At 49.1% G+C, this 70,358-nt stretch overlaps 1 protein-coding gene and 2 long non-coding RNA genes across 3 annotated transcripts; 2 read left to right on the top strand and 1 right to left on the bottom strand.

Annotated features, from left to right (window-relative positions):
• Positions 1-34,088: 34,088 nt before the first annotated feature.
• Tspan14 (tetraspanin 14) lies at positions 34,089-61,448 on the top strand (the record flags this gene model as incomplete). The annotated part of the gene is given in 8 exon segments (NM_001169127.1): positions 34,089-34,189; positions 50,612-50,662; positions 52,352-52,498; positions 53,656-53,826; positions 55,548-55,673; positions 57,213-57,257; positions 59,308-59,427; positions 60,763-61,448. Coding segments are annotated over 8 exon segments (813 nt in total). The 3' UTR covers positions 60,835-61,448.
• On the bottom strand, positions 34,096-36,919 carry LOC148000414 (uncharacterized). Its single transcript, XR_015640234.1, has 2 exons — positions 36,535-36,919; positions 34,096-34,510 (listed from the first exon to the last, which is right to left on the bottom strand). It is a non-coding gene; the product is annotated as an uncharacterized LOC148000414 (long non-coding RNA).
• A 4,315-nt stretch (positions 61,449-65,763) lies between the features above and the next one.
• On the top strand, positions 65,764-68,240 carry LOC148000413 (uncharacterized). Its single transcript, XR_015640235.1, has 2 exons — positions 65,764-67,323; positions 67,822-68,240. It is a non-coding gene; the product is annotated as an uncharacterized LOC148000413 (long non-coding RNA).
• Positions 68,241-70,358: the final 2,118 nt, after the last annotated feature.

Below are 70,358 nucleotides of genomic sequence, written 5' to 3'. Positions count from 1 at the left end.
GGGACCATTGGCTTGGCCACAGGACAAGACTTTGTTCCAATAGTGTGTCCCATCTCCTTCACAGTAATTGGTTGGTGTGAGACTTGGCATGTGACCAGAGATGGACTAATTATGAGCCTCTCTTGAAATTGTTTATACTAGCCCCTTGAATTTCCAAAATAATTCTGATTTCAAACCCTTTCAATGCTGTCAGTGACCTGAATATAACATCACCTTCCCATGTATTGTCTAGAGTTGTTTGAGAGGAGCCCTCTTGTTTGCCACCAAAATGTCCTCAGGATCAGTTGGGTGATGGTGGTACATGCCTTTAATCCCAGCACACTGGAGGCAGAGGCAGGTGGATCTCTAAGTTAGTTCCAGGACAACCAAAGCTTCACAAAGAAACCCTGCCTTTTCTTTCTTTTTTTTTTTTTAAGATTTATTTATCTATTATATATGAGTACATTGGAGCTGTCCTCAGACACACCAGAAGAAGGCATCAGATCCCATTACAGATGGTTGTGAGCCACCATGTGGTTGCTGGGAATTGAACTCAGGACCTCTGGAAGAGCAGTCAGTGCTCTTAACTGCTGAGCCATCTCTCTCCAGCCCAACCCTGCCTTTTCTTTTCTTTTCTTTCTTTCTTTCTTTCTTTCTTTCTTTCTTTCTTTCTTTCTTCCTTTCTTTCTTTCTCTCTTTCTTTTTTAAAGACTCTTATAAGGTGGCTAGGGCTAGCAAGAAAGCATCAGTTCAGACTACTGAGGCCTGCTGAGGGAGGGAAGGTGTGCCATGTTGAGTTTGTAGACAACCTACTCCCTTCCTGTCTGGCAGCATTGTGGCTAACGGCTTTAAAGGGAAATGTCCCTAGAGGATGTTCAGCCTCCAGGACCTCTGACATCGCCTGGTCTTTGGTTCACACGGTTGGCTTTCCTCTCTCCTCCCATCTCGTCTGCAGTCATGACCTTCTCCACAACCAGGCAGTCATCAGGTGACAATCATGTCCCTCACTGGGACTTCGTAGCTCTTCATCTCCTTCACGGTGATGGGTATAACTTCATTAGACCTGTATCTAGTGAAGGTCATGTGATTGACCACTCTGTAGTGTGCCTGTCTACCAACTCTGTTCATCTGCTTGTCATTACTCCTCCCCCAGATCATTCTCATCACACACAAACCTCCTGCGGTTTTCTCTGTAGTCTAAATCCTCCTTCCTCGCTGGCTAACCAAATTAAAGTTAGAAACAGTGGGCTGCATGCATGGATCTTAATTCCTAGCACTAGGAGGGCAGAGGCAGACAGATTTCTGTTCGAGGCCAGCCTGATCTACATGAAAGTTCCGGGCCAGCCAGGGCTCCAGAGAGACCTTTTCTCAAAATCGATAAATAAGTAAAATGTTAAAATGGGAAGTAGATAAATGTGAACAAGATACTTTTCTTCCTTTCATCGACACAGTAAGCAGGAAGATAGCTCAGAATACGAGATTCTCCAGACCTTGGGAACCCAGTTATCCTAATTTGGTTTGTCAACATCCTCAACACAGGACTTCTGTCATAGACCCACATGACTCCTGGAGCCATGTATTTTTTTTTTAAATCACTATATTTCTGGAAAGAATGCTGGCCAAGGAAAGCACACTGCTTCCATTTGAAGCCAGTTTAGAATCTGTACGTGGGCCCTTCCACTCCTATTGGCTGGAACTGAGTCACATGATTATAGGAAGCAGAAGCATTTGCCTCTATTTTGGGAAGCTATATGTGGCCAAATAGAATTGGAAATTATGCTAGGAAAGGCAAAAAGAGATGCCTATTAGGGCTGCCTAGCCATCTCCTCCAAGGCCTCGATCGCTCCCAGTTCTCCGTTCCCTATTGTGTTATTAATGTGCTATAGCTCTACTGCTGTCCCCCTATACCCGGAGCAGTGCCTTTAGTATGTTTACCAATGGCTTCGTGCTGCTAAAAACAATCGACTCTTCTCTGACCTCATCTTACCTGAGCCCCAAGCAGCATCTAACACAGCTAAATCCTTTCTGAAAATGGCGTTCCCAGTCTTGCACCCTTTGCACAACATCTAGCACCCTTTGCACTCCTGTGGCTTCCCAGCCTGTCTCTCAGTGCTCTTTTTTTTGCCTTCTATTTCTTCTCATCTCCTGGGTCCCCACAGAACGTCTTCTGCATCCACCTTTCCTCCCTTTAGGTGTCCTTCTCAGTTCCCGTGGTCTGTTGATCTCCCAAAACGCACCTTCAGCCCACACCCTTCTTTTGTGCTTTTAGTGGCTGGACAACAACCATGGATGTCTATCAAGATTATTGTTGATCATCCTGAAAGCTGTCTTCCTCCAGGCCATCTCACCCAATAAACGAGGCACTGTTTGCCCACTCAGAAAGACACTTAAGAACTACCTACCCCTTTCCTTTCTACAGTATCATTCAACTATTCATCTTAACACACCCACCCTGTCAGCTCAAACCTCCTTTGTAATTGTCTTGGTTTAAAGCAGATTTTTAATTGGCTCGCTGCTTTTAATTTTTGTCTGACAACTACTACATTTACTCTTCTCTCCGCAGCAAATCAGCATGTTAGTCTTTTCCATAAACCTTTCAATGGCTTAACAAAAACCCTCTCCATCGTTTTGCCAGTTTACAGGCCTGTTCTGTCCTGGTCTCCACTCCATCCCCAGATTTGTACACAACGGTAGCCCGACAGCAACAGCCCTCTAGTTTTCTTTCAGCTCCTTGACACATCAGAGTGTGAGCCCCTATCAAGACCTTGGCACTCTGCCCTCCTCTTGTACCTTCTGTACCAACTGCCACTTGACCCTCACCCCTGCCCACCCCCCCCCAAGGCTAACCCTTCATTCTTTTCACTTTCTGTTTCAACATCAACCTCTCACCTTTCCCGACCACTTCCTCATTTTATCCCAGGCCTTTTGTCTTTGTTTCAGCATTGGTTTCATCCTGAAATGTTGTCTTTTCTACTGAAAAGTAACTATGTGGAGGGAGAGGCTTCAGCTGCTGCACCCCCAGGATGACGCAAGACCCTGTGCTCACACATCAGACACCCTATGATGCATTTTGGTTAGCTAGAGGTGACAATATGGACAGGTTTCCTTGCCCCGAAGAGGTTCTTGGGCTATCTAGGATATGCTAGAAACAGGCTGCATCCCCATTGTTAAATAACCACGAGAAGCAGGGGAAAGGTACACTCTTATTTCTAGATTTGTTTCTCTTTACAATGAACTAAACCTGTTGGCTGCATGTGGTCTTATGCCACTTTTGTGTTGCCCAGGAGGAGCAGATCTGTCCCTCAGCTCCAACAAACCTACACGAGTTTATCAAGCAGGACAAGGTTGTGCTTGGCTCTATAGACAAGCAGATCTAGGCTGGGACGTGGTCCGCCCTCTCATCACAGCGGTGTGGACACCACTGTAAGTCTATGTGCCTGCCCCGTGGCCTTCCACTTCCAAGAATCAGCCCAGTCAATCTCCTCAGCATAAAGGTGATGAACAGATCTCAGCAGGCCATCCAAAGGAAGCTTGGTATTTTTAGCACCGAGACTGGAAGGAGCGAGTCTTTCCGGTTCGGCTGTAAAGAAATCTCAACCACCGGTTTCTAGAAGACTACCCCCAACCCCCACTGGCTTCCAAGGCTGGGCAGGAATGCCTTCCATCTTAAAACCAGCCATTTCCCCAATCTTCCACCTCCCAGCCACCTCGAGCACCCCTTGAGACACGCATCTTGCAACTTGCATTTCTCCCAGGCTTGGCTCTCGCCTGCCTGGTCAAGGGCCAAGACCAGAGGGGCACTTGCTTGCATGGCCTAACTTGGTCGAGCGCTCAACACTGCGGCCAGAAGTGATTGGCTTCGCCAGCGTCTGGGGGCCACCGAGAGGGCGGAACCCGATAAATCACGCTTGGGGCACCGCCCAGAGCCAACCAACGAGGCGGGTCAGCGATCCGCCTCATTACCTAGGGCAAACCACTTGTAGGGCGGGGTGCACGGTGGGGGTGGAGCGCAGCGACCCGGGGGCGGAGCATAGGCGGGCCGTAGAGAAGGCGGGGCGATCAATGTGGGCGGGGCAGTCAGTGGTGGGATGTGGGCTGATGGCACAGGGGGCGGAGCGAGCGGTTGGAGTCAGGCCTGGGTGGGGGAGGAGCGAAAGATGGGGCGGTGCCTGCATGGGGAGAAGCAAGAAGCGGGGGCGGGGCCTGGGTCGGCCAGACGCGCGGGGCGGTTGAGCGGTGCTAGGAAGCGGCACCTCTTTTTCCGCCGCTGCCCCGCCCCTTCGCGCCCCGCCCCCGCCGCTGGGACGGCCCGAGTCGCGCCCTCCCGCTCGGCGCTGCTGAACTTGCTCTAACTTCCTCGGCCGACCGGGCCGTGCTGCCGCCGCTGCTGCCGCTCCCGGGTAAGTAGAACGCGTGGCCTCGCTGAAGCGTCCGGCCTGTTCTTATTGTCTCGGGCTGGCCCTCGTGAGCGTCCTCTCGGGACGGCGACTGTTCCCCGCGTTCCTGCTCGGCCCCGGGACTCCCTTTCCTGGCGGGGGCGGCCCAGCGGGTGGCGCGGGCTTTGTCTGCTGAGACCGCCCGCGAGCTCTGGAGGCCGCGGCCGGGACCCCGCTGAGCCGAACTGGGCGCTGTATTGATTGGGAGGCACGGCCGGCTCCCCGGAAGGTGTGCTGCTTGGGCTCTGCCCGTCCTCACCTGCGAGCCCAACAGAAGGCGCCTTCTTCAGCTCCGGCCCCGGATGAGGGGACGGTCGCCCAGCCCCCACCCACTCTGGGTGTGCTAGCAGTCGCGGGGTCCCACGCTGTCCGGCTAGAGTTTGAGGAGGTGGCGACCCTGGCTTCTTGGTGCTGATCACTAAAGGCTGTGTTTAAAGGCTGTGTTTAAAGGCTGTATTTAAAGGCTGTGTTTGGAAGCAGAGCCTGACGCTTGATTAGCCCGAGCTTTGACCAAGTTGTGATTCTGGCTCTGTGTTGGTTCAGCCCAGGTTGGAACCTCTATTCCCTTCCCTCCTGGGCGGGCAGTGCAGAGGGTGGGCAGAGTGCACATTTGGGGACTTCGGCCTCTGAACCACACAGAAACTCCTGTCTGGAGTACTGAAACTCGGTCTCAGGTGAGAGGCAGTCAGTATCCTCAGAACTCAGTGTTTAAAGCCACTGCCCAAGCTGGTTGCAGAGCCATGGCTGTATCAGGATGCTGGTGTTTCGGGACATCGAGATTCTTGTGCAGGACGCTGGGTTGGATCCTGTAGCGGGTGTGATCTCAGCTCTTTAGGAGGTCACCCCTAAAGACTGGTTCCCCTCAGCCCCTTGACTTCTGAGTTGGTGCCTTGTTTATGAAAGGAAATCTGGGGCCCCATGTTCTAACAGATCGGAGGGTGCTGGAGACACCTATTCTTTCAAAACGCTTCCTGGGCCTTGGAACCCTTAGAGTGAAGCCCAGACTTCTGCTCCCTTGACTCCTCCCTTAGCTGTCCCCAAGTCTTGTGGTTTTTTTTTTTTTTTTTTTCTTTTGGTGTCAGGGCCTTGTGTAACCCAGGGTTGCCTTGAGTTCATGATCCTCCTCCTGCCTCGGTCTCTTGAGTTGGAAACCCATGTCACTAGATGTGTTTTACTCTTACTGTGTGTTTGTTGTGCACCTTCAGTTGGTGATTGGCTTGATAATGTTCCCTTCTACATTTCTGGGTCTCCTTCTTGGACCACCTAATGTGTTTCAGAGACTGGGGGGCTCTGTACTATGGCAGATATGCTAAGTGTGTGGTGGGCCTGCAGTAGGGGCTCAGTGGGATTCATTGATACACACTTGATCTAGACTTAGTTGCTTCACTTAGTCAAACAGTCTGAGCCACTGATCCTCCAGAGTTTTGTGGCTGTCCCCAAGAAAAGGCACTGAGGGGGAAGGAAGATTCTCGTCCTGTCTCTTTCTTAGGGCAGCTGTGTTAGCTCCTCTCTCAGGACAGGTGAGGGTTTCTTGTCACATGTTTGTAGTGGAGGATGAAACCCATGCCTTGTGTGGGTGGGGAGGAGCTTGCCCTGCAGGTTATAGAAATGAGGTGAAGTTACAAAGAGGCCAGGGTGCAGGGAAACCCTGGGTTCTCTAACCACTTCCAGGGGCCTTATCCTAGGCCACCATGTGCCTAGGGATTCGACCTTGTTTAACTCTTTTAATTTTTATAGTGCCTAAAAATGGCAGTATGCCAGTCTTGAAAGTCCCTTGCTGGTTTAAAACCCAGTGAATTTATGAACAAGCACACAGGTATTCCATGGCGTAATGGGGAGTTTGTCAAGGCTTCATAGTATTTATGGAAACATATCAAGCGGCTGTACCAGCCTTGCTTTAATTATTTAATCCGTGAAACAACCCAAATGTGGTAGACATTAACTACCTGATTTTACAAATGAGAACACTATGGCCCAGAAAGGTCAGAGTGATTTCCTGAAGTCTCTCATTTAGACAATACCTTCTTCTTGGAGGTGCTTAAACAGAGTGAACAAGCCTGGCCAGAGGCAGAAGTACTGAGTTCTTTAGTACAGGTTTCCTTCGGGCCCAGTTTCCAAAGTGTCTTTCCCATCTAGCACGATAGCTACTTACCACCCCTGAATCCCTGCTAATTTGACTGAGGCTATAGAAATGTTCCGCAAGGCCCAGAGATTGCATGTGTGCGGGCTGGGGAGGGCTGGAGAGCTTTCTGCAGAGATCAGGGTTTGATGTAGTTAATATCAAACCTCAAACTTCAGATGCTTAAAGCAACAAGTGTTTTTGTTATTGTTCTTTTGTTTTAGTTCTTTTTGCTGTCTCACTTACACACCACAATGTTGCCATTGCTGTAGGACCAGTTTATACCTCTAGCCCCACAGAGACAGCCTGAGGAGTCTTACCTTGGCTTTTATAAGTGGCATTTCATTGGTTGCACCAAGTCACATGGCCATAGTCACACTCAGGTGGGGGTGGGGAACAGCATGAATACCCATCACTTGTCTGTCACTTGCTTCTTCTCTAGCTCTTGGTCCTGTGCCTCCAAGAACATTGTTATGAATTAGTTCAAGAAGCACTGTTTAAATATGGAGTTACCACTCTCAAAAGGTAGAAGTTTGCTAACCAAAAGGGAGAGGCGGCTTTTAAAGACAGAGCACCCCTCTTTCCTCTGGGTCCTTTTGTTCACTGGCTAGTTCATTCCTTTATTCAATCAAAAGCAGGAAGTCCCAGCCTAGAGCCGGTGAACGGAGGTGACAGTCCCTGTTTCCTGTGCCTGGTGTTAGTGCTTTTAAAGAGAAATAGTTCCGCTGGGAGTGGGAAAGCAGGCTCGGCCACCCCTGCCTCCTGGCCAGTGGACTTTGGGCATGTTGCACTTCCCATGCTTGCCTGGCTGTGCAGCTACCTTCCCTAGAGGCAGAGCAGGCAGGGCTGCCCCTCGTTGCTGTGCTCTGATAATTCCTCTTGTGACTGGGGTCAGGCTTGCAGAACAGAGAAAGTGGAACGAAGTGGTAGGAGAGTGACAGTTTGGTAGGGTGACTGGAGGGTAGCTTCCACAGAAGAGCAGGGTAGAAGCCTGTTGCGCTTCTCTAGCCACTCTGGTTTTTGCTTTTGTGTTCTGTCACCTTCCTATACATCCAGCCAGAGACCTTTTTTTTAAGGCATGGTTAGAGCTTGCCCTCCCCCACCCCCTTCTTTCCTTTCTTTTCTTTTTTTTTTTTCTTTTTTGAGACAGGATTTCTCTGTGTAGCCTTAGCTGTTCTGGAGCTCGCTGAGGCTGGCCTCCAACTCACAGAGATCCTCCTGCCTCTGCCTCTGCTAGGATTAAAGGTGTGCACCACTACCAGACAGCTTGTTTACTGCTTTTTCCAGGCCTCTGTTTTCCCACCTGTGAAATGTCTGGAAGGTAAAGGCCTGTAACAGCTCCTACCCTTGGCTGGGCACCAGTGTTTAGTGAAGGCATGCTTAGTTGCTTTCAGAGTCTTTGGTCTGGCGAATAGGCAATGGCTTGGTTTGCCTTCTCCTGCAGGGTCCCAGTGCTGTCTCTGACTATGAGTCGCTGTCAGGTCTCCTGCTCTCCTGGCCGCTTTCATCTATTGCTGTTTGTATCTGTTCAGACAGAGCAAGTAGTTGCACTGGCTCAGTGGAGGACCTGGCCTGTGGGCAACAGTTGGTGTATCTGCCCACTCAGCATGAAGATCCCTAACCCAGTCTTGCGTGCAGATTGGGCAGTAAGGAGGCCAGCTTTTGACTGATGTCTAATTGCTAGCTGTGTAGCCTAGACTGGAGTTGCATATTTTCTCCGTGAAGCAGGCAGAGTCAGATCTACCGCATTTGTCTTTGTTGAGAAGCCGGTTCAGGTTTGAGGAACATGGTCTCAGGCCGCTGGCTCTTGCCTGACTCTGTTTCAGGACAGCTGCTATCTTTCTGGCAGTTCCCAGCAAGTGCTTACCAACAGCTGGTTCTGGGAACCCTGCGTCCTCCACCCTTGGGGGTTGGGTGGGGTTGGGTGGGGTTGGGTGGGGCTGTGGTTTTTCTCTTTAGTAAGCCTGGTAATCAAGGTGTGAGTGGGCTTGGACAGGCTGGAGTTGACCTCTTCATCTCTTAAGATCTATTTTGCCTCTCTCTCTAAGCAGCCGAGCCGGCCTTGTCAGCTAGATAGCGACCTCTCCTTGGACTCTCCTGGTCTGCATACTGTGTGGCTAAAGCAGCTGCTGGTATCCTGGTAGGAGGTTAGTGTCCTAAAGACTCTTCAGCCCCCAGTTATCTTTCAGGGCTGAGGTGGTAGGTAATATTTGAGAGAGAGTCAGATCAGAGGCTGGTGAACCTTCTCTCCGCCTTTTCTCTGGCTATGGGTACCAGCCATTGGGTCTGTGTGATCATGTATGCCACAGAGCCCAACAAACGTTCAGAAATGAGGCTTGAGGATTTCATAGCTTTGACAATCCAAGAGAAGTCCTCATGGCAGCTAGAAGGAAAGTGTCCCCCGAAATCTCTTTCGTCTGTATCTGAGGTTAGTGTGGGAACGAAAGGGGTTCAGCACACTCAAGGGATCCCCAGCAGGGTCTCTTAAAGAATCACAGGATAAGGAAAACAGTTACCTCAGCTTTAGCCCCCAAAACCTGCTACCCCATTGAGGCTGTGGAAGCACTGACTCAGCGTCAGAACTGTCCAGGCTCAATCTTGGTGATGTCCAGCTGTATTCCAGGGCACTTCTTTGCTTCCCTGACTGGCTGTAAATGCCCCTTTTCCTGCTTTCTGTTTTCTGACCAGCCTGTATTGGGCCACATGAACTCAGTCTTCTGAGGCTTGTGGGAGGTGGCCAACTCCAAATCAAGTGTGGGTGATACTCTGGGTAAAGGTAAGATGTGACAGGTCCTGGAAGACTGAGGAACTCTGTGCTAAAAGAAGAAACTGAATCTGGCACTTGTTGAGATGTTAAGGCAGAGCATTAAGGCCTATTGCATCAGGGTTTTTAAGTAGGGGAAAGAGACTGGGCTGAGCTCCAGAATACCAAGGAAAGTAAGAACTTCTTATAGCCAGGGAGCTCTATGCCACGATCTTAGAGAATTTCTGAAGGTAGGGACCTTTTTGGCTGAATGGATCTGACAGAATTCTTCCTGAAGGCCAGCCAAATGGCCAGATATTATGGGGGAGATAAAGAAGGATAAGGGATTTGGTAACATGTTGGGGATAAATTGACTTAGCAGAATTCTTGCTAGATGGGCCTTTACAAATCTAAGATCAGAGCTAATTAAATGTCGATCTCAGAGGACTTGGCTAAAGTTTGTGAAGGACTGAACCCTCTTCAGTACTCTGTGTTAAGTCTCGTAAGGTTTCACTTTGACCCAGGCTGGTGACTGCTCACGCTTCTTTCTCAGGAGTGACATTTTCCCCTGTGGGTGTTCCTCATCTCCAGGACCATTCTTTTGACACTGTTAGTGAGGCTTCAGAACTAAAAGTGGTCACCATTTCAAGCAACTTTGGTGTTTTTGTTTCAGCTTGTACTGGTTCATTTTCACCTTAGTCTCCTTCCCCTCTGCACACAGGACCTGGTGGCCCTGAAGCTCCTCCCATTTCCAAATTTTGCACTACTAGGTCTGTTGGCTCTCAGACCACTGCCACTCACTCTCTGAAGTCCTCTGTAACTGCAGCCGAGCTTCTGTCGTGTGCTCTGCCAGTCCCAAGCAAACCCATGTCACACTTCTGCAACCTCCTCCTTCCAGCCTAGAAGACTTTCTTATTTTGTCTGCTCTGGGTCCATGGAAGGGGTCATAGTTGGTCCCATCCATTTCCTGGGCCTAAACACTTTTTTCCCTCATCTGCATGTTCTTTTCTTCTCCAAGCAGGAGGCTCTCTGGCTTTCTGTCTGTGGCCTCTTTTATTAGTCATCCCTGATGCAGGTAACCTGTTGCTCTGTCAACACCTGAAGCTGTTCCTGTCTCAGCCAGCTTTATAGGCACAAGGCTCCCCTCTGCTCCCAGGAAACCTGTTGGCTGCAGGTAGGGGCTTACTCACTTCCTCCTAGGGAAGGTTCCACTGTTCTTTGCAGGCATCCTGTCTCCCACAGTCATTGTCTCTTGCTGTCCACATTGTTTCCTGTGAAATATAAGCAGTGGTGTAAACAGGATAAGTTGGGGTGGGGGGGTGCCAAGAAAAGTCAGTGGTAGTGGAGTGTGTTCGTGCCTTTGGGCTCTGGGTGGCTGGTCACAAGAATAGGAGAGGGAGTGGGAAGGGCCTAGGGACTTCAGTGGTGGCAGGTTCTGTACAGAACCCCCTCCGACTTCAAGCAGCCCTGAAATTTTCCCCTAAGAAGACCAGTGTGGCGAAACAGGATCTGCTCTGAAGACTCAGAGCCTCCCTGGGCTGGGGGACCTTAGAGAAGGGCTGGTCTTGGTCCAGTGAAATTTTGTGGGGTTCCTGGTAGGACCTGCCTTGACCTTGCACTGGGCCCTGTCAAGGGAACAGGAACTGTTTTTAGCTTGAGGGTATGCAGGCTCCAAGTGCTGGTCCCATTCCTGCTACTACTGCTTTTGGGAGGCAGTTGTTGAACTTTACAGTCCGGAGAAGTTCTTAGAGAAAGGGGAACCAAACACACTCCCTCCTTCCCTGCCCTCTATTGTCTGAGCCTTGGGCAGTTGTGAGCTTGAGGCCTTTATGAAACTGCTGTATTGTCCCTAGGGCTGAAATTGTCTGCCGGAAGGGTTGAGCTCCCGGACCACTCCCTGCTGTTGAGGTCTCTCCCAATTCCTGGGCCCCCACTGGCTCTAATGGGCACTGTTATCCGCTCTGAAGCAAGTGAGACTGGGATGGTTCGTATATTGTTCCTTGGGGGCAAAATCATACGAAGGAAATACATCAGTGCTTCTGAGTGCACAGTATTTATTGACACACCCATTAAAGGGGGGCTTTTAAGCAATAAATGTAACCCTTTAGCCGGAATATGCACACAGATGCTTGCCTCGGCCCTGTGCCGCAGTTTTCCTTTCTTGAAAGGTATGTACAGCTTAGTGGGTGAAGGGTTGAGGTTGTAAGCTGAGATTTTGGAGAAACTGTTTTTAGCTTGTTTTTGGAGTGGAACCAGGCCTAGAAATCTGTTGGAATAGCTTTCTTTAGCTGCTAAAATGGGGATGGGCTCATAATGCTAAGACTTGGAGTCTTGCTGGCTGCTGGGGAGGCCCCAGGAGAAGCGGCTGCTGGGTGCTCATGGATCACTCCCTGCTGTTCTGGTCTCCCAAAGCCTTGCCCTCCACTGGATCTAATCACCATTGTGTTACCTCCTTGCATCAAGAGAGGGGTTCTAACCTTCCTCGGGACAGACAGACAGTCAGCTCAGTCTCCGCCTCTGCCTTCCTCCCTCCCTCCCTCCCTTCCTCCCTCCCTCACTCCCTCCCGGACCTTGGATTTCTACAGGTGGCCCTTGGTGTGGAATAGCTTAGTTTTCCTTCTGTCACTATCAGAATGATTTCTTGCTTTTTTTTCCTAGGAGAGCTTTCCGTTGGGGGGTTAGGGTAAAGTTGTAAGTGGAGTTGAGTGGGCTCAGGCCTGAACTACCTTCCCCTGCCTCTTCAGTGTCTTCTCCCTCCCCTCCCCTACATCTTGTTCAAGGGAGAAGCCTGATGCTCCTAAAGAGGCTATTCATGAAGTATTTTCCCTCTCCTTCCCCCTCCCCCCTCTCTCCTCCTTTCCTCACTTCTTTTTTTTTAATTCTTTGAGACAAAGTCTTTCTACATATCCTAGGTGACTGACTCCATCTTTCTGCCTCAAATCACCTCCGTTATGGGATTGTAGAGGCGCATGTAAGTGCAGTTGGCTGTGGTTACCTTTTTTTGGTACCTCCAGCCACAACCTTTAGACATCTTAAATGTATTGAATTAAGTTTAACTTTTTGTCATTTAAAAACAGATAAACTCCTCAGAAGAAATAATAGAAACTCATATTTGTGGCCTCCTCGGCCGCACTCCCCAAGCCCAGAGCTGCCACCATCCGGTATTCAGAGCATAGTGAAGTGAGGCAGGAGACCCCAGTCCCTTTAGCTCTTTCTAACAGCAGTCGTTATGCTGCTGACTGAACCTTGCCTCACTTCTCCAGCCCTTGACTGACGGATCTTGAGGTTGCTTTCAGCGTTTGCTTCCACAAGCCTGAGTGAGGTGGTTAGTGTGGCGTTGCAGCATCAAGGTGATCATCGGGACCAGAGCATGGCTGTTTGGATTTCAAGGGGAAGAGGTGTTTCTGAGGCTTGGTGCTGGGGCCATGTTCTCTACTTTTGCAGTAAAAGTTGGCAGGGGGGCTGCGTGCTGCTTTCTATCCTCTTCTGCTAGTGACTCACTCATGCCTTGCTCTTTCCATGAGCGTGTGTGCAGCTCATGGCTGTGCTGTGACCATGAGGCCTGTGCACCCACACCTGTCCTGAGGGGTCTGAGGAGGAGGCTGGGTGAGGTGGGAAGCACAATGTGAGAAGCTGAATAGGTTTGAACTGCAAAGCTCTGGGTAGTGTTTTTAAACAAACTGGAACAGCTCTGTCTTTATACAAAGTTCAGAGGATTGTGGGTGAGGGCACAGGCTACTTAGTCTTCAAGTTTTCTCACAGTTTCCTTGTCACAGTAGCCACTATGTCCCACTGAAGTAGCTAGGCGTAGCTGTGCTGTGTGGCCTTCCCATAGGAGGGCAGTGCAAGACAGGAAGCAGGGACCTTTTAGGGAGCCTTCTTTCTGTGTCCCGGTGTGGTGATTTTGTGGCCCCTGCCCTACCAACCTCCCACACAGAAGACTCCTCACCAATATAGTCACACCCAGTCCCCCTTGAGAAGCCCCAGGGCTACCATTGCTGGAGGCTCTGTTGTTGAGCGCTTTGGTCCTCGGTAGCACAGAGGTTTCTATTGTGATCTGGTGGCAGCTAGGCCTGACCTGTGAGGCTGAGGAGGCGGGGCCTGGGGACTGACAGTGGAGCTATTCATGGGCTCTGTCCTGGTTTCCTGATGCCTCGCTTTGTGGATTTGGGGGTGGGGAAGGAACTGGGAGGAGGAGGAGGAGAGGGAGGGGCCAGAGCTGCTATTGTTAATGGCTGCTGTAGCCCATTGTGCTTAGTGGAGGTCTTTTGCTGAAAGCCCTGAGTCACTGGGCCCTACAGTTCTCAGATTGCAGCCCTGCCTTCTTCCTTTGCCTTTTGTGGGTTACCTGTTAAGATCCCTTCTGCTTTTATGTCATGTGGTCTGCCTGGAGCTCCCTGGGTAACCATCAGAACAGCTGGGAAGGAGCAGGATGCCCATCCTGGCTTGTCAGCTGCCTGCCCACCAGCTTGGGAAACATGTCCACATGTTCACTGCACCCTTGGGTGGGGGCCAGGCACGTGCCTCAGCTGCTGTCAGTCTCGCAGGCACCCCCATCTTCCTTTGTGCTCACCCCATATCATGTCCCTCATCCCTCCTTGCGCTCTCAGCAGCAGAAAAGCCTGTTTCCAGCCAGCAACCACCCCCACTGCTGAGCCACGTTCTTCTCCTTTGTTCAGCCTTCTCTGAGCTCTCAAAAGCCGGCAGCCAGCAGCATGTGCACAGTGCCAGTGGAAATCTTCATAGTGCGAGTCTACCTCCGGGGCCAAAAGGCCTGGCAGCGCCCTAGCTGTACCTGCATCTCCCTGCAAAGGCATCCCTTTATTCTGTCACCCCCTTACCAGATCACACAGTGACTCCTAGAGCGAAGACAAGGAGTGCTCATCAGGTTTGGATGGGGCCAGGCAACAATGTTGGGTCTTTGCTCTGTGTGTGTGTGTGTGTGTGTGTGTGTGTGTGTATGTATGTGTGTGTATATGTGTGTATATGTGTGTGAGTGTGTTTGTGTGTGTATATGTGTGTGTGAGTATGTGTGTGTATATGTGTATGTGTGTGTATATGTGTGTAAGTGTGTATATATGTATGTGTGTGTGAGCGCGCGCGCGTGTGTGTGTGTGTGTGTGTGTGTGTGTGTTAGGTTAGGTTAGGTTAGGTTAGGTAGGTTGGGAACTGGTCATCCGGTCCTAAGAAAAAGCACCTCCTGACAATATAGTAAGATTACCATTGAAGTCCTGTCAGAAGAACTCTTAGCCATCGCTGGAGAAATGGATGAACAGTTTGTTTTGCTCTCTAGGGTTGTGATTTTTCTCCCAAAGGAAGGGAAGCAGTCCCTGCCCCTTTCCCCCTCAATGCCTCTCTTTCCTCTCTTTCCTCAGCTTTTGGTGGTCTAAAGGAGCAGTCTCTTAGGAGGCCACTCCCATCTCAGGGTCAGGCCTTTCTCCCTGGGGGTTCATCTGCTCCAGCCATTCCTGTCTTCTGTGTAAGCACCCCAGGATCTGTTAGAGACACGAGCCTTTGAAATGTTGGGTTGGTTTTTGTCCAGAACATTTCCTTTGACTCTTTAAGAAATTAACATCCTCAGATAGAGCCTGCATGGCTGTCTGACTTGACTATTGGCACCTGTCTTTCAAATTAAGAGGCACAGTCAGCCCCAGAAGCCTGGATGTTCGCCTGTCTCCATGTCATGAGACAGATCAGAAAGCGCTGGGGTTAACTGTTACATGTGTAAAATATGGCTCCCATTTGGGGGAGATGTCTCCAAATGATCTCTGGAAAGGTCACAATCCAGGCTGCTTGGTTGTGCTGGTTAGTTTTTTATTATATTAACACAAGTCAGGGAGGAGGGAACCTAAATTGATTAAAATGCCTCCATTAAATTGCTCTTCAGGCATTGTCTTGATCAGTGATAGACATGGAGGGGCCTAGCCCCCCTGAGGGTGGTGCCCTCCTGGGCTGGTGGCCTTGGATTGTATAAGAAAGCAGATTGAATGGGCATGTAAGAGCAAACAAACCTCTCCTTCAGTTCCTGCCCTGACTTCCCTCTCTGGTGGACAGTGACAGACCCTTTCTCCTCAAGTTGATTTGTCTTAGTGTGTGATTGTGTGTTGTCACAGCCACACAAAACAAACTATAGTGCTGGTGCTCAGGACAGAAGCATGGGGCTTCGACGGTGGCTCGACTCCTCGGGGTGCAGTAGCCACTGACATGGATGGTGGATGTAGGCCTTTGACTGGACATTGGAGGACAAACCAGTGCAAGGGTCTAGCTGTGGCCGTTTTAGTTTTGTGAGACTGAACTCCAAAGGGCGGATACTGTCTTGAAGTTCCTTGTTCTCTTAGGATCTTGTAGAAAATCTCTTCGGATGGATAAGCTGAACTAAACTCTCCCGGGCAGGGGGCAGTACTGAGTGTCTGTGGTTCCTGTTGGAGCTGCACTGCCTGTGCCCCAACACGTGCTGCCTGCCACCCTGCTGTCTTGGGGCTCCTCAGGGCAGGGAGGCCAGTGGTAAAGACCTTCCTGTTTAGTGGTGTGCTCTCCCGTAAAGTTGGAGCTGTGAAGAATAAAGCTTTTTGTTTTACCCCTCGCCAAAGTGACATCACACCAGCAGCGTGAACTACAGACATGTAGAGCTATTCCTAAATATCTTCCCCTACACTTCCTTGCTTCCTACTCACTTCCAGTGTGTGTGCGCGTGTGTGTATGGGTGTTTACATGTTGTTTCTGTTTTATTAGCAAGAGGCAAGTATTCTTTCCTTGGTATCTTCTGGGTGGGATTCAGGCCCTTTATCTGCCTTTGCGCCCTTGGTCCCCAGGCCTCATCAGCCCTGCCTGCTCCTCCTACCCCATCTGCTGTCCCTCTGTTAACTCTCTTGAGGGCAGAGTAGGTACAGCCTTCATCGCTGTCCCAAATAACAGCTCCCCAGCCCGGGAGGTCTAAGAGTCTCACTGGAGGCTCTTCCCTCATTTGCTTAGAGCGGCTTTCACAGCTGTGCAATGGGAATAAAAATAACCCCCAGAGGGCTGGGGCGTGGCTCAGCGGAGTAGGGCTCACCCGCTGTGCCAAGGTCCCTCTTGCTTCCTTCTCTAGTTCCACACAAAAACAAAGAAAAATTTCGTGATTATCTGGTAGCTACACTAAAATACTGATTAATGCCACAACGGAAGCATTACTCCAAGAAGGCATATTGGGTCCCTGCAAGCCCACACACAGTAAAGGCACTTGTACCCTAATGGCCATTCGCCTCCCAAGTACCTGTATTTGACTTGCCAGCTCAGGCCTCTCCGTCTCCCTCTTCAGCAGCATCAGCATCACGTGGAAGCCTTTGAGATGCCAAACCTTGGGTGGGAGGGAAGGTTAACCTAGGATCAGCTAATCACAGCCCTTCTTTACCGAGATTCCCAGGTGCTTATGTGCACTTTCAAGTCTGAGAGGCACTGACCCTGACTCCTTCCCTGTTATTTTCACACATTGGCTGTGTTTTGTGGTTTTGCTGTCTGCCCTCTGGCCTTCTGTAAAGTCATGCACTGTTAAGAGGTCTAAAACACCAGCTTTCCTCGGGTGTGCAGTGCATCCCAGGTGTCCTGGGTGCTGCATGTCTGGAGGTAGAGTTGAGACCCAGTGCACCCCCTTAAGTCTGCTGGTGAGGTTATCTTTGGGGCAGAGAGCTGAGTGGGTAATTGGAGCCTCCCCGGGCCATCTGGTACCGCTTACCCCACCCCATCTGTCTTCCTCAGCCTGTACCAGCTGGAGGACAGCATCAGAATCAGGATGAAGGTGTAGTTTGCATTTTTGGGACACTCCAAGTAGTCTATACAAAGATGCTTTGATATGTATTGGTGTTCAAATAAATAACTCAGAAGAGAGAATACAAATTGACATTTTCTGTTTATTTTATTTTTAAAAGGATAGTAATAAAATAATATATAATAAGACAAAACAAAGAACTAACACATTGGAATTGGACAAAACAAACAGGAAAAGAGTCTAAGAGAAGGCACAAGAAACAGAGACCTATTCATGCACATCAGGAATCCCATAGTAAATTGGAAGCCATAAAATGTATGCAAAGGACCTGTAGGGTAAAAGACAGAAGAAAAAAATACAATAATAATAATAATAATTATTATTATTATTATTATTATTATTATTATTAGATAAGTTTTTTTAAAATAAAGAAAAAGCCCTGACGTGATATTATGGGATAGGAAACCTACAAAGATGGTGTTGACTGCTTCCTGTTGGTCGTCTAGAACTGGGTGTACAAACCCACGCTTAGGAGTAGTTTGCTTCCCCAGTGAGACTCCCCTGAAAGAAATCAATTTTCATATGCAAGTGGATATTGAGTCAAGGTGCCTTCTGGGTTGGGGATGGGGGCATGTGCAGCCCTCTCCTTTCTGCTCTAGGACCTCATGCGTGCAGATCACGCATGCCCTGTGCATGCTGCCCCAGTGTTACATGGAGGTCAAGCATGTTGACTTAGGAGGCCTTTTTTTCTTGGTGTCCTCCATTCCCTCTGAATCATACACCTCATCTGTGGGGTTCCCTGAGCCCCAGGAGAGAGATTTATTTCATGGAGACATTGGTTGGGGCTGAGTGTTCCAAGGTCTTGAACTCTCGGTGTAATGTCTGGCTGTGGTCTCTGTGTTCGTTGCCGTCTGCTGCAGGAGGAAACCTCTCTGATGGTGGCTGAGCAGGGCACTGATGTGCTTCCCTGGCTGGAGGCTCTGTTTCTTCAAGAAAATGTTCGGGATGGGTCTCCAGCACTGGCTAGCCTCTGCACTCTAGTCATGGACGTGAGAAAGAATTCCCACCGCCCACCTGCCCTGTGCCTCCCACCCATCTGGGCTGTGCTTCAGGAGCTGACCCTCAGTTTCTCATCATTCATTCCCAAGTTCTGAAGGAGCCCCTCCTTTTCCTTTTCTCGTTTGACGTCTTGAGTACTTAGCTTTATTTGGTTTTCCCCAGGAGGCTTCACTTCTCAGAGCTTCTTCTGCAAGGCTTTTGTTTGTTTGTTTGTCTTGTCTTGTCACTCATGAGGATCTTTCCTTTGCTGTCAACGAACCAGAGTCAGGCTCCTCTCTGGGCTGGGAAGTGACCCTCTCAAAAGACAGGGAAATGGGGCACTGGAGAGATGAGATGACTCCACAGTTGAGAGCTCTGGCTGCTCTGTCAAAGGACCTGGGTTCAATTCCCAGCACTACACGGTAGCTCACAACTCTGGAATTCCAGGTCCAGGCTATCTGACGCCCTCTCACGGACATGTAGGCAGAACACCAATGTAAATAAAAATAAGTAAATCTTTACCTCCCCCCCCCAAAAAAAAAGAAAAAAAAAAGGAGTCAGGGAAGTCGGAGTTCTCCGGAACACCATCTTGGGGAGGGACAGTGATATCTAGATGTCCAGAACGTAGCGTGTTGTAGCACACAGTGCAGTTTTGGATGCCCAGAGTTTTAAACATTTGTGAGTCACAATCATCATGGCTTTTAGGTATGAAAAAGTGGAGACAAAGAATAAACATGTATGATTCAAAATTTTCCTCATGTTGTTTCATTGTGTTGAGAAGCCGGGTGGGGGTGGGAGCAGCCCACACGAAAGAGAACATTTCATATCCCTGTTAGCGCTGCAGGTCGAGTTCCTGCCATGCTACAGAGCAGTTGCTGGTCAGCAGAGGCCTCCTTATTGGAGCATAGTTTTCCTTTCCAGACTCGGCTCTTTCCTCATTGGGATTAACTGTAGAGTCCATTCAGTTCAAGGGCAGCTCTCATCCCAATGCTGGTCTGGCAAAGGTTTTGTTTAGGCACCATCCACAGGGCCCAGCCTAGGGCTGGAGTGCACAGGGGGCTCAGCTGATAAGGTGCATGGAAGGGTGAGTCTGGTTCGGTGAGGTCTGTGTGCCTGTAGAGCTGTTGTCCTCTCCCGATTCACACTTAGACGGGCTGCTCCACGGAGCACTTCCTGGTCTGCCTTCTGCCTCCCAGTGCCTACTTGCTGTGCTTAGGAGCTGGACTCCTGCATTGGTTATGTGCAACTGTGCCCTGATGGAGCACTAACAAGTCGTGACAACAAAGAGGAGCTTTCTGAGCTAGCCTCAAGCAGGATGCCTTGAGCTCTGCTGGCCTGGGAACCGTACGGCTACTGCTGGAGAATTTCTGAGCTGGCACAGGGCCTGGTCTATATCTCTGGAGTTCTGGGGGTACAACGTGGCCTTCTGAGTTCTTATCCCTCCCTGAAGAGCTGAGAGCTGGCTCAGATTCTCCACATTGTGTGCAGTGGCCGAGCCCTCCACTGTTCTTACCAGATGATCTCGTAGACATTTGGTCCGGACTTAACATTTCCAGAAGGTTATCAGGCATAGAGCACCATGCCAGTGCCAGGCCTGTGCCCTGTGAGTGGGTAGCTTTGCCTTTGATGGCAGAGGGAAAGTGGTGTGGGAAGTGAGCTTGTAAAGCACGGAGGTGCAGGGTGGCAGTTTTGAGAGCCCAGGCCCTGCCTCACCTGAGCCTGCAGAGGCTGCAGGGATGCTATGGGTGCATTTGTATAAGCAGTGAGATGATTCATTCTGAAAACCTCTGCTTGGTCCGAAGTCTTGTGCTTTAATGTTCTGTCTGCTGCTGTGTGGATCCCCCCCACCACGCCCACTTCCTCCTCTTTTTTTTTTTTTTTTAAGAGAAAAAGACTGCAGACTGTGTTTTGACTTGAGGCCCCTTATTTTATGGAACCACGTATAATTTGTGCTTGGTTGATGTTTCTGTGCGATTAGAGACTCTCCTTAGGACCACTTCCTACAGGGGCAGTGTGGGCCAGGTGCAGCCACACTAGGCTGATTTGACTCAGTTTGACTCATTGTCGGTGACGTGAGCAGTAGCGTGCCGTCAGCTGGTTTCTCTGCAGCTAAGTTACTAGGCTGCCCTGGGTAATTAGTCAGCCTTGTAGGGAGGAGCGTAAGACCTACATTTGAAAATGTAGGAATCTTGACAGATCGGGTTACTGGGTGGTGATAATCTAATCTCATAATTTCCTGTAAGCATCTCTTTTTCCTCTCTTGTTTATTTGCTTTCTTTGTTGTTTCTTTTTGGAGAAATCTGCCTTTCCAGATTTCCTTGATGGAGGAGCCTTCTAGAAACATCCTCTGGACTAACCGCATGTTGTGCTTGGGTTCAGCTTTACCAGGTTCATCGTTTCCAGGGGTACCCTGTGAAGCCGGCTAACTCAGGGAAAGTAACCCACTCTGCTTGCCACCGTGCTGGGTTTCTGGGTCAGAGCTTTTTTGAACAAAGGCTTCTGTAGCTTTAAAGAAATCATAAAAAGAGTAAGTCTGAAAATCCCTCAATTAGATGACCTCCATTCTAGGCCCAGTGGTGTCCCTCCCCGACCCATATCCACCCCCCTAACACCTTTCCTTGTGTTGCAGCCAGCACCACAGCAGACAAAAGCTGACTCTTTCTAAATTAGCCAGGAGTCCATTGCTGCTGACACTCAGTGGGTTTGGGGCTTCTGGGTTGTTGGTACGCAGTGTTTAATTTGGTGTGTTAGTGTTTTAACAGGAAGTCGGGCGCAGAATACTAGGCTCCTTAGAAATCCTGGTGGAATTCAGGGCTAACTGGGTAGCTTCTCTTGAAGCTATCGTGGTTGAGGGCGTGACAGACTCGGGTCTCTCATCTGCTCTTTCTGCTGCAACTGTACTTTAGGGTAATACTTATAACAAAGGAAGACGTCGCCACTAAAGCCTTACAGTGTCTTCCTGGGACAGGGCCCCACTTTTTGATCCTAGTGAGTGGCTGGTATGCTTTCGGTATGGGTGTTGAGTAGGGGACTGGGTCAGCAGAGGACATAGACACTTTTGACTCTTGAGGGGAACCAGAGAGAGCCAAGCCCCATCTTTTGCTTGAAGAGTAGCAGTGCTTTGGGCTGAAGCATAAACCAGTTGTTTTGTGAGATTCCTGTGGGTCGTGAGACAGCTCTCTTGGCATGTCGTAACATGCTTGTCTTTTACTGGAGCCCTGGCCCCTTCGTATCCACTTGCATTTACCTTTTCCCAGGCTGCTTTCCTGGCCTACCTGTTCCTCAGCTTGTAAATGAGTGTTCACTTCTATTACCCTGTAAGCTCTAAACCCTTTTCACCGGAAACATCCAGGGCCAAGACTCAGAAAGGCCCTATCACTACAAAATCGGGCTACCCTTCTTTGGGAAGGGCCTGGTTTAACTTGGTGTCAGTGCTAGGAGTGATGGTGATCTTGTGAAACCGTAGAATCTTGGTTAATGGCCTGCTCTGGAGAACCAGAGGGAGGGGAAGTCACATGGATCCTTAACTCTGTGAAGCCGGGTAGGTAGTTATGGCTTGGGAGTGGGAGTAAGTCACTGAGGTCAGTCAGGTGTTGAGAAAACAAAGGGGAACGTGGGAGAGGGAAGGTAGATGGGTATAGCTTTAGAGACCTCCATGACTTACGTGTGAGAGATGATGATCTGAGCTGTAGTCCCCTGCAGGAAGCGGGAGGCGTGAAGAACAGCTCATGCAGATGTCTCAGCCTGGGTGGATGCTGACTAAGATACCTGAGGGACCATGGGAGGTTGACCATGGCTGTTGTGCTTTGCCTGGGGCTTGGAGATCAGGGTTGAATGGCAGGGCATGGTGGCACCAGACCAAGAGTAGGAGTGGAGAAGCTCTGAGATATGAAGTACCTTACAGCAGATGGTAAACACAGAGAGCGCTGCCTCCCCAAGCTGACAAGGTAATGAATGGTTAGTCAGGTTCTGCAAGGTAGGGCCAGAACACTTATAGCCACGATTTCCAGCGCTGGTTCCCTTCGTTCACTGTCCTCTGGGTTCCTTTCCTCCTGGCCAGTCTTCCTGCCCCTCTGCCTTTCTTGCTGCCTCCTGTGATTTGTAGTCTGTATCAGAAACGAGCTGTTGGGGTTGGGGATTTAGCTCAGTGGTAGAGCGCTTGGCTAGGAAGCTCAAGGCCCTGGGTTCGGTCCCCAGCTCCGAAAAAAAGAACCAAAAAAAAAAAGAAAAAAAAAAAAAGAAAAAAAAAAAAAAGAAACGAGCTGTTGCTGTCAGAGCCTCTCAGCATTAATCTTACTAAAGTACGGATTGAGATGGAGGGGACCGAGGTCTGCATTCTGGCAAGCTCACGTTCCTGGTGTTATCTGAGCCAAGGTGGCAGGGCTTGCTTTACAGCACGCATTGTCCTAAGAGGACAAGTAAGAAAGAGGAGATAGCTGACAGCCACTGGGAGTGAGGCCCTAGAATTTGTGAAGGAGGCTGACTTCTTTGCCGGGTAAGCTAGGACTTGACTCCTTTGGGTGTGGCACAGCCAAACGCCTATACAGCTAGCTCCAACCACCAGAGGTTGAGGACAGATAGCAGATCTGGAAAGGAGTGGAGCAGACAGTGAACTTTTCTCTACCCCAAGGGTTTTTTTGTCATTTTTTACAATTCTATATACTACATCCCAACTGTAGTTTCCCCTCCTTCCTCTCAAAGCTACTTCCTACCTACCACTACCCCTCATCCCCACCACACACAACTCCAATCCGTTTTCCTTTAGCAAAGAGCAGGCTTCCCAGGGATATCAACTAAACATGGCAGAAACAAGTTGCAGTAAGACTAGGAACATACCCTCATAATCAAGTCTAGACAAGGCAACCCAGTAAGAGGAAAAGGGTCCCAAAAGTAGGCAAAAGAGAGACCGCCTCAACTCCCACGGTTAGGAGTCCCACAAAAACACCCAGCTACCCAACTGTACCATATAGTTAGCAGAGGACTAGATCAGATGAATACAGGCTGCCTGATTGTCGGTTCTGTCTCTGTGAGCGCCTATGAGCCCTGGTTAGTTGATTCTGTGGGCTGTGTTCTTGTGGTGTCCTTGACCCCGTTGGCTTCTTCAATCCTCCTTCCCCTTCATCTGAAGGATTCCTCAGCTGAGCCTAATGCTTGGCTGTGGTCTCTGCGTTGCTCCTATCAGTTGCTGGGTGAAGCCTCTAATGATGGACTGTGCTAGGCTCCCGTCTGTAAGTATAGCATAATATCATCAGGAATCATTTTTTTAAATATATATTTTTCAGTCATGTTTCGTTCCATCGTAGGTCTCTGGGCTGTCCAGCCTCTGGTTCCTAACCACCCAGGCAGTGTCAGGCATGGATCACATGGGTCTCAACTTGGACCCAATTGTTGGCCACTCCTACAAGTTCTGTGCCACTTTTACCGCAGCACATTTTGTAGGCAGGACAAATTGTAGGTCAAAGGTTTTGTGGCTGGGTTTGTGTCCCAATCCCTCCAGTGGAAGTCTTGCCTGGTCACAGAAAATGGTCAGTTCAGACTCCATGTTCCACATCACCAGGAGTCGTCTTCACTAAGGTCACTTTTGTAGATCCCAGAGAGTTTCCATTGCACTAGGTTCCTACTTCTCCCCTAAAGTGCACCCAATTCCAGTGGTCTCTCCCAGTATTCCCCACTGCCTAAACCCTCCTATTCCTGTCTCCATCTGTCCCCAGTCCACCCATGAAGTCTATTTCCCCTTCCCAGGGAGGTCCATGCACCCATCTATCCCCCTGACCCACTTGGGCCCTTCTTGTTGCTTAGTCTCTGGGTCTGTGGGTTGTAGCGTGGTTGTGGGTTGTAGCATGGTTGTGGGTTGTAGCGTGGTTGTGGGTTGTAGCGTGGTTGTCCTTTATAGCTACCACCCACACAAAAGTGAGTGCACACATGCTTGTCTTTCTGGGTCTGGGTCACCCCACTCAGGATGATTTCCTTTTCTAGTTCCATCCATTTGCTAGCAAATTTTGTGATGAGACTTTTCTTCAACAGCTGAGTAATAAGTACTCCATTGTGTAAATGTACCACATTTTCTTTATCCATTCTTTGGTTGAGGGGCATCTTCTGTTCTTTCCAGGTTCTGGCTGATGTGAACAAAGCTGCAATGAACATGGCTGAACAAGGGTCCTTTGGGTGTGTGCCCAGCAGTAATACAGCTGGGTCTTGAGGCAGATCCATTCCCAGTTTTCTGAGAAACTGCCAATTTGATTTCCAAAGTGGTTGTAAAAGTTTGCACCTCCAACAGCAATGGTGGAGTGTTCTTGCTCCACCCCCTCACCAGGTTAGCTGTCAGTTGTTTCTGATCTTAGCCATGCTGTCAGGTGTAAGGTGGAATCTCAGGGTTGTTTTGATCTGCGTTTCCCTGACTGACAAGGATGTTGAACCTTTTTTTAGTTGTCTCACGGCCATTTGGATTCCTCTGTTGAGAATTCTCTGTTTGGAGCTGTACCCCCCCTTTTTTTTTTAAAGATTTATTTATTTATTATATATGAGTACACTGCCGCTGTCTTCAGACACACCAGAAGAGGGCATCTGATCCCATTACAGATGGTTGTGAGCCACCATGTGGTTGCTGGGAATGGAACTCAGGACCTCTGGAAGAGCAGTTGGTGCTCTTAACCACTGAGCCATCTCTCCAGCCCTGTACCCCATTTTTTAATTAGATTGTTTGGTTCGTTGATGTCTGGTTTGTTGAGTTCTTTATATATTTTGGATATTAGCCCTCTGTCGAATGTAGGGTTAGTGAAGGACTTTTCTCATAATGTAGGCTGCAGTTTTTGTCCTATCGATGGTGTCCTTGTCTCATAATGTAGGCTGCAGTTTTTGCCCTATCGATGGTGTCCTTCTCTCATGTAGGCTGCAGTTTTTGTCCTATCGATGGTGTCCTTTTCTCATGATGTAGGCTGCCGTTTGTCCTATCGATGGTGTCCTTTGCTTTACAGAAGCTTTTTCGTTTCATGAGGTCCCATTTATTAATTGTTGTTTTAGGGTTTTACTGCGTTTAGAGACACCATGACCATAGCAAGTCATATAAAGGACAACATTTAATTGGGGCTGGCTTACAGGTTCAGAGGTTCAGCCCATTATCATCAAGGCAGGAGCATGGCAGCATCCAGGCAGGCCTGGTGCAGGAGGAGCTGAGAGTTCAACATCTTTCTTCATCTGAAGGCTGCTGGTGGAAGACTGACTTTCAGGCAGCAAGGGTGAGGTCTTAAAGCCCACGCCCCCAGTCACACACCCACTCCAACAAAGCCACACCTCCTAATAGTGCCACTCTCTGGGCCGAGCCATCACACTTGTCCTAGTGCCTGAGCTGTTGGTGCTGTGTTCAGGAAGACCTTGTCTCCTGTGCCAGTCCATTCAAGACTCTTCTCCACTTCCCCTTCTGTCAGGTTCAGTGCATCTGGTTTTCTGTTTTGGTCTTTGATCCACTGGATTTTTTTGGCAGGGTGATAAATATGGATGTTTGCATCCTTGTACATGCACACTTCTAGTTAGACCAGCACCATGTCTTGAGCAGGTTTTCTTTTTCCCATTATATAAATTCGGCTTCTTTGTCAAAAATCAGGTGTTCATAGAAGTGTAGATTTACGTCTGGGTGTTTGATTTGATTTGATTGATCAACCTGTCTGTGTTTATGCCAATACTATGCAGTTTTTATTACTATTGCTCTGCAGTATAGCTTGAAATCCAGAATGGTGATGCCTCCAGAAGTTCTTTTTGTTGTTTAGAGCTGTTTTAGCTATCCTGGAAATGTATTTTATTTTATTTTTTTCTTTTAAGGTCTGTAAAGAACTGTGGGTTTTGTTCTTGTTTTGTTTTGTTGTTTTTTGAGACAGGGTTCTCTGTGTAGTCCTGGCTGTCCTGGAACTCTCTCTGTAGGCCAGGCTGGCTTCAAACTCAGAGATCTGGCTGCCTCTGCCTCCCAAATGCTCTGCTGGGTTTAAGGTGAGTGCCACTGGCACCTGGCTCTGTGTTGGCTCTGATGGGATTGCGTTGAATCTGTAGATTGTGATTGTGTTGGGTAAGATGGCAGTTTTACTATGTTCATCCTACTGATCCATGACCATGGGAGGTCTTTCCATCCTCTGATTATCTTCTTCACTTATTTTCTTCAAGGACTTGAAGTTATTGTCATGCAGGCTTTTCAGTTGCTTGGTTAGAGTTACACCAAGATTTTTGATATTATTTGTGGCTTTTGTGAAGGAGGTTATTTATCTGACTTCTTTCTTGGCCCTTATCATTTATTTGTATGTAGGAAGGCTACTGATTTTTTTCTTTTTTCTTTTAATTTTTTTTTGGTTAACCTTTTATCTAGACACTTCAATGAAGTGCTTATCAATTTCTACCACAAGTTTTGCTTTAAAAAGCTAATCTTTAGGCTAGGTGTGGTTTCCACCTTTAATCCCAGCACTGGGAAAGCAGAGGCAGGTGGATCTTTGAGATCAAGGCAGCCATCATGACATGGTAAATTCCCGTCAACTACAACAGCAGCAGCAGCCAGAGTAATAATGATGGTAGTGATAGCACTGATAAATCATCCAGGCTTTATTCTGAGCAGAGAGCTTTTGTCTGTCTCTAGCCTTTCACTGGCCTCCTTGATGCTTTAAACCCACATACATTTGACTTGATGTCTTACAGTCTCTGCAGAAGCTCAGTTGGTTTTTCCGGGTAGGGTCTCTGAAGGCTGTTCCAGTGTTGGCCCTGTGCTCTGCTTCCAAGGCTTTGGTGGGGGATTCACCTTCAGGCTCACTCAGGTTCTTATAGAATCTTCTCTTCACTGCTTTGGGACAGAGCCCCATGTTTTGCTGTTGACTGCCAGCTAGGGTTGTGCACATGCCTAACTCCTACACTCTGGTCACAGGTGTCTCCGCCCTCTAAGGCCAGCAACAGTGCCACAGAGCTGGTTATGTTTGGAGTCTCTGAATTCTCTTTCTGCCTTCATCTGGGAGAGAGCTTTGTCTTTAAGGGCTTATGTAATTGTAGTCAGCCCTACATACCCACAGGTTCTGAACATGGATTCAACCAACCACAAATTGAAAATACCCAGAAAGTAAGTTGTGTCTGTCTGCACACATATTTTTCCTTGCCATAATTTCTTAAACAATATAGTAAGGGACAATTTACAGAATATTTATAGTATGTAAGGCATTGTAAGTGGTCTAGAGATCATTTACATTTCCAGAAGATGGGCATCGGCGACCTACCTTTTTAAAACCACATTTTTTTTAATTTGTGCATTTTTGTGCATGAATATATATGTATATTTATTTATAGCTGTCTTGTCTGTGTGGGTGTTGTCAAAGGACAACTTGCAGGAGTCAGTTCTCTCCTTCTACTGTGGGAATTCCAGACCTAGAATTCTGTCATTAGGCTTGGTGGCAGGTGCCTTTGCCTGCTGAGCCATCTGGCTGGCTGGCTCTACACAGTTTCGAAAGGACCTGACCAGGGTTTTCTTGACATCCCTACAAATGTCCAGAGACAGCTCTGCATCCTACCATTTTAAGACCAGTTGAGGAGTAGCCTTAAGTACAGAGCTTTTTAGATCTTCATGTGGTAATAGATTGTGATTCTTGATGTCTTTACCTCACTAAATAAAAAGCAGCAACGAAAACTACTTCCCAGGAGTGTAATGGGTGAGCATGTGAATTGAACAAACATACATAACACTACTTTCTCTTAAAACACAGCATGAGGTAAGGGGAATTTAGAAAAGGAATCAGTGTGCCTGCTTGGCATTAATGGAGGGGTGGGTAATAGGAACAAAAAATGTAAACTATAGTAAGCGGGCGAGTGGTCCAGTTTAAAGTATAAGAATTGATGATGGCAGATGGTTTTGGGGAGAGGAGGAGAAGGTCACCTTTATGAAATCCTCAGACCAGAAAAGGAGACGGTGTTAATAGGATGAGGTTGTAAACAGCAGCACAAGAGGAAGTAGGTGATGTGCTTCTGTCCTAGACTTCTTCCTCCCTTGCGAGTTTGGCAGGGACACAAACAAAGACTAAATAGATAACAATTAGAAATCCAGTAATGTTGGGAATATGGCTTTAGCAAATGGCTCAGCCAGATCACTGTGGACCGAAATCTACCTGTTTAAAGACACAGTCTCCAAACATTTTATCTGTTCTTAATTAAGGATTACTGAGTATTTGGGAAGTCCCTACCATGAATGACAGCAAACAAAACAAAGGAAAAAATCTTGAAAGAGTCAGCCTATTTAGATAGGAGTATTTTGAGAAAAACCGTCCAGACATTTTGTTTAGATTAAGAGAATTGCAGTAGTGTGAAATAAGAACAAGCTAGTATTTTTAAAAGGCACATTTAGAATGCAAAAAGTTATTTAAAAATCAAGAGCTGAGCAAAAATATATAATTATTAACAATCAGTAGGAGGCAAAGTTAAAGTGGTTTTTTTTTTTTTTTTCTTCAGAAAACAGAGCTTAGAGATAAGGGAGGGCGGTTAAAGGATTAGTACAGGTTCCCCAAATCCATTAAGAAGCAGCAGAGCTTGGCAACATCATGGAGGGAAACACTTGGCAGAAAAGAAAGTACTCGTCTTCAGGTTGGGAGCTCCTCTGTCGCTGGAACCACTTTTATGACATAGGTAGACCAGTTGACCCAAAAGCTTATAGAGAGAAACAGTTGCAGTACAAGATCGGGGACAAAGAGATTCAGCTTTCTCTAGAATTATAGAAGGACAAGGGATGGTGTCACTTTCTCCATGGAATTGATCCCCAATCTAGAATTCTACTCACAGGTAATCCATCCTGTACCCCATTTAAAACACCTCAGGATTTCTTATAACACTAAGTGTCTCCTGTGGGTAGTACCCCAAAGAGAACTATGCATCTGTCTGTCTATGTCTACTACCTTGGAAATGCTGCTCTGAGGATAGGAGTGGAGCATCCATGCAGAACTTACTAAGAGCGGATTTTGACAGCTGAAAAGAAAAACAATCATCCTTCAGGCTCACATGGTCATCATAATATACACTCGAGGACGACCACAGCCAGCTCTACAGCTTCACTATAAATAGAATGGAGAGATGAGCTAGGACAAGCATGAGGGAGTGACTTAGGGAAAAATGGGCTTGGTAAGGAATAGAGTTCAATTGCCATCTTCCTGGGTGGCATTGAATAGATGATGCTGAGAAGTGGCAACTAGGGAATAGTAATGTAAGCATAGACATGGAGTCATTACAAGACACACAGATGTAAGTGAGAAGGGTCAGTGTCTTAGGGTTTGTGTTGCTAAACTAAACCCCATGACCACAAAGCCAGTTAAGGAGAAAAGGGTTTATTTGGCTTACACTGTCACTGTTCATTATTGAAGGAAGCAGGGCAGGCACCTGAGGCAGGAGCTGGTGCAGAGGCCGTGGAGGGTGCTGCTTACTGGCTTGCTTCCCTTGTTCAGCCTGCTTTCTTACAGAGCCCAGGACCACCAGCCCAGGGATGGCCCCACCTACAATGGGCTGGGCCTTCCCTCATCAATAACTAAATAAGAAAATGCCTTACAGTTGGGTCTTATGGTAGCTTTTTTCTCAACTAAGGGTCCCTCCTTCCATATTGACTCTAGTTTGTGTGTCAGGTTGGCATAAGACAGCCAGCACGGTTAGCTCGAAGGCAATGCCGCCTGAAGTGGAAAAGGCCCGCCATTTTTCTCAACATGATTGTTGATTCTTCTGTATGCAAGAATCTGTTGTATGCAAATAAAATTAAAACAACAGGGAATAAGGAGTGCAAAGCATGTGGTAAAGAACGGGGTTTCAGTGAAGTGTACATCATTGTGTGCACATGGCATTCATTCATTCATTCATCTGTCCATCAATCCTTTCATCATTCATCCATTCATCCCTGTAGTTCTGGGGTTTGAGGCCAGGGATTTCTGTATGGTAGGCAAGTGCTGCCTATGCCCCAAGTATATGAACTGTTGTCTTTTCAGTGGGCCATAAGCAGACAGTTGGTTCTCATGTCTGTGACCAGAATTACAGAGAAGCAGCCTAATTTACCTCGTGGTCGAAGTTCATCACATCCAGCAAGGCTTGGTGGAGATTTTGGCAGTAGGAGATGTGCAGACAAGGAAGCTGAGAGGGATTGTAAACCCAATCCCTAATGACCTTCTTCTACTAGCTAGTCCACCTCCAGAGCCTTCCTAAACGATGCCACCCTCTGGGGAACAGTCACTTAAAACACAAGCTTGTGGCAAGAGATATTCCAGGTTCAAATCATGCCTGCTGGAAGCCATAGTCCTGGTCTCTCACTGTCAGCTCGCGATCATTCCTCTGAATTGGAACTAGTTTATAGTTGAGCAGGGACACACACACACACACACACACACACACACACACACAAATATAAAAGTCAGGGGGAACATTTGTTGCAGCTTTAATGTGACAGTCGGATCAGGAAGCGCTGTTTATGATGACTATGGCCTCACCACGCCACTCCCCTGCAGTGGCCTCCATCAGTGTCCATAATGCCAAGATGGTAATGGCAAGTGAGTGTGGTGGAAACTCTTTTGGAAAATCACTTACAGACCCACACACTGCAGCTTCCTTTCATGGTCTGTTTTTTCCATTTGTCTTGATCCACATGCCTACACATTGTTCCGTAATCACAGACCGTGATGTTCACGTTTCATACCTAATGTGTATTCGCTTTCTTCTGCTGGCTTATTTTCACGAAGCAAATTCTTAGACACGAGTTAATTGGATTAAGGGTATGACCAGAATTAATGTCTGTAAATGTTGGCTTTCGGAAGGGTAACGACATATCCATCTGCTGCGAGGGATGGATATGCCCACCACTAGCGGTGGTGGCATTCTATAAACTCGAAAGCATGAGCGCTGCGGATTTTTATTGTCAGCAATAGTGGATATTTTTCCATCTGTGAATGATGCTGCCTCTTTGTTCATACCATTGTGTGCCTAACTAAGCCTAGTCTTTTGTTTTATTGGGTATGAGTCACTGTTACAGTTACCTTCTATTACAATTGCACCTCAGAACACTTTCATTATTTATATTTCTTATAGTATCTTAAACTTGTAATCGGTGAGAATAGTGTAATCTTAGACTTTATTTTTTCTCCTCTTGCCTCGAAAGAGACGATGAGTAAGGAGATGGGCCTAAACACACTGTTCTTCAGAGTATACGTGCATTTGCATGTGTACTGTGCCCCTTAAGTATTTAGATTGATTTTTGCCTATTTAATTCCCCTCAGATTGTTAGTCAGCTTTTTAAACAATACAAAATAGTTTTTAGGTTCGTCTCTGCTAGGCCTGTTGGTGTCTGAAAAGTTTATCGACTTTTATAAGTCAAGATGGGTGTCTGACTGTCTTGGTTTCTGACTTTGCTTCTTTCTGTCTCTCTCTGTGTCTGTCTGCTGTCTGTCTGTCTCTCTCCCTCTGTGTGTATGTGCGCATGAGCGTGTGCGTTTGTCTGTCTTTGTGTATAGGTAAAGTGTACTGATATCAACAGTTGGTATATGCCTAAGTTCTGCTTTCACTGATGTGTCTTTGAGGTGAGAGCCAGGGACCCTGGACACTTTGAATCATTTGGGGGTTAGGTCTAGTTTCTTGTGTCCTCAGAGCTGTGATGCCCAGGAAAGTGGCTCACAAGTGCCCAGCCCTTTTTTTTCTGCCTTGAGGTTTAGAGGCACTGGGTCCTAACTTTACTTCCCCATTGTTGGAAGACTTGTGCCCTGTTGGAGAGGATGGGTTTAGGCTGGGCTGGTAAAAAGGTGCTCCCATTGGTCTACAGCGTAAGTCATAAAATGTCTTCTGGCCAGCAGGAGAGGAAAGGAGGCCCCTGAAGGATAGCCCAAGGCCACCACCATTTTTTTTCCCTCACTTCCTGAGACTTCCTGAGACTTATGGCAGAGGTCTGGGAAGTAGGGTGGAGAAAGACTAAATTTTTTATTCTCCCGGAAATAGTTTCCCTATCTCGGAGTTGGGGATGGGGAAGTGCCATCAGGAGGACATCCCTACCCCAGGGCCTCCGTTGTCATTTGTTCACGGGAAATGACATGCTTATGCATGCTCTTGGTTTGTGATTTGCAGGAGGAACGGGCTGTGTGTGTGATACCCTGTGCTCAGGATGATTAGGGAGTGTGTGGTCACTGCTGGCTGAACCTGCTGCCAGTGTGTGCCAAGTGTGGAGGTTTTACACGTGAGGATTTTTAATTTAGGTCTTGGCTGTTGTAGTTCTTTGATGAGGGCTTCGGTTCCGGCATCTGGTCTGTGCAGATAGAATTGTTTCCTGTTTGGTTGTGGGGCTAGTGGGTGGAGGAGGATGAACTAGATGGGGAGGGAAGACGGCACCCTGAAAATGGAGAATGTACTACACTCCAGAGTGTTGGTTTCCCTGTGGTGGTGTGGTCTCCACATTGAGCTGTGGACTAGAACTGAAGGAGACTGAGGATCTGTAGTGTGATGGTTCCTGTGCTCTCACAGAATGACCATGAAGGCCAGCAGCTGGGGCACAGGGTCAGTCAGCATCACCATGTGACAAGGAGCCTTAGAGTTCTGAATCTCAGTAGGGTAGATGGTGGCCATGGAGTTCTAGATATCTAGGTGCTTGTGTGGCCTGCTTCTCAGGCTTCCCCATGAACCCCAAGGAAGAAGGGATGTATTCGCTGCTCTAAGGACAGGCTGGTCTTGTCTATAAGAGGAACAAGCGGTAGCACTTAGGACATTTGCTGTCTTAACAGCACATTTCGGAAGCTAAGCTGGTTGCTTGTAGTTGAGTTCTAGGTTTACTTTTCCCTCCACAGGACAGTTCAGCTATCTCTAACTACCTCTCCCGCCCCACAAATGTCCTCAAATGAAATGGACAACCTTTATGCTTTGAGGAATGCTATTTCTGGTTAGGTTTCTTTCTTCAGGACCCATTTCAACCTAGCCAGGGTGCTGCACCTAGACAGCTGACCCTTTTGTCTTCTCAGGTCCCCACAGAGAGGGTAGCCCCTCAGTGTGTAGTGGCTCCTTCAGGCGTGGATCTGTCTTCATGGGCGAGCCACCCAAGGAGCTCGTTAACACAGATTCAGCACCCCACCGGTTCTGTACAGAGTGTAGGGGGCTGGACTCTGAGGAATGTGCGGTAGACTGATGATCCCAGCTGAAGCCCTTGTTGTAGCACCAGGGAGCAGTCATGCATTGCCTGTTTCAGATGAGGACTCCAAGGGCCTGAGTAGGGCAGGGACTTGATTGGTCCAGGCCTTCCCCTATGCCTTCTTCTCCTGTTGTTGCTCGTGTGATTCTGTGGTGCTCGTGGTGCTCATGCCAATGGCCGTGAGTCTGGTGTTCAGAGCCTTGAGCACCTGGGATGGTGTGTTCCCACTCATTCTTGGGGGGTACTTTCATGGAAGTGTTCTGGTAGTGGGGTGATGCTGGGTTAGATGTGGGGCTGCTGGGTGACTGAGGCGCCACTCCTGCTGGCTCACCCATGCCTCCTGGCAGCTGCTCCAGATAGGGTCTGGGAGTGAGAGGTGGGGTCTAGATGCTTAAGTGGATGGAGTCCTCTGGGGCGTGGCTGAGTGCGTACAGGCTCTCACTGAGGAGCCTAAGTTGGCCTGGAGTTCACAGCAGTCTCCTACCTCAGTCTCCCAAAAACCGGGATTACAAGTATGAGCTCCTGTGTCCAGCCATTCTGTCACACCCCCCTTGCCCATGAGGTAGTCACATGACCTTCTGAACTCCAGTGTTCTGGTGGGACATCAATGTACAGCTAAGAGGATGAGATAAATGGTTGAGGAAGTTCCAAGCTGCGTTTCGGGTACTTTGACGACACTTAAAAATTGTTATTCTACCCTCTTTTTTTGGAAGCTGACTTAACCTGGTTGGTGTTTAGTTTCTGGTTAGCACTAGTAGTAGACCTGTGTCTGGATGAACACTAGACGTAAGGGCGCAGTGGCGATTTCAGGACGTTGAGTGGGAGCCTCTGTCTTTCTGTGACGGGGAGCAGGCTTGAAGCTGACCTTGCCTCATCGGTTGCTGTCCCTGCAGGTCCTGCTTCTCGGAAGATGCACTATTACAGATACTCGAACGCCGAGGTCAGCTGCTGGTACAAGTACCTGCTCTTCAGCTACAATATCGTCTTTTGGGTAAGTCCAGCGATGTGGCCACCGTCCCCTGTGTGATTGGAACCTCCATCACCAAGTCCTGATTCTCTACGTACTCCTGATGACCCGACTCCAGAGAGGTCCCGGAAAGAGGTGGTGGGCATGTTCCCTGGTCCTTGTCCTCATAGAACCAGCCCAGCAGTATTGTCATGGGTGGGCTCAGGTGATTGAAAGCCAGGCTGGGTGGTTCAGGAAGCCTGTGGTCACTGCCTCGGTGTAATGGTGCTGTCTTCTCTATTGCAGCAATGCATTGGTAAGATGTGGACAGCCAGGCACCTTGTAGGCTGGGCTCTCTTCTGTGTCCTGGGAGGGGATAGTCAGTGCACAGCTGTAATGAGAGGCTGTAATGAGGCCATAAAGCCCTGCACTTCCGGAAACTGTGGTTTACTAAGAGCAGCATTAGTTCACTGAGCATCAGAGGGCAGGCCAGCTCCTTGCTGCTGTAATGTGTTTAACAGAATGTGCTGAGCCTAGGGTCAGAAAGTGAGCTGAGGGCTGAGCGTCAGTGAGCAGGCTGCGCTGTGCGGTTTGAGGGGGGAAGAACCAGTCAGAATGGTACTCACAAAGGCTGTCTGGCCGGCTCCCGGAGGCAGAAGCGAGGTCACATGTACAGAGGACGACAGGCAGTCAAGAAACGAGCTGAGTGAGGAGGGCAGCACAGACAGGGACATGGGTACTGAGCAGTGCGGACGGTCACACAGGTCACTGTGGGCATTAAGGTCACTTCTCACCTCTCCTCCGCGCAGTAGGGCCTTTCCATTGTAGGCATGAGCTCTGCCACGAAAGCTAGCTGCAGTTTTTATTGTGATAAATGTCTTATTTTCAGGTAGCCTCCTGGAATTTTTATTTTCAGATAGTTTTAGGTGCTGTCCTAGCTAGTTTAAGGTTTGACACAAGCAAGAGTCATTTGGGAAGAGGAACTCTCAATTGAGAAATGCCTCCATGAGGTTTGCCTACAGGCATATCTATAGCGGTTGGTGTGGAAGGCCCAGCCCACTATGGGGGGGGCCACCCCTGGCTGGTGGACCTGGGTGCTGAAAGAAAGCAGATGGTGTAAGCCATGGGGAGCAAGTCAGTAAGCAACATCCCTCTATGGCCTCTGCATCAGCTCCTGCCCCCAGGGTCCTACCCCACTTGAATTGCTGCTCTGACTTCCCACGGTGATAAACAGTAGTCTGTGAGGTAAATACATTTTTTTCCTTCCCATGTTACTTTTGGTGTTTGTAACAGCAATAGAAACTCTCATTAAGTCAGTTGCCCAGGATGACTTTGATCTTAGGACCTCCGTCTCAGTCTTCTGAGCAGCCAGCATTATGAGTATGTGTTACCACACTGCCTTTCTGTTTCTTTAACTCTCAGGAGTTTTTATGTGTGTGCTGTGTGGTGTGATCTAGCTTCAGAGTGGCGGCAGAATGAGGGGAAGGCCAGTTGAGCCATATTCTGAGACGGAACATCATTGGGATGTATGGATAGCGAGTTTTTCCCCAGCTGGCCTTAGGAGGGTGTACCCTGGAGATGCATTTTAGGAAGGTATGGGCAGGGAGAGAGAGAGAGAGAGAGAGAGAGAGAGAGAGAGAGAGAGAGAGAGAGAGAGAGAGAGAGAGAGAGAGAGAGAATGAATGAATGAATGAATATGAATCAAAATGGGTGCATACCCTCTTGGACCGTGACCTTGGTTGTTGTTGGAGATAGGACGGGATGGGCTACACTGAGGAGGTTGGTCAAGGAACCAACAGAAAGGGAAAAAGTAAAATTCTGACTAACAATATGTCTTACAAGTACTCTGGCCTCAAAAGCAGGAAAACTGGGCAGGTGCTGGCGCTGGCCAGGGGTTGGGGAGCTGCACTGCCTGTGTTTTGCCATCAGGGCTGGGCAGGGCAAGGCAGACCCTGGCACTGTGGGAAGGTGAGGGGAAGTGATGATGACAGAAGCTTTTATGTCAGCGCACAGTGGTCCCTGGGGCCATGGAGGCCGGAGGGCAGAGCAGGTGGTACGTCTCTTGTTCCTATTGTGCCGTTTACTGTTTCAGAGCTGGAGAACCGAGCAGTTTACTAAGACCCAGCTGCATCCCTCTGCTGCCCCTCTCCTCTGCCCCATCTTCCCCTTTCTCTGCTTCTGTAGAAGATAGAAACTCAGGGCTCAAGCATGCTCTGCTACTAAACCATCCACCCACCCCCCACTTCCGACATTTTCTCTGTCCCGCCCCCCCTCCCTTCCTTCCTCCCTCCCTCCCACCCTCTCTCCTTCCCTCCTCCCCATCCCTCCCTCCCCCCCTTTCTTTTTTTAGTTAGAATTTCCCGTGTATTATTGGCTGTTTTGGAACTCACTCTGTAGACCAGGCTGTCCTTGAGCTCAGAGATCCACCTGCTTCCGACTTCTGAGTGCTGGGATTAAAGGTGCATGCACAGCACCAGGCCTGGCTACTTCCTGCTTTTCAATCTCAACTTTGTGGTGTCACATCTCTGTGTGATTCTCTGTCCTAGAGAAAGAGGGTGGAGTGCAGTGATGTCACCCCAGACTTTCCTGTGCTCAGCCTTCAGCCTCGTCTTAGTCCCTGACGTGGGCATCGCTGGCATCAGTGTTCATGTTCACTTTCCAGCCCTGTGACAAATGCCAGAGATAGTTAACTTATAAGAGAGGGGCTAAGAGGTTCCGTGATCACCTGGACTGTTGGCTTTAGGGGCTGGTGGTAGTGTCAGCTGTGACGTGTGTGACTTCAAAGTGTTGTCTTCATGGCCAGGAAGCAGAGGAGGTGAGGAGTGGGCTAGGATGTCGTCACAGTCCCCTCCTTGGGCATGCAGCCAGATATCTGCAAACTGTAGCAATGTGTTCTTAGCCACAGAGACCTGTACTCCACTCTTGCCGCCCACCGATGGCGGGGCTCCTCAGGCTTGCATTTTGCTCCCTGTCTGGAGAGCATTGCTTCCTGTTTCCTCAGGCAAGGGCCCCTTGCCTGCTTGACTTAGATTGACACATCGTCGCAGGCAGCGCAGTGTCCTCATTGTCATGGCCAAGTCCCTGGTCACCTCTTCCTTCAGAGGTTCTTTATAACAGATCCTTGGTTCTTAGGGACCAGGTCTTACTTGGTTACTTACACACCGGCAGCACAAAATCCAAACAGTACATTGAGTCCAGACCTGGACCGAAGTTTGTAGTAGTATTTTAGGGTTTTGCAGACTTGGCAGTTAGTGCCTGTAGTTGAGAGTTAATCATTTTTGTTAGTGAGCACTGGGGCAGAAGAGGAGGGAACAAACAGGAACAGTTAGGAAATGCCTTCCGAGAATGGATGTGGGGGGCCAGGCCCCTTGGTGTTGGCCGCTGTCTCCACTTCCTGGCCAGAAGTTACTTTACCTGGGCAGGGTGCAGCAGTGCGGAGGGAAGCCTGAGCTTTGAGACTCATGGAGGCCTGGGAGGCTCACACACAGTGCAGTGGGGTGAGGCCAGCCTACTCAGGACACCTGGATACGGTCCACCCTCTCCCATGAACCCAGGGACCTTGAAAAGCCTGGAGTTACCACTGAGAAACATTAATATTGATCTCAGCTGCCTGTTGTCTCCACTGCAAGGTTTCAGAAAAAGGAGAAAACGGCATGCTAAGTCCATATGGCTTCTGAGTTTCCTTTTTTTAGATGGAGAAAATGGAGGAATGTATCAAGCCTCACGATTCCATCATCCGGCTTCAGAAATGAATTCGGCTGGTTTTGTTTCATTTTTGTTCCCCAACCTCTTTTGGATTACTTTGAATCAAAGCCTGGATGGTTTTCATACAGAGTGTTTGTGTTTGGTTTGTTTTGGGGAAGGACTGCTTAGTAGGCCAGCTCGAGTATGCAGAAGGCTGCCCGTTTCTGTGGCCAGGTTGAGGTGTAGGGACAGGCTGGCTACAGCTGAGCCACCTGCCCTTGCCCTTGCTCCCACCCCTTTTCTCTAGTGAACAGATTCCTGTAGCACTCCAGGGATGCTTGTTAGCTTTTTTCTGACTTTGAGGCTGGGCTTCCCATTTGGTAAAATGTGGATGCTGCTGTCCGTGAGTTAGGCTTCTTTTGGTTCTTTCCACAGGGATGATACGGAAAAATCACTTCAGGGAGCCTAGTGTTTTGAGATTTGAGAGCTCTAGCTTCCCCCACCCCTTTTTTACTGGTCATTTTTTGGTTAGGCTAGACCTGTTTCTAGTTCAGAGTCTTGTTCAACTCAAGGAAATGCAAATTAAAACCACACTCTAATAGTACCTCATACCCACAAAGGTGTGATGTGTTTTCTTTAAAAAAAAAAAAAAAGCAGAAGATAAACATTGGTGTATGTGTGTAGAAATATTTATCACAGCCAAAAGGTAGAAGCAACCTGTGGCCATTGTGATCAGGAGGTCAGGAAGTGTGGCATCCGAGAGCCTAAGGCACTCTAGGACAGAGGCTACAGTGTGCATGAACCTTTACGGCAGTATGCGAAGTGGAGGAAGCCAGGTATGAAATGACCAGTTAGAGTCCACGCGTAGGTTAGACACGTATGACAGCACCCAGAGGAACTAGAGTACTGAGCAGAAGACACAGAAAGTGGATTTTGGTTGCTGGGCAGTGAGGAGGTGAAGTTGGGCAGGCTCATAGTCTGTTTGTGCTGTTCTTACGGATTACTTCAGGGGTCATTTATAGCCAGAGAAGGTTATCTGGTGCAAGGTCTGTGGGTTGTAACCCCTTTGAGGGTCGAATGACTCTTTCACAGGGCCACCTAAGACCATCAGATATTTACATTATGATTCATAACAGCAAAATTTCAGTTACAAAGTAGCAACAGAAACAATATTTATGGTTGGGATTACCACAACATGAGAAACTTAACTGTATTAAAGGGTTGCAGCATTAGAAAGGTTGAGAACCACTGCTCTCGAAGCTGAGAAGTTCAAGATTGGGGAAGTCATAGCTTGGTGGAAAGCATCATGTGGGTGAGAGAATAAAAGAGGGGAAGGGAGGAAATTCAGCTTCTCCACCCTCCCCTCTCTACTGTGCTTGTCTGCATCCTTTAAACTCAGTTTTATGGCAGGTCCACTTTAGCAGTGATGAATCAATCCATTCATCCTCAGTACCTGCTCTCCTGTAGAGCCCCATTTTCAACACTGTCACAAATGGGGACAAGGTCTCTAACACATGGATCTTGAGGGACACAGTCCAACCATAGCAGGGGATTGTTTAAGGGGTCTGATTTCTGTTTTGTATTATAAAAAAAAATTCCGATGGCTGATTCTGTTTTGATAGACTTAATGCCACTGAGCTGTATACTTACTTGAACATGGTTAAAATAAGTTATATCATCTGTGTGTCACAACAGTTTAAAAAGAAAGGTCTCATTTTAGCAGGCAGAGGAAGAGAAACTGCAAAGCAAGTCTTGGGGAGCTGTGGAAGACCTTGCCTTTGTTCATACACAGCCTAGTTCTGTAAAGAGGGTGCACTTCTCTGGGGTTTGCTTCCTGAGTGCTCTGGAGGGATGTTATCTGCAACTCAGGATTGCTCTCCCCCCTAAGCTCTACAAGTTCAGGCCAAGCTCTTGCCTGGATCTGTTTCAGAAGTGGATTTAAAATGAAGAAAGACTCCATCCCTGCTTAAATACACACTGCAGGGCTGTGCTGCACCACAGGGAGAACCTTCTGCTTGTCCTTCGTTTCAAAAAGCTTACAAAAAATAATAACACCCTGCCATTGAGATCCGTAGTAACTTTGAGCCGTGGCTTTCCGGCTTGTAAATTTTGAGTTAGCATCTGAGCCTGACTGCAGCCTTACTTCTGACTGAGACACTGGAACAGGAGGGAATGACTGTCTGAGCTCTGCGCATGACTTAAAGCCCTGTCCTCCAGGGTATGTGATACTGCCTATGTGTAGGGTGAGGAGAAGTTATAGTCTGGGTCAGGAAACATAAGAACAAGCGAGAGGTTATTGAGGATTTGCCAGAACAGCAAACGAGCCCCAGTCTACTTCTGGCATTCCAGGACCAGTGGCTGCCCAACTCCAGAGACAGCAAGAAGCCTGGTAGAAAGCATAGCCCCAACCCATCCCCCAGTTGAAGGAGACTTGGGAGAATTGGTCTTTCTTCCCTTACTGAGCTCTAGCAGTGATGAATGAGACCCAGGTTGTTTTCCCAGCATCCGTCCTTTGAGTTCTCCTTCCCTCTCTCCCCGTTACTAAGACAAGTAAGGTCTCCTGTAGCTGTGGGCGACCTTGCATTTCTGATGGTCCTCCTGTTTTATGTAGGACTGGGATTTGAACCCAGGCCTGCATGCGTGTTAGGCAGTCATTTTACCAACTGAGCCTGCCCTCAGCTCCCTTGCCTCCATCTTTTAAATGGTTCATGTCTACCATTTCAATAGCGACACGATGTAGCCATGGTTTCACTGCTGAGTTTTGGTACCTTTCCTTTCAAGAACTATTGAGTGAACTTTTGCAGTTGCATGAGTTCCAGAAGACGTAACGCGTCCCAGGGTCACTTGCGTTCATTCCTCTTCCATGCTGCGGCTGTCTGCCGGGACATGTGTGTAGCTTCATGTCTTTCGTGCACAACGTCCTCAGTCTGGATGGCTGCATTGTCACAGCAGCATCACTGGCGTGGGACATTTAGCGTGTTGTCACACAGTCTTGCTGTGTGTTTTGGAGACATTTGGGTTGTTTCAGCTCTTCTCTCCCAGAGAGGGTTGTAGAGAGTCGGTTTACGTAGTACAGAGTCTCACCTGTAGGAAAGGGAGGGAAGCTATTGCTGGGATGGAGTCCCAGGAGTGAGATTAAGTGGGTCAGAAGGTGTGTACATTGATTTGACCTGGATGACACACTTCACAGTCAAAATCACTTTTCCAGAAGAGCTGCCCCAGTGCACAGGAAGTGAGCTGCCTTATCTCTTGGCATAGGTAGCGGTGTGTATTGTTCTCAGTCGCAGACTTGCCAAGGCTGAGGGCAGAGGGCAGAGGGCAGAGGGCAGAGGGCAGAGGGAGGACTGCCCTAATCAGGGCTCCCCTAGAACTAAGGCGTGGTAGGAGTACTGACCTCCACATGCCTCAGCCATGTGAAGCTGAGACTACTAGGGAATTCATGGAGGAAGGTTGTCCTCGGCATGGAGGCTAGTGCCTGGTATGCAGTTGTTATATAGCCACAGGGTGTGTGCGCGCGTATGTGTGCACGCGTGTGTGCATGTGCGTGTGCATGTGTGTGCTCGTGTCCCTCTTGTGCAGTGACTCACTGGTGTGGTAACTGTCACAAAGGTCTGCCTGCTGAGTGGGAGAACTTCACTTCCATCGTGACATTTCTACTGTGTTCTTTTCTTATTTATTTCTTCAGAAATCCCTTTTAAAAATTCTGCTGAGGGTCTGGGGAGAGGGCTCAGTGAATAAATCACACTGTTGCCAAAGTGAGGACTGGAATTCAGATCCCCAGAATCCACACAAGAACCGGGCACATGCTCAGAAGGCAGGCTCCTGGGTCAAGAGGGTGGGGAAGCAGGTGAAGAAGGAAGGGGCTATCCAGGACAGCTTCTGCCCTCCGTACGTGTGCTTCTTCATGACTCCATCCATGTTAGCTAGCGTTGGTTCATCCCGGCCCTTATCTTCCTTCCTTCCTATCCCTGCCTTACCCTTCCACTACCAGTGTTCCACTTCCAGGTCATCGCATGTGTTCTCTTGCTACCACACCCCCTTCCATGCAGCCTTTTTATTCTGTCTCCAGAGCCCCTCCTGGTTTCCTGGCCTCAGTCCACAATGGTTTTTAATAATGGCTGAGCAGTCTATACTCCCACCAGCATTGTGTAAGGGCCCATTTTCCTATGTCTTTACCAGCCAGCACTTCACTTTCTCCACACTAGCCATTCTGACTGGAGCGACAGGGAGTCTCAGAGTTTTAGTTTGTACCTTCCTGTGTCTGGGGACGCTGAGCACTCAAATATATAAATATATATAATAAATATAAATATAAATATAAATATAAATATATATAAATATATATATATATGTATATATTGGGAACGCAGGCGCCCCAGCTAAAGGAGTCAGAGCTGGTGGAGTCCTGAGTTTGAGGCCAGAGTGAATTACATGGAGAATTCTGGGCCAGCCAGAGCTACCTTGTCAGACCTGTGATTGGCCTGTTTATTCATAGACCTTGGGTGCTTCTTTTTTGTTTTTGTTTTGTTTTGTTTTTGTATTTAATGTTTTTGCAATTCTATACATTATAAACCCCTTAGTCTAATGTAGCGGGCAAAGTTTTTTTTCCATTCTGTAGGGTGTTCACTTAAGTTTTGTGTGTGTGTGTGTGTGGTGTGTGTGGTGTGTGTGGTGTGTGTGGTGTGTGTGGTGTGTGTGGAGAGAGAGAGAGACAGAGAGGCAGAGGCAGAGAGAATCTTTTAAATTTCATGCAATTCTGTTTGACATTTCTTGTGCCTATTTTTTGTGCTATTAAAGTTCTATCTAGAGAATTTTCGCCTTTACCTGTATCCCTCAGTGCTCCTCAGTATTTCCCTTTCTCAGCGTGTTTTGTGCAAGAAGAGACAAATTTCACTACTACTATGGCTGTCCTGGAACTCTGTAGACCAGGCTGGCGTCAGATTCACGGAGATCTAATCTACCTGCCTCTGCCTCTGCCTCTGCCTCTGCCTCTGCCTCTGCCTCTGCCTCTGCCTCTGCCTCTGCCTCCGCCTCCGCCTCTGCCTCTGCCTCTGCCCCTGCCCCTGCCCCTGCCCATGCCCCTCTGCTCCTGCCCCTGCCCCTCTGTCCCTGCCCCAGCCCCTGCCTCCTGAGCACCCATTGCTCCTTCCCTCTTCTCACTTAGGTTTTCCTCTGAACTCCTGCAGTTTATGTGGTGTCTGTCTGTCAGTATATGTGGTATCTGTTAGTGTATGTGGTGTCTGTCAGTCAGTATATGTGGTATCTGTCAGTGTATGTGATGTCTGTCAGTCAATATATGTGGTATCTGTCAGTGTATGTGATGTCTGTCAGTCAATATATGTGGTATCTGTCAGTGTATGTGGTGTCTGTCAGTGAATGTGCTGTCTGTCAGTCAGTATATGTGGTGTCTGTCTTCAAGTCTTTGCTAATTCTGTCTTTGCTGTTGTCTCTTTGTCCCCTGTTTATTGGTTTCTGTCACCTTATTTCAGTACTTTTTTCCTGCATATTCTTCTCTAACAGTATGATGTTATAACATATTTTATTAAGGGCACACGTCATGAATTATACATGGCTGTAAGCTATTAAGAACTGCTACAACAGCTGGGCAGTGGTGACTCATACCTTCAATCCCAGCATTCAGGAGGCAGAGGCAGGCAGATCTCTTGGGTTGTGGCCAGCAAAGTCTACAGAGAGTTCCAGGACAGCCTGGGCTACACAGAGAGAAACCCGTCTTTGGAAAAAAAAAAAGTTGCTAAAATAATACAAAAACATATCAAAGGTACAGATATACAGAATTTATGTGGCTAAGCTAAAGGAAGTCCTGTCCCCCGACTCTGGTTCCAGATGGTTTTAGTGTGACAGTTTCATTCTGGGCTTGGCCGCCTAGGGCCTTCAGGTCAGACCTGGTTCTGCCTGTTTTGTGCAAATTTTTACTGGAAGGAAGCCACATCCATCATTTGACTGTCATCTCCGGCTTCTCCCATCATCCCCTGCCTGTGGAACAGTCGCTGCATTGCTCACAGAACACACAAAACGGTGTTTACCTTCTGGCCCTGGTTTAGTGACCTGGATTTCTCTCATTTCAATCAATGTGTCCTGGGATAGTGAAGGCAGAGACTGTCTTGTTGGGGTGCTACCTAGAGCCTCCTTTCAATGACTCTTCTTCCACTGCCATTCCTGGACCTCAAGTTACTGGGTTGGCTCCCACTAGCATTGTTACAGTGGAGAAGTCCTTGACCTTTTCCTGGACACTTTGCTGGGTCCCCTGCAGGGCTGCAGAGGGCACATCTGCTTCTCATTCACAGCAGCCACCCATCCGGAGGGAGGAAAAGCTGGTGTGTGATAGCTTTGTGACCCTGGGCATGGTGCCTCCTGCCTTGGGCCCCATTTCCCCTCTAATGAGGAAGCTGAGGAAGCCGGCCCTAGCCTGCCCTCTGGTTCTCAGACCTTTTAAACTTCCTTTAAGAGGTGGTTCTTTTCAGAGACTTAAAATGGGGTGTTTATTAGTACTGATTGTGCATGTGTGTGTGTTTACTCCATGCTGTGCATGTCGAGATCAGAGTATAACTTTACTGCTCTGAGGGTCTCCTATTTCCTAGTGGGCAGGTCTGCAAACCCCAATAGGTATACTGTGATTCAGCACTCAAACTTCTGGGTAGAATTTCAAGGTCAACATGGGTTTAGGACAGCATTCTCAGCCTGTGGGTCACAACCTCTTTGGGGTTGGACAACTCTTTCAGGGGGGGATCGCCTAAGACCGTCACAAAACACAGTTATGATTTATAACAGTAGCAAAAGTATACTTATGAAGTAGCGAAGATAATTTTATGGTTGGAGGTCACCACAACATGGGAGCTATATTAAAGGGTTATAGCATCAGGAAGGCTGAGAACCTCTGGTTTAGGGTCTGTGCCTCCTGGGGGCCGATCTGACTGAGGTTTAACTGAATCATTAGCATTTGAAGGAGTCTCTGGTATTCTGTGCACTCACACACCTTGAGATTTTCTGTTCTGGCGTGTGCCAGGACCATGGTTCTGCATCCTGCCTGGCAGAACTTAGGTCGTATGCACAGCCAGTTAGAGGCCCTTGATTGTCAGATGGCGGATGGATGACTGCTCAATGACTTGATACATGTGAAGAACAGACTTGGTGTAGTAGAATTTCTTCTGGCCCTTGCTCTCTCCCGCTTTCTGTTCCTATCCTTCCTGGCTTCTCTTCCTGAACTCCATATCTCTGTTTTCTCCAGGGGCAGAAGCTGAGCCTCTAGAACAGGGACTTTTCCTTAGGACACTAGTCTGTTTGGGACCTGGGTAAGGCGGTAATACTCACTTTCTCCATGTTGGAATACCTGACAAGCATCTTTCATGGCGGCAAGAGCATTAGGTGGCTGGTCTTAGTCAGGAAGCAGAGATGAACGCTGATATTCCACCCATTTCACTTTCTTCTTCATTTGGTCTAGGACCTCGGTCTGAAGAGTGGTGGTTTTACTTCAGTTAAACCTCCAGTTGATTCTAGATCATGCAAGTTGGAGGTTAACATTAATATTACTGGGGTCATATAAAATCGCAGCAGGGGCAGGTGTTTGAGGAGTCAGCCCAGTGGCCCTTCAGGCCTCAGCTCTGCCTGTACCCAGGAGAGCAGGGCTCCCTCTGTGGGAGCAAGTCCCGTTAATCTTTCACCAGCCCTTTCAACCCGTTAGAAGGGCCGGCCATCTCTGTTGTATGGAGGAAGGCCGTCTCTGTTGTATGGAGGAAGGCTGGGCACTTGCACGACGTCACTTGATAGAATGTTCAGGGTGAGCGCTGGGCCCTGGGATGCTGACCTGTGCTTTGTATTTAACACTGTTCAGGACTGCTTGGTGCTTCAGTGAGTTCCTTTATCTCTGAGATAGCTGTAAGGAGGCCCTGATCACCAGCCCGAGTTAGTGAAGAGATTGACTGAGAACCAGAGGTCAGCAGTGCAAAGCCTCAAAATGTTGCCTGGCTACTGATGGAAAGACAAGATGTCTGGAGCCTATAGGAGTTGCCTACACACTTAGCCTTAATGCAAGGGGGCGAGGCCGTGGAGTCCTGGGTGACTGCTCCTGGCCTGCTGGACATCTGAACTTTCTCTTCCTCCTCTCCAACAGGGGAGGAGGGGCCTTTGAGATTTGAGCCTCCTTGGGTAAAATGCAGGAGGATTCTTGTGGCGCCCAGGTAAGGCAAGCCGGTGCCAGCTTAGGAAGCACCACTAGGCCCTCTTGAAGGTGTCCTATTCTTGATTGTCGACTTGACTACGTCTAAATAAACTAAAACCCAAACCGTTGGGTACACCAGTGAGGGATTTTTTTTTTTTTCTTAATTAAATCATTTCAGGTGGAAAGAACCACTTTTAACATGGATCTTTAGAGGTAGGAAGGTACACCTTTAATCTGGGCCACACGTTCTGCTGACCGTCTGTATAAGGACCTGGAAGAAAGAAGCTTTTGCTCTTTGCCTGCCTGCCTGCCTGCCTGCTTTGGCTGGCCTGTCCGTCGCCTCCCTGCCTGGCATTAGAGCCAGAGTCTTTGGGATTCCAACATACACTGAAGCAGTGGAAACACCCAGCCATGTGGACTGAGCAGCCACTGGACTCATGGGCCTTTGGGCGGCAGCTGTTGGCAGACTAGCTGTACCACAGCCTGTAGGGCACTCTGGTAAATTCCCTTTATACATACACACTCTTCCAGTCTATCGGTCTTGTCTCTCCAGACGCTGACAATACAGAGGGGTTGTTATATTGTTGTTGTGTGTTTGGGGTTCTGTTAATTAGTTAGATCAATTAACTCTAAGGAAGGTAGCCCAGAGATTTTCACTTAATAAACCTAAGTCCTGGAACTCCTTGGATTTTACTGGGAGCTTCTTTAACCCATGGTTAAAGTGGGACCTCTTTCTCCTGTAATTGCTCTTGAATCTCTACAAAGACTCCCAGAGATCTCCTTCTGCTCTGGTTAGAACATAGACTCTTAGAACGCACCTTCTTAACACTTGGCTGTGTAAGTTAGTTGTTGGAGAATGGTGCAGCCTAGAAACTCCTCTGTGGAACCCTTCTTCACTGGGACTTCTGTAGGTGCTCTCTAGGGTATGTGACTCAGAATGCTGCTTGCTCTTCTGTCCCAGCACCTTGTGGGTAGTGAGATAGCTTGTTGTCAGTAGAGCTACCAAGATGGGGTTCGTAAGTCTGTCACCAGCCAGCTCTGTAACCTTGGACAAATGTTTCTACATTTGTTCTGCAACTGTGGGACTTCTGGGGAGGAAGAGACAGGTTCAACACTCACTCTGGAGCTGTTATGTGCGTCCAAAGGCGGGTTACTTCCCTTATCTGGTCCTTTCTCAGGGTCCTTGACTATAATTGGTGTCCAGAGTTCCTGTCTTAGGCAATATTCACTGACTTATGATCTGACTCGTGGCTGTAAAGTTCTTATCTTCCTGGTATAAGTTAACTTCACTTATTCCTTTAAGACAGTGAGCGAAGATAATGTCCTTATTCTTAGTCAGTGTAAGAGAAAACATTGTTGCATGGCTGTCACTGATTCAGCAAGGAATCTCCTATAGGTCTAGAAGGGTGTGTGTGTGTGTGTGTGTGTGTGTGTGTGTGTGTGTGTGTGTGATGTGTGTATGTGTGTTGTGTGTGTATGTGATTGTGTGCTAGTGTGTGTGATTGTGCATGATGTGTGTGTATGTGTGTGCATGTATATTGTGTGTATATGTGATTGTGTGTGTGATTGATTGTGTATGATGTGTGTGTATGTATATTGTGTGTGTATGTGATTGTGTGTGTGTGATGTGTGTGTATGTATCTTGTATGTGTGTATGTGATTGTGTGTGTGTGCGATTGTGTGTATGTGTGATGTGTGTATGTATGTTGTGTGTGATGGTGTGTGTGTACGTGATTGTGTGCGTGTGTGTGATTGATTGTGTATGATGTGTGTATGCATATTTGTGTGTATGTGATTGTGTGTGTGTGATGTGTGTGTATGTGATTGTGTGTGTGTGTGTGTGTGATGTGTGTTTGTATGTATGTGATTGTGTGTGAGTGCGCACGCGCACGCGTGTCTTACATGAATGGAAGCCTGCCTACATTCGCATGGCTTTGTATATATGCTTTGGCAGAACAAACATCTTACTCTTCGATTACCCCAGGGAAGAATCAAAACAGCACCTGAAGGCTAGATGTAGTGGTGAACACCTTTAATTCCAGCACTCAGGAGGCTGAGAGAGGAGGATCTCTGGGTTCAAGGCCAGCCTGGTCTATATAGCAAGGTTTAGGATAGCCAGTGCTACATAGAATGTGTCACAAATGAGCAGCAAAACACCTCAGCACAGGTTCAGTATACTGCAGTGTATGTGATTGAATGTGGTGAAAAAGTAAGTGGGGCTCTGTGGGAGACAGTGGGGAGGAAAGGGGAGTTCCAGTGCCACTGCTCAAGTGTTTCAAGACAGCCTTCTTTCACCTGGGCACATGGTGCCGGAAGTGGGTGTTGTCAGGCTTGGCTTGGAATGGGCACGTCGGATGGAGGAGTGTAAGATACTTGCGGCCGTATTGCCCCAATTCTGTAAGTGTGCTTTGGTCGTGGTCGGTGGGCCCTTGCCTGGCTCTCAGGAGCTCGTGAGACCCAGAAGTATGCATGGAAAGAGAATGGGAAAAGCCCTAGGCTTCCTTCCGTTGTGGGATTCTCTTATGGGCCTACTCCCTATGGGCCATGTCCTTAGAGAACATGGCTGTAAGGTAGGCACAGTTCATTTGGCTTAGGATCAGGCCTGCAAAGAGAAGCACACCAAAGGTAGTTCTCAGTGATGGACAGGGGGACAGGATGGCGAAGGAGGACATCTGGGGGGGTGTAGATATGAAGGAGGAAAGGGCCAGGGAATGGTGTGCTGTGCTGGAGTCTTCATTTCCTCCTAGGTGTGAGCAGAAGTCACTGGAGAGTGGAGGAGTGGAGTGTTCAGTAACCAGCACCTCTATCTGAATTCACCCAACCAGGACAGAAGTCACTCTAAAAACTGTGTGTTCTGAACAGAAGACCTTCCCCCACCATCCCCTAAGCAGTACAAAGAACAGCTTTTTACACAGTCTTTACAGTCTATTTGGTGTTGTGAGTGGTGCAGAGCTGAGGGAGGGTGTGTGTACATTACTCGCAGGACTTTGAGAATCTGGGAAATTTGGTATACACTGGGGGCTTTAAGGCCAGCCCTTTGGATGTCACTTGACAGAAGATTTTAAGGGATGCTTCCAGTTTGTTGGAGGCCTGGGAAGAGGTGCATTATGGGCAGAGGGGAGCTGAGAATCAGAAAGAAAACTGGTCATGTACACTTTCATGGTTGAAAGGTAAAGCCAGCAGCGTCCCAGTTGGCGAATGTGAAGCCTCTTTCCCTCCTGTGGGTTTCCTCAGTGGCTAGCGACAGATGGTAGTGATGTGTCATGAGGGAAAAGAAGCTGGGGAGGAGTAAGCTGGGTCCCTGGAGACCGTGAGGAGACGGTGGCGTGAGGCAGGGGAGAGAGAGCTACAAGGTTGCTAATCATGGGTGCGGATAGGTGTCATTCCTGGGTCCCCTGACTGCTCGAAGGGGTTTTGCACTGTTAGGCTTACCATCATTTAGTGGAGTCTGCAAGGGAAGGGCAAGCAGCCCTTGTCAGGCAAGGGAGGAAGACAAGCTGACCAAGCTGTGTGTGCTTGGTGTCTCTGAACCTGATTGAAGGGAGAGGAATGACCAAGAGTGACCTCACTTCTGAGGTAGTCAGATGAGAAAAGGCCTCCAACCCCGGACCTTAGGGTGGCCTGTGGTGTTTCTTGCCATCCATTGAGAAGCTGATGGGAAGCCGAGGAAGTAAAGTACGGCATCTGGGAGAACCGAGACCTTTCCTAACGTCCGGAGAAACTAGTGTGGGGTGCGGTGGTTCCGGGAACTTGTCCACCAAGCTCAGGATATTCAAACAAACAGATAAACAACAACAACAACCACAGCAGCAGCAGCAGCAGCAACAAAACAGGCTGCTCCATTTGCAGGGCATCTGGGGAACAGCTTCTCTGCCTTAGGGCTGTGTGGTCCTTTGGATGGGTCCTGTTCTCTTGGCTGTAGTGGGTGCCTATAGCAGGGGAGGTTGGGGTGATACAGTGTTGCTCTTCTGCTTAGTGCGGCTTCCCAGTGTTTCCTGAGCACTTATGTGTCTCATGTTATGTGTAAGTGTGATGAGGAGGCCACACTGTGGCTAATGAATGACCAAGTGGCTACTTGTGTGTTTGGAGTCTGAGTCCAAGGCTGTGGGGATGAGAGGTGGGAACAGGTAGCCTTGCGCTCTCCCCATAGCCTTGCCTTGCAGCTGGCCTGACCCTTGTAGATGCTCTGCTGGGCCAGCGGCCGCTGCTAACCTCTGCCAGTCGTTAGAGGTGCAGTGTCCTGACACTGACAAAACACGCTGAAGTGGGTTCAGGGTGAGAGTTGGGTAGGAAGGAAGGAAGCAGCCTCTGTCAGTATAAGGCAGTCTCCTGCGGCAGTCTCTAGGACTGACGTAGGGATCTCTACCTCAGCTCTCTGGGCATTTGAGCATCTGGGGTAGAAATCAGCTGTCAGCCATTCCTGGGGAGGTAGGTGCTGGTTATCTGCAATCTCCATGTCCCTTGGCATAGAGAGCTTCTGCCGTTTGTAGGATTCTGTTGCCACCTCGGACAGAAGACAGGAGCACCCAGCTAGAATGTAGACTGTTTCAGTGCTGGTTTCTGACCTTACTTTTCTCTTCTGTCCTCCCTCCCCCACCTCCCCTCAGTTGGCTGGAGTTGTTTTCCTTGGAGTCGGGCTGTGGGCATGGAGCGAAAAGGTAGGTGGAACCCTGACCAGGCCCATTATCAGGCGGTCCAACCCAGAGCCATTGGACTTGAATTGTCCCCTCCTCTAGCCTGTTCATAGTCACTAACTGCAGAGAAAGGTTCATGGCATTAACCCACAGACAGACTCTGCCTCTGAGGCGTGTGTGGCTGGAGGTCATTGGGCCAGTCCTAGAAGAGTTGGGTTGCAGGTTATGAGCTCTGTGAGTGTGGATGTGTTCCCATCCTGTTCCCAGAAGCCCTGAGTAACCCCAGGCCTTGTCACTTGTGCCCAGGGCAAGCCTGGGGCAGTCTCCCAAATCCATTCCACACCTCTGGGAGCAGGTGAGCAGATCCCTGAGCAGGGTCTTGTTTACTGCTGACTGAAGTGCTTGTGCTGGCCTACAGAAAAAGGGAGTAGAGCCTGGTTTTGTGCCCCATGTGTCAGTGTGTCAGGGAGGGCATCCCAGACTCTTGTTGTGCAGGTAGATAAAGGAGCAGTTGGTACTCTAAGGGTCAGAGCTCCAGACACAAGGTAGAGTAAGGTGCTGACCTTGCCCCATGGTAGATTAATGCTTAGGTGCTGAGAGCTGGAATTCTTACAGGAAGGAAGAGCGGAGAACCTAGAAGCTGAAGCACCCTGTTTCTGTGGCGGAACCTGCCACTGCTTCCAGAAAAAGGAAGCAGCACACTTTGGTCTATGAACTTTTGTGTGAGCTCTTAGGAACAGAGGTCTGCTCTTGAGCCTGTGCACCTTTCCTGGAAGCCTGTGTGCACTGTCAGTGATGGCAAAAGTTGTCTGTACGATGTCTGTCCCAGTGACCTGGAAACGTCCGTGCACAACAGCGCCACCGTGTGACTGTATTTGGGACTGCAGCAGACTTGACCTGTATGAGCCCTGAATCCTGGAGCCCTTTAGCCTGACTGACAGCTCTTTTCTTTTTTCTTTGAGTATCACAGAATCTGTCAGTCCCTGTAGTTGCCATTAGTCACATATAACTATATGTATTTTTAAAATTTTACTTTTTTTTTGGCATGGGGGTTATGTATACGCCTGAGTAGAAGTAAAAAAAAAAAAAAAAAAAAGTGCAGGAGTAGGTTTGGTGTTCTCCTTTCACCCTGTGGGTCTCAGGTTGCCAGGCAAGGTAGCAAGCGCCTTTTCCTGTCGAGCCATCTCACCGGCCCCTGACTATGTATTTTAAGAAAATGATAGGCCAATCTTCTTGCCCTGGCCTCCTTCCAGGTGTTTTTGTTACAAGTACAGCCAGTGATTCTCTTTGAATAGTGCTAATAGGATGTTGCTGTCATGGGCACGTCTATGGGCAGCACTCTGTCCTTCATCTACCCTTGCTGGGTATGTTTCCTCAAAAAATGTTCATCGTGAAGCTGCTTTTAGCCAGTTTGACCATGGCCTAGGACTCCCCTTCTCTGAGGCCCAGCCAAGGCTCCTTACAGGCCACTGAGGAATCTGGGTCTGGGCTCACAGAAGCCCCCGCCTCAGTGTGGACAGGAGCTTCATGGAGAGTGTCTAAGGGCTGTGGTGGACAAGGACAGTGTCCTCGGGACACGCCCTGGCCTGGCTCTTGATGACAGGGCTGAGCTGTGTGAAGCAGCCCCCTAGCTTCAACTGCTGGCATAACTTGCCCCCAGGGCCTTGCCTCACTCTAAGGACAGTACTACCTTTTATCCTCTGCTTCTTTCAGGGCGTGCTGTCCGACCTCACGAAGGTGACCCGGTTGCATGGAATCGACCCTGTGGTGCTGGTCTTGATGGTGGGCGTGGTGATGTTCACACTGGGATTCGCGGGCTGTGTCGGGGCCCTGCGGGAGAACATCTGCCTGCTCAAGTTTGTGAGTGGTGTTGGCACGGGAGGTGGCGGGGGTGCTGGGCTAGCGGTGCCAGCTCACATCTGTTTTCTGGCCCAGGTAACGCAAGGAAGGAACAAACATTTCCTTGAACCTGCTGTTTTGTTAAGAGGGAAGATTTGAAGGAGAAAAACCCAGAGGATGGTTCCTCACCTTAGGGGGATGGGGTTTCCTGCAGTTGCCTGCTGATTGCAGTGGCTCCACCCACCCCCTTTGCTTCTTGGCTCTCCTCAGAAGTGCTAAGGGGTTGTTTGTTTCTGTTCACCTCTGTCCTTCCTGGCTAAGGTCAGACAGTGCTGCCAGTGGCTTGAAGACATTCCCTCCTCCTGGGGTGAATCTGTGGATGTGCAGTGTGCAGTTCTTAGTTTGCTGGCAGAATCATGAATCACTAAGAGTCTAGTTTTATATTTAGATACAACTTCCTATTTAAGTGCACTCAGCTAAAAGTAAATAGCACTGGTGAAGAGAGCAGTTATTCTCTTTATGATCTATCATCCGTTAAGCTTATTAGGTCAGCCTTTCTTCATTTGGAGAGCAAAGCACACACACCTCTAGGTCTCCTCCCCTTACTAATACTGCAGTCCGTGTCCCATTTCCACATGGGCAGGCTGTGTGCTTGCTCCTGCACACTTGGGATTCTTCTCTGCTTTTCTTGGAAAGGTCTCTTCACATTTCCAAGATGTGTCAAGGCTTCATGGCTCCCAATAGAATGTCACCATGACCTGTAGCTGGCAGCCATGTTCCTAGAGAGGTCTGCATGTGGCTGATGACCCTGCTTGCCCAAGCACAGTGGGCACTGATAACATTGGTCCCTCTGGAGGGGTAATGAACTCTGCAGGGAACTTAGATGTCCACCCACAAGTGGAGTGAAAGACTAGCTGTCTAGGATGGTCGAGTGGAGGGTGGGGCAGACAGTGGATGGACATATGGACTCTACAGGAAACAACTGACCTGGCTTCTTTTTCATCAGGTGGGGGAGGGGGAGGCCCACCTCCTGGGGAAGTGATGTCCTTCCTCTTCCTCCTCCCATTGACAGAGGAGGTGAAGCGCTGCAGTAGCCGGTGCCTCTGCACACGTGGAGGTGGGCGGGGTCCTGCCTGGCTGCTGATGCTGACTCCACCTTTCTTCTTGTGTCCATGCAGTTCTGTGGGGCCATTGTGCTCATCTTCTTCCTGGAACTGGCTGTGGCTGTGTTGGCCTTTTTATTCCAAGACTGGGTGAGGGATCGTTTCCGGGAATTCTTCGAGAGCAACATCAGGTCCTATCGGGATGACATTGACCTGCAGAACCTCATTGACTCTCTTCAGAAAGCCGTAAGCTCTGTCCCGACAGGCCTCCTGCTGGAGCATGCCCTTTCCTGCCTCTGGTTAGCCTGGGATGGATGCCCTTGGCTGAGATGGAACAAGGCCTTCCCTTCGAAGAGGGTTTCTGCCATGGCAGTTCTGGCTTCCTCTCAGCATTTTAGATTAGTCAGACAACTGTCTCCCTTTCCTTCCTTTTGGGTCTAGTTTTCCCTAACCTTTCATGGTAGCCATGTTGGTAATCAAGAGTCCTCCCCAGGATCTTGGCCCTGTGGCTATAGAGAGGACACAGAGACTAGAGCTCCTCACCCTAGGACTGACTCACTGCAGAGTTATTCCTGTATCCTTCCTCTCTGGGACCTTTTCTCTTTCCTGTTTGAGAAGGACAAACTGCCTGGGGGACGCCTCCTCTGTGGAGGCATGTGACCTCTGGAACTTTCCCTCGGGAGCTGAAAAGGCAGGCTGTGTCCCTCACTCTTCCTGCCCCTTCCCCTTTCGTGCAGCTGCACCTGGAAGCTTGAATCACTGGCTGCTCTGGCCCCTGGGGTGAACCCACGCCCTGGCACGGTGGTCTGTTTGCCCGGCTTCTGAAATGTCTTTTCCGTGGAACACTTGGTTCCAAAGAGAAAATAAACCAGCAAGCACTAAAAATAACTGACCCACTATTAGTAACCAAAACTTGTTTACCCTGTTGCGTGTAGCATGGGGTCCAGAAAAATCTGTTTACATAGCAGAGACTCCTGTGTATTGTGGACTTGGGACAACTCCGGCATCCTAGCAACCTTGCCACACCTTTTCTGTCCAGATTTTTCTTTTGTGTTCAAATGACCTTGGCCTGCCAGTCTCAGACTGTGCCCTGCTCTTTCCTAAGGGAAGTCTTCTCTGTTACCCGTCTGGCCCAGTCTGTTTTGAGACAGGTGAGACAGGATCTTACTATGTAGCCCAGGCTGCCCTCAAGCTTGCTAGCCTCAACCTGATTATTGGAGTTGGAGGAGCGTTTCTAACACTCAAGAGGCACCCGCTAAGTTCTAGGCTTGTGATACACCTTCAGGTGGTTATTAACTCACTAAAGCCTCCTGCACAGAGGAGGAGTGGGGTGGAGAAGACTGGATTTCCACCGGAAGCTTGGGAGTGAGGAGGCAGAGGTTCCTTCGGGCCTTGGTTTTGGTGGCGAGATCTACCGAGGGTGGGGAGATTCCATCTCCGTGATGCTGGGTGTGCTGGGTGCTGCAGACATCTAGGCTGATAAGGGCTTTTGTCAGCTACACTGTGGAATGGGGTGTGGCGGGTGGGGCTCTTAGTCAAGTCGGCAGTTAATGAGTGGTTAAAGAGTTGCTGCTGCTGTCGCCTTAGTTGTAATTCACCCTGTTGTAAATGCTCAGCGGTAACCAGGGCCAGCAGGGACGGCCATTTATCCTGGAGAAAGGCCTGTTACTCAGGCAGTGTTCTCTGGGTTAGGAGGGGGTATATCACAGGGCCTTTAATGGAGAAGGGGTGTAGCTTGCAGGGCTCTGAGAAGGTGTGACTAGAATGTCCCATGCTAAGCTGGACTAGCCAGACTTGGTTCCATAGGGGAGTCAGGGTGACTGCAGTTTCCTTCTTAAAGCATTACCTGTTGTTGGTGTCATTCAGTATCTGTGAGAGCCTTGGTGTCTGTCTAGTAAAGGGGAACCTCGTATTGACTCAGTGACCCTGGCCCCCTCATGTGTTCTTGGCGACATTTATGATTTCAGAATCAGTGCTGTGGGGCTTACGGCCCTGAAGACTGGGACCTCAATGTCTACTTCAACTGCAGTGGTGCCAGCTACAGCCGAGAGAAATGTGGGGTGCCCTTCTCCTGCTGTGTGCCGGACCCTGCAGTGAGTATCCGTCCCTTCTGCAGCCCAGCAGCTCGTGCCACTGCCGGGGCCTTCCAGGCTGCTGCTCGCCGACACACTGACGGGGTGTGCTGCATTCCCTTGGCTCCCTCCACTCCATGCTGGGTCCTTGCAACTCTGAAACCCTGTGCAAGCATTCTGGGACCCTTCTCTGTGGTGCCCCATGTCCCTGGGCTAGATAAAGGAGGAGAGATTATCCTTCCTTAGGTGGTTCTGCCTCACCACAAAGGTGGTGTCCTCTGGTCCTGCCCCTTTACGTTCTCTGCACAATGTTCTCAGTGCCCAGAAGCTCAGGAAGTGAGGCTGCACATCACATATCTGTGTGTGTGTGTGTGTGTGTGTGTGTGTGTGTGTGTCTGTCTGTCTGTCTGTCTGTCTGTCTGTCTGTGTCCTCATGGTTAATCATTTTCTAGCCCTTTTTTCATTTGCTTTCATTCCTAGTCTTAGGCCTAAATCCCTGGGCTTCTGGAGATTGAGCACTTTGGGTAACCTGGGAATAAAGACTATGTTTCGAGTGAGCACAGATCTGCCCCGCACAAGCTTCTGCACAGCCCTGTGGTGCTTAGTCACAGCCCCTGAGAAGCAAGTCTTCATACACTGACCTGGCTGAGTCCTTGGTCTGGGAGAGGCTGCGCAGTGGAGTTGGAGGTGTCCGGGAATGTTTGAAAAACTCCAGCGTAGCAAATGTAGTGAATGTAACGTCATTCACTAGCACAAAGGTTGGCAAACTGTGGCCCAAGGCCAAATGAGGCAAATACTTTGGGTCACTTTTTGGTGGTTGTTGTAGTCCAGTTTTGCATCACTGTAACAAACTGAGAAAGTCTCGTGGACTGAGTGGGACAGTGCACCCATACTGTGCAAGGAGTCCTAACGCTAGTCCCTAGAATTTAAGAAGCGTTAGCTGGCGTACAGTGTTGGTGCTTCCAGATCTGTGGTACCTGCTGGAGACAGCCAGGAGCACGAGGCATAGGAGGCCGCCCACTCTATGGCTAAAGAACAAAACAGAATGCCACTGTTTCCTTCCAGGACACATCCTTAGTGACCTTAGCTTCCTCGTAGGCTCCATTTCCTGAAGAGTCTACTAACTCCAATAGCAGCACCTTGGGACTAAGCCTTTGGGGATCTTCTGCATCTAACCTCAAACATGGCTGAAGGGGAAACATAACATTTTGTGATGTATGAGAATTGTTATGAAATTCAGATTCCAGTGTCCTTAGTTTTCTGGGCATGTAGCGATTCCTGATAGTTGTCCAGGTCTAGCTTATGGGCCGTTGAAGTCTGTGCTCTTGCTGGTGAAGTAGAATTGTCCTGGTTCTGCAGCCTGCATCTACAAGAGTCACTGTGAAACACCACAGACCCAGCTCACTGACTCCTGTGCTAGCCTGGAAGGGGGAGCAGCTGGCAGTTGACCTCAGGGCGTGAGCTGTGTAATTTCCGCATGTGTTTCCTGGTGCCCAGTTGTGATTTTTCTAGTGCCTTCTGTCACGGGGTTTTTGACAGGTCTTTCTGCTTTTCCTACAGCAAAAAGTCGTGAACACACAGTGTGGCTATGATGTCAGGATTCAGGTAAGAATACCAACACACAGCCTTAAAGGATTTGGGGAACTGTTTCTTAGATTTTACTTTTGTAGTCTGACCTCCTGCTTTAGCACAAGTGCAGGTTGGAGTAAAGAAACAGGAAGATTCAATTAGAAGGTACGATCCAAGCCAGAGGTGAACGGAGTCTGGGTAGACTAGTGTGCACGCGTGCACATGCAATACACGTGCAATACACACGCACCCACCCACAGGCACGCACGCACGCACGCACACGAGATTTAAAGCCGGGTCACTGTAATATCACTAAGCTTACACTGCATGAGACGTAGTGAGGAATTGGGGACAGCTGTTGTATATTGTTCTGTAGTGAGGATAAAGCTGGTGGGGTCTGACTTGCTCCAGCTTCCACATGCCAGGACTAGGGCAGGGCTCAAATTCACGCCCTCTTTCAGACCACAGTGAGTGAGGGCTTGGGTGTGAGAAGCTGGTGTGGGTGGCTGCAGTTGTGAAAGGGAGGATGTCGGGATGTAGAAGTCCCTCTTAGCCATGGACACTAGGACAGTCTGTCTTCCATCGACTTTCCTTCACAGGAGCAGGCTGTGTGTGTTGAATGTTTATCTCTCGGGAGCTGAAACCTAGTCAGTCCCCAGTGAAGGCAGAGCCGTCATGACTGAGATTACTGCCCTTATTAAAAGGCCCAAGATGGCCGAGAGAGATGGCTCAGAGGTAAAGAGCACTCGTTGCTCTTAGGACCCAGGTTTGGTTCCCAGCACATAAGCAGTGCTTCACAGCTGTCAGTAACCCCAGTTCCAGCGGAGGGACGCCACCCTCTGGTTCCTGAGGGTACTGCATACGAAGAGTGTAGGCAGAATGCTTGCACACATAAAAGAAAGAAATAAAGAAAAGGCCCCAAGAGCCTTTTCCCTCTCCTAGCATATGAGAATTCAGCAGGAAGACACTGTTTAACCAGAAGGCAGCACCAGACACTGAGTCTGCCAGTGCTTGGTGTTAGGCTTCCCCCTCCACAGTGGTGAGAAAGAAATTCTTGTCATTTTAGGCCACTGTGGTACTTTGTTGTAGCCAAACAACCTGAGTGATGCATCTGTATGAAACCTAGCTGTCCTGTTAAGAATTCCATTGCCACTTGGGGCAGCCATGTCAAAATGCAAAGACTGTCAGGCTTATGTGACACTTACTATCTCACAGGTCTGAGGCTGCTTAGGGAGGATCTGTTCCAGGCTTGTCTTCCAGGCTTGGACTTCTCCCCTCCTCACATGACTTCCTTCTGTGTATGCCCCTGTCCGAGTCTCTTCTTGTTGGACAGCAGTCAGTTGATCAGACCTCATCCTGGTAGGCTCATTTAAATGTAGCCAGCTCTGTAAGACCTGTCTTCAAACACAGTCACGACCTGAGGTTCAGAGGTGTAGAGTTTGAGCGTGGGAACGTGACAGCACAGTGCATCCCATAATACACTGAAGTGATTGATTTTCATCCCTGTGACCATGGAGGGAGATGATGGGGAAGAAACTGGGGCTGATTGCCACTTACGAGGTAGTAAGAGTGGGGTGTGTACTGGGACAGCGTCCCCACACGCTGACAGATTTCCAGGGGGTTGGCAGAGAGGGAGCTGGCCGACTGCCTCCCAGAGCCACGCTTACCAGTAGGAGACAGAACCCAAAGGGCCATTGCCCGTTCTTCTGCCACCTTCTGTGACTTAAAGTATGGATCCCCTTTCCTCTGTACTTTGAGAGACACATGATTTTTCCTCCAGGCTGCAGATGACCTCACATCTCCAGGTGTGGTGATGGGAGGGGATTTAATTTATCTTTGGAGCTGAGAGCCTTTCTTTAGTTAGAGAGGCAAGATGGCAGCTTTCCCTGGGAGGGGCCCAGACCGAATCGGAATCTGAATTGTTTCTCATGCAAGGTTTCTCCAATGGTCCTCGTTCAGCCTCCTCAGACACCCTCCACATGCTGTGCCTTGCCCTGTCCCATATTGAGCTAGCCGTCCCAGGGCAGGGCAGGGCAGGGCAGGGACTGCGGTGCTCAGGCTGAGGCTGCTGTGTGTGTCTTTGCAGCTGAAGAGCAAGTGGGATGAGTTCATCTTCACGAAGGGGTGCATCCAGGCTCTGGAGGGCTGGCTTCCTAGGAACATCTACATTGTGGCTGGTGTCTTCATTGCCATCTCCCTGCTGCAGGTGCGTCCCGGAGTTCAGGCACTGGGCTCTCAGCTCATGGTGTGCCGTAAAGGAATCTGGCTTAGGAATAGGATGTCCAAGGTCAGGTGCATGTCACGCGTGCGTGTGTGTGTGTGTGTGTGTGTGTGTGTGTGTGTGTGTGAGTGCGTGTGTGGGTGGGCGTGTACGTGTACATGAGGTAGTGAGGGTGGGATGTACACTGGGACAGGTGTCCCCACATATGCGTACACACGGGACAGCCGTGACCCTCTCTAGAGGGCCCACATCTTTATATGGTATCACCTGTGTCACGCTCAGGAGATGAGAGTCCGTGACCAAGAACTGGCCCACTTTGGGGTCCCTCCCTTTTGGTAGACGGAAGTAGCAGGAATCAGGAGGCGTCAGGAGCTCTAGAGTGGGGGGTTGACTTCCTATTAGCTGGGGCAGTTAGCCCAGAACTTCTTGTCCCTGTCCCCCGGCTGGGCTTCCAGGCTTCCCTCAGCATAGATGCTCCCCTGGCTCACTGCCTGGCCCAGGGGTGATTGGAGTGGCTGGTGCCCACAGGAAAATGTAGAAAAAGTCAAGAATCCACTTAGATCAGGGAAACTCAGTTTTCTTAGGGCCCATGTGTAAGAGGCACTGGCTGCCTTTGAGCAGCTTCTGGGACAGTGAGGACTGTGCTTACGTGGAGAATACATGGTAAGTAGCTCTACCCTGAGGTGGACTTGGTTGCAGCCACACCATATTTCTTTATTCACTCTGCCATTGTACTGTCTGACTACAGAACACTAGAGAAAAGCATGGTGGAAAGGGAAAGAAAAAATTGTGTTTGAGAAGTGAGACTGGGTTCAGTTATGAAACACAGAGCTTAAGGGGGCTGGACGAGCAAGCCACTTCCAAAGGTCACCACGCGTATGGGTGTCTGTGCTGATAGAAAAACCACGCCCTTCCCTCACGACATTCCTGTCTGCTAAGGTCTGGCTCTGTCTGTGGATATCAGGGTGATGGCTGGGTTGGGCCAACAGGGTGACTGGTTCTGAATAGTTGGTGTCATTTTACAGTTTGACCGAGACCTCAAGTCTGTGGGTCCCGCCTGGTGTGTGGCATTTTCACTCCCTGGGGGCAGACCCAGCATCTGTTCAGCCTGTGAGGCTTGTTCTGACCTCTTCCATGCTTGAGGGATGTAACAGCCTTCATTTTCCATGGCTGGCTCTTCTCTGCCACTTGCTCAAGCTTTGCTCCCACCTTGCCCTTGACCTGGTAGGGGAGGGAGGGAGTCCACGCAGGCAGGCCCCAGCAGCTCACCTCTGCTCTCCGCCCTCATTTCGAACGACTGACCTCTGGCTTTGGTTTCAGATCTTCGGCATCTTCCTGGCAAGGACCCTGATCTCAGACATTGAGGCAGTGAAGGCAGGCCATCACTTCTGAGGCGCAGGTGCAGCAGATGGAGCTGAGCCACATGGAGAGGTCAAGCCTTTCACTGTCCAGCAGCGGCAGAAGTCGACATTAGCCACCTACAACCAGACCCCAGTCTTCCGCATCAGCACGATATGGCCTCTCTGTTTCTTCTTGCTGGTGCTGAAGGCCAAGGCCCCTTCTCATCTGCTCACACTTGACATGGCACCTCTGAAGGCCCAGAGACAGAGAATGTGTTTTTATGTGGAGTAGTAACTCTGAGGACAGATGGGCTCCCATGGCCGCAGGAAAGGCTTAATGGCCCTTACAGAGCCCAAGAGCATCTGCAGGTCCCCACCTACTCAGTAAGGCTTAGGTACATGCTCAGCTATTCTCTTCTGTGGGCAGAGCATCAGTATGGGACCAGCATTGAGGACAAGGCTTCTGCCTCCCTTGGATCAAGATGGATGGAGAGGGATAAGTGGTCCAGTGGTTCCCCTCCTGTCAACAAGGCTCATGGTGGTGCAAACGTGCCAGGGGTTTGCAGAATCCTCAGCCATGTCCAAGTGAAGTATGCCTGAGCCAGCTATAACCGGTCTTGGGAAGCACATCATCACTGCCTTCCAAGTCTACACTGCTCTCCCAGGGTAGAACAGCCTTGTTTCTCCATAGCATTAAGCCCTGCTGAGGGCCTGCTCTCCTGTTCTTATAGTGTGTAAATAGTTTATTTATAGGGGTAAGAGTGTTCCTTCACCATTTCTTCACAGACTCTTCTGTCTGGCATTCTTTTCTCAGCAGCCTTACCCAGTGTCTGGGACCAAGCTGTCCTTTTCAGTTCCCAGAGTGTCTTAAGAACCAGCTGTGACAGCTTCTCTCTTTGGCGCTCCTTCCCTCCGTGCACCCCTGCTTAGGTCTGCTGGTCTCGGTGCTACTGAAACGGCCACCAGAACTTGAATCCCGATCGACTTCTTCTCCCTCCCCCCTGCCCTCCAGGGAGCCCCAGTTCCTGACTGCCAGCTGGAAACTGGGCTCCTCCCATGACCACAAACAACCAGTGGCCCAAAGTGTGCTGTCCCTGGAGGGCAGCACTCCTGCAGCCAGGCCCCGACAAGCACAGGCAGCAGATGCTGTGTGGAAGCTCAGCGCGTCCTATCTAACTTCCATGGTGACCCCGCCCACACGCCATGCGTACTGTCAGCACTGTTCTGAGGCCGCTCTGGAAAATGGTGTCCGTCTTACGTACTAGATACCCTGAGGCATGCTGGGTGTCTGCCCACTTCGGGCTGGGCTACTTTCTAATGCTTCTTTATAGCTTGTATCTGTCCTTACCGTTCAGGGATTGAGTGCTGCCTTCAGTTACTTACCGCAGTGTACATTCTGGTGTGGTGTATACTGGTGACACTGGTGGGTGTGTGTTCATGATGATGATGATGATGATGATGATGATGTTATAATTTTTTAAATAATTCTCTATAGACTAGAGGAAGAAGAATGCTTGTGTTTTATGAAGTGTGAAGCTTCTTTTTGACCTGCCAAACTCTTTTATGGAATATATCTTTATATTAATGCTGTTGTTTGGGTCTTTTTTTTTTTTTCTTTCTGGTTTGGAATCACTATTAAAAAACCAGAGTATTAAGCATTTTGATGATACATCGAGCCACTGAGTCCGGTGTGACTGGGAGGTGCAGGAGCCCAGTGGTTAGGGCAAGCCATCATTTGCACCTCCTGACAGAGTCCGTGGTTCCTTCACATTCTCCCTGCAGTTGGAACGAGGTGACTCACAGCTTTGCCGTTCTTTGCTGGGTAACTTTCCTCTCCCTGACTCAAGGAACCATTATTCTCAGTTAATTTCGTCCAGCCCTGGCAATACTGCCCATCTGGGCAAAAGTCCATGATGATTCCAGACAAGACACTGTTGCATGCAGGAGCTGCATGTCCTGGACTTGCTGGTGATCTGCAGGAGGGGGGTGGGTGGCGGGCGATTGGCCTGCTGGAGGCCGTGGTGGTTGCAGACACACCCTGCTGGCTCGCTGACACCAAGGGCTTTGGGCAGTGCTTACCGTTCATGCAGACTGGCAAAGTGGCCCATTTGGAGGCCTGCCCTGTGTCAGACTTCCCTGTTGAGGATGAAGTTTATTCATGGCTTCCAGAGTTGGGTTTGTTTCCCAGTAATTTTTAAAATGAGGCCACTTCAGTGATCTCCTCTGGCTAAGTGAACGGAAGTGGAAGGTCAGGGGAACGGTGTCTGAAACATCTGGCCCACCCTGAGTGCCCATCCTCTGTCCTCCTAGGCTGAGGAGCCAGCATGTGGTCCATCCCTGCACATTTTGCCCTCCCTCCTTCCCGTGTCCTCTCTAACTCCACTTAGGATTCTGCCTTCCTTTTTTCAGGCACTTTCTGACTTGGGTCACTGGGCCTTTCTCTCTCCCACCTTCCATGGCCAGTTGTTCAACCCCCTCAACCACAGTGGCACCTAACACTGGGCTACCCTCTTCAACATCCCTGCTTCTAAGGTGCACATGCACTGTTTCTGACTCCCCTGGGTGTCCTCATGCCTTGGTTGTTCCCGCCCTGTTCAGCAGGTTTGCAAGGCCGCTAAGGGTAGAGCCCCGAGCCAAGCAGAAAAACCACGTACATTGCTCCCCAAGAAGCCAGTCACAGTGTCCGTACCTAACTAACATGACAAATTGTTAAACACAAAATCTTTCAGGAATGGAGGAAGTGCTCAGGGTACAAAAATTAATAAACTCATTCAGTTCACAGAACAGTCCCAAGAAAGCCATATTCATGATCAAAACATAAGTCTCAGAACGATAACTTGCCAGCGAGGAAGGACTATATTCGTATCCTACGGGCCCTGTCTTAGGACCTGGACCTGCAACAGAAAGGGGAGGCAGCCCTGTCAGCCTTGCATCCCCTCAGTGTAGCTTCTGCCTCTTGGCTAGCCCAGGTATAGCCCCGTTCCTTGAGGGTATTCTAAGAAGTTCTTGGGGCTGTAGTAGGGCTGCGGCATTTGGAAAACTAGATTTTAGATTCCCCTCTCTACTGGCTTGGGGACTTGATGGGAAAGTTACCCACAATGAGGTCGTAGGAGCACTGCCCTAGCTAGCAGCTCTGGCAATGGGCAGTGGGTTCATTTCTCTAAGACCCAAGTTCAGAGAGTACTGTGTTCAGTCAACAAACTGCTCTCTGAGCTGTGTGAAGTCCTTGTTTTCCCAAAGCACAGTTGTCGGGAAAGGCCAGAATTGTCAGTCACATGTAAGCTTTTGGATGGGTTTTCTAGGCTGAACCGTGCACAATCAGATACTTTCTTTTCTTAAGAGACACTTTTGTAGGCCTCTGAGGCAGCGTGTGGGCTGCTACTGTTAGAGGGGTCCTCTACAGAGGGAAGATACCACAGTCTCTGCACGAGGGACCACTTAATTGCTTCCTGCCTCATAGCCTCAGACATACAGGAATTGGTTGGTTCCTCAGCTCTGACAAGTGCTGCGTCAAGAGTGTGCATGACTGCGGCTGGGCCCTTGTTCCAGCATTATGTCTCTCTGTGTCCTGGAGGACCATGGGCACCGCGTTGTTAGCCCAGAACTTTGGGAATCCCCCACCTCCCCATCATGATCTGAGTTGAGGTGCTTGTGTTGACTATACCCGGGGTGGGTGGGGAGCAGCAAGCTTTTGAACTGAGCCTATGTGTGGAGTGTGAAAGAAGTTTCCTTCATCCTCAAAGGCATGCAAAAGGGATCTCCCTTCGGTCATTTATTGTTGGTGTCCCAAGGAGCCTCTGGAAAATGTCAAGTGAGCGTTATAAAACTGGGGCTAGGGACAAGAGAAATGGCGTAGGAATTAAGAGCATTTGTTGCTCCTCCAGAGGACCCAGTTTTGGTTCCCAGCACCCACATAGTAGCTCACAACCATTTGTGACTCCAGTACTCTCTCTTGGTATCTGTGGACACTAGCAAGCAAATTACCCATACATACATACATACATACATACATACATACATAATAAATCTCTCTTAAAAAGGCAGAATCCTGGGAGATTTAGGGGATTTGTTAAGGAATGCCTGTGGGGGCTGCTGGTTTTAGAGTGAGAGGCCAGACACCGCCACTCCCTGCAGAGCTCAGAGAATTATTTCTTCATTTGGCTTTCTTCTGTCTTCTGTACCTCATAACCCAGCAGGGCTTCAAAAACATAGCTTAATGACTACCAAACTAAATTATCACCTTGGACCATCCTTTTTGTCCCCTCAAACTTTTAAGTTTCATCCTTTTTAACATAAGTAGAAGCTATCTAAATGGTGCAAAGTGAAAAGTGTGTTTTCTGTTACCCAAAGACTGTTAAGGATCCTCCCAGAAAGTGTCTTTTGATCTTCATCCAAATGAGAGTCTTTTTTTCTTTTTCTTCAGCTTTCCGTGGTTCTTTTTATGTAATGTATTGCGTATGGATCAGGCGCGCTCGCTTGGTCAAGCCACACAAGTAAGTGGATGCTGTTCTCCAGGGGATTGTGTTTGCAGTCCCAGGTAACAGGAAACCTCCTCAACCAACCTGAACAAAGGGTGGATGGAGGGTTTTGGCTTCTGAAACTGCAAAGTTCAGAGGCAGCGTGAGTTTTAAGGTTGGTGTGATCCAAGTGGTTCAGTGAGGTCAGCAGGATATGGTTTCCTTTTCACTGTCTGCCACAGTGTCTTCATCATCAGAGACTGCCTCTAGCCTCCGTGATGGGGCATCATGGTGGTGAGGTCAAGGAGGGAGGGTCATCCTGCCCCCATGTCGGCTCATCTTCATGCACATGATAGGGTGCTGGGAATGCTGCGAACTTACCTTTATCCTCCCGTGGTTTTGCTCTTATGGTGTTTGTTTGAACACACACACACACACACACACACACACACACACACACACACGGCCCTGCACTATGGGCTGGGGAAATGGTGCTGTGAGTAAAGGGGCTTTTTGGATAGGTGTGGAGGACCTGCATTTGCATGAGTGTCTGCCATCCCGCTGTCCCGACCAAGACGGGCAAGGTGTAGCCAGGAAAATCCCAGGCAGTTTGAGAGTCAGCTAGTCTGGCCTATTCAGTAGAAGAAGAACAAAGACCTTCTCTCAAGGTGGAAGGGGAGGACCAGCACCAGAGGTTGCGTCTGGCCTTCATACATGGTATGTGCCATGCCCAAATGCCCAGTCACACACAAGAATGTGCCCACGTTGTACCTGGACATACATACCCCACGGAGGGAACAAACAAAAGCTGCAGTACTTGTGTTCAGATCCCTTAAGAAGATTTAGATGTTTGATGGTTTATTCCCCTAAAGAGGATTCTCCAGGAAGGTGGGCCCATGTTAGTGCACTGTAGGGGCTGGTTGTAACAGGCCAGGCCATAGCTTACTGTTGGTGTGTGGATGAATGCCCCCAGCTCCCACAGTTCTTGTGATAATGGGAATGGTAGCCCTTTCCCTTGTGGTGATGTGTTTAACATTTAACACAGGGATGTTTACCTGAAGCTGCATCCCCACCAGCTTAGCCACCCATGCCACACAGAGTTCTGAGGTAAGCAGAAACGGTTAACGTCTCTCTTGCTTTAGGAATGAGTCTTTGCAGTTTGCTGGGAGCCTCAGTAGGACTTTGGAGCTCACGATCTGTTTGCTCTAAGAGTAGTGTGTGGGGTGGGACACACTCATTCTTACTGTAGTATATAGCTCCTGCCAGAAGCCTTCACAAGTAAAGAAGTTGCATCTGAATCTACAAAACTCTTCCCCCCACCCCACCCCCACCCGGGACGGGGGCGGGTGTTGGAGCCTAGGACTAATAAGACACCTAGAGGAGCTCAGAGTAGAAGAAAGAGCTGAAATGGTGAACTTGTGGTCAGCCTGCTGCAAGTATGTTCTGAAAACTGGGTCATGGTTGTATGGCTGAGAGACCCCATCTCCTTCCCCTCCTGGCAGGGAGACAGGCTCTGGGAAGTGTTGGGGTTTCCAGGAGGAGTTTGCACGCTCCTCACCTACAGTGGGAAAGTGTATCCTTCCCACCTCCCATGAATAACCAGGCTCCCTGTGAAACCAGAGCATGATGGCTTCTGTGTGCTTTCCTGGGTACCAGGAAAATCTGGAAAAACTTGGGAGTCAGGAAAAGTCGAGTCAGATGTACCAGTTGTTTTTCTGTTTTCCTAGAAGCAATGGGCATGTACAGCCTTTCTCCCCTGTGACCCCAGCTCAGCTTCATTGCTGGGCCTGCATCCTCCTCTTCCTCACCCTTCCTGACCAGCCCTGGCCTTGTGCCCTTGTAAAGATGCCGGGTAATAAGTTTATGCGTTTTCCCCTTAGGCCTAAACAGTCATCACCTCTCAGCAAGACGAATCATTGTGATGCTATCTCCTTTTAGATTTGTTTTTCTTTCAAAGTCAGCACAGCTGTGGGCCATATGGAAGCATTGGAGTGGCCTTTCACAGGGACCTAGCACCCGGTCCCTGGTCCCTGAAGGTGCATGAGGAAGCATGGACCCCTTTCTAGGACCATAGGAATCAACAGGTGATGGATTTTGTGTTTCATGGACTGAGGGGAGTCTGGGAGGATTTCCTGTGGGAAACGGTACTAGGAAAGGCCCAAGTTCCTGGTTTCATATCCAAGAGGCAATGGTCCTTATGCAATCTGTAAAGGACGTTTCTTTATAAGGGCTCATGAATATAGATAAGCACGTATGAAGCTTTTTTGACTTTTAGTTCATATGTTGTGGGAGGTGAAAAGGTTAACAACCAATTCTGAGGAGAAATCTCAATGAAGCGTCAATCCACAAGGAGAAAAGCGATGCCAGGAAGGGTGTTATACAAAAGGATCTGTTGAATCCCCTTTGGGTGTGTACATCTCTCCACAATAATAATAATCTATATTAGCTTTGCAGCACAGATGTAAAATATCTCAAAGTAAGAGCAGTCTAGACTCAGACTCCACTGTTAAGGCATGTCCTGAATGACACAGGTTTTCATTGGCGGCAACCAGAAACTTTGTTTATTCCAAATTTCTTTCTAGCTCTATCTGGCCAGATCAAGTGAGATTTAGATCACTTGGACGCCGAGAAGGAAGTGCTTTTCCCATAGTTGTCAAGCCAGCTGGTCTGCAAGTTACCCCCAGCTATTGGAATGCTTCACTCATGCCCATCAGGACACTTGAACATCCTTCTCCCTGACCCTCCTGTGCTGCTCCTGCAGTAGACTCTGCGTCACCCGTGTTGGAATCTCTTTTTGAACACAGCTGCATTTTGAGGTTTGTTTACCTTCTTTCTCTGTAGATGAGAAAACTTCCTGGCAGCTGCCAACACTTGAGGACTTTGGTAGAACAGTATAGAATCTGTAGTGAATGTTCAAAGGATCTCAGATGTAGGGGTTCCCAGCCCTGGCTGGTGAATCCTCTTCCTTCCCTGCAGCGCAAAGGCGTGCATTTTAAAGTATGTTTTTATTCTTTGATAGTTTTATACAATGTGCTTTGTCCATATCCTCCCCCACTCCTCCTGACTCCTCCCAGATCCCCTCCCCACTTTTTCTAACCCACAAAGTCCACTTTGTGCTGCTTGTGAGTGAGGGGTCACTCCAGTGGACGGTAATCTATCTAGCGGGAGCGAAACACTCAATGAAAGCTGACTCTGGAGGGAAGAAGCCATTAGCTGTGACTAGTGCTTCAGTAAGGGGCGGTGCTTATGAACTCCTCCCACCATGCTCGAGTGTTGATTGGCTGGATTTTTGTCCATCTTGGGTACAGGCAACTACAACTGCTTTGCGTTCACAATGCTCTATCATGTCCAAAAGACACCGTTTCTCTCCAGTCCTTCCTGATCTCTGGCTCTCAGTCTTTATGTCCCCCTCTTTTATGATTGTCTCTGAGTTTTGAGGGAGCAGATGGAGGAGGGCACCAACGCGAGTTTCATTTTATGTGAGAGAAAGCGGAACTTGTGGATGCCACGAAGCTGGGAGGTGTTATAGAAGTCATCCTGATTTACAGCCAGGATTTCCTTTCCCAGGACTGCTCTCCCTCCCCATTGGTGCTCATAGAACACAATCAGAGGTCAAAGGGCATCACCAGGCAATGCAAGGGAGGCGTTGGCACTGCATAAAGTCAGTGAAGGTCAGAAAGCGAGTGCCCTGTCCTTGGCGAAGCGGGAAGAAGTGCTATAATTTCAACCCTGGGAATTGAGACAGTGATTCTCACATGCGATCCCCATACCAGTAGCTTCCGTATCTCTCTGTAGCTTGTAAAACAAACAAAAACAGATTCAATGGTCCACCAGGTTTATGGAGTCAACTCTGGCGGAGCTCAGGTTTCAGGTAACCCACACAGTAGTTTGAAAGCTGTCATACATGAACTGAGGGAGAAGATTAATCACTAACCACCTCCAAAATCTGAGTGGATTTGGAAAAGGTTAGTTTACTTTTTACTGTTTTCTCAGGCCCTGGGGACTACTGGAGGATATAGGCTTGTGCTTGCTCTGCTTTGCCATCTATCAAAGGACCTGGGCTCCTTCTATATTGTGGCTCCACTTCCTACTTCTCCTTGTGGCTGGTTAGGAACAGAGTGAGGAGTTTAGAGGGGTCGGGCTCACCTATGCCATGCAGAACGTTCACCTTTGGGGGCTGGCTGAAGTTTGGCTGTGTGCACAAAAGGGAGTGGAAATAGGCAGACATTGGATGCGGATGGTCTGCGCTCAGTCCTGTGGTTCAAGGAAGTGAAGAAGTAGCTCTCCCAAGTCCCTTGGTAGGGAACCCGAGGCCTAAGCTGTTGGGGCAGGTTTATCTTAATGTAGCCTCTGATCCAGCCTGGAGGCCATGAGTAGCTGCCTCAGCCGTAGATCTGGGCTGTGGACTGTGTCCAGTTGGGACAGGTGGGTCACTGTCTGCAGAGGTGACTGTGAGACGTACAGCACAATCACAGCTACAAGAGCCTGGAAAGGTTATCCAGCAGAGGACAAGAGTCGGAAAAGGGACGGGGTGGGGAGGTGACCTAGCCCGGAAGGGTTAGACTGCCTGTAACTCTCAGCCGTTCTGAGGCAAGAGCACAGCTTGTCCCTTCCGGCCAGGAGAGCCTTTGTCCTCTGGGCTCTGAATTGTGAATGTGAATCTTTTGTAGCTAAAAGAGCAGTAGGCGTGACCAGAGTACTGCTTGTTCTTTATTGAGTGCCCAGGACACTGTGATGTGGTCTGTGGGATAGCCTGCTGGCTACCTGGGGCTGCCGACATCTCTCAGACTGCTGCTTCAGGGCCTCAGCTGAGTGGAAATGGGATGGACTAGTGGCTTCTGATGAGCAGGATTGGGGCTCCAGGAATGGTCTGTGGACTGTGGATGCAGGCCAGTGGTGGCCATTTCTACTAGGTGTCAGGTAGAAAGGTGACAGCCAGCTCAGTGGTACTTCTACATCGAGGACCCAGGGCTTTCTACTCCATGAGCTGGTGCAGGCATAAAGGATCACCTATGAGCAGACAATGCACTTTTTCCTCTAGAATGATCTTTCCCACTGTTTCTGGCTACCCGCAATGAGGCAAAGGAAAAGGAACTGAATTACTGCTTATCTTCGGTTG

Source organism: Rattus norvegicus, chromosome 16 (genome assembly GCF_021556685.1).
Source record: "Rattus norvegicus strain SHRSP/BbbUtx chromosome 16, alternate assembly SHRSP_T2T, whole genome shotgun sequence".
NCBI lineage: Eukaryota > Metazoa > Chordata > Mammalia > Rodentia > Muridae > Rattus > Rattus norvegicus.
Note: the sequence above shows the minus strand (reverse complement) of the source record. Positions and strands in the feature narration are given on the sequence as shown.